The following is a 60,948-nucleotide window of genomic DNA, read 5'->3' as shown; positions in this document are numbered from 1 at the left end:
CAGCCCAAAATCATATATTATATAGTTTCAAATATATGTCTATAGAAGGAGAATACTGAATGTTCCCAACACAAAAAATGGTACAGGCTGGAGAAGATGGATATGCTAATTCCCACGACCTGATCAGCATACATTACATGTATTGCAACTTTACTATGTGCCCCGTAATATGTACAATTATTACACGACAATTAAAAAACATTTTAAATCAAAAATAAAATAATGTTTACTGTTTCCTTTTAAAGTTTTACCTTGCATTCCAGCTCAAATAATGCTTACTATTATTAATATTATATTTTATTTATTTACTTATTTTTTGAGACAGATTCTCACTCTGTCACCCTGGCTAGAGTATGGTGGCACGATCTCAGCTCTCTGCAACCTCTGCCTCCCTGGCTCAAGCAACTCTTGTGCCTCAGCCTCCTCAGTAGCTGGGATTACAGACATGTGCCATCATGCCCGGCTAATTTTTTTGTGTTTTTGGTAGAGACGGGCTCTCACCATGTTGCCCAGGCTGGTCTTGAACTCCTGGCCTCAAGTGATCCACCTATTTCAGCCTCCCAAAGTGCTGGCATCACAGGAGTGGGCCACCATGCCCAGCCCAATGCTTACTATTTTAAAAACAAAATACAATAGAAAAGGCCGAAAATAAAATAGAAAGGCACTACCCTTGGTTCAATGTAAAATATAATTCTGATATCACAGGAAACAGGCAAACACACACTGGAAGGAGACCACATGGCTGTTTTTTAACATTTTAATTTAAACGTGTCAGCATTTGTCCAAATGAGATGATACAGGCTAGAATGCATGGCAGAATCCCAGACTGGACTCACTCCATAAGCCAACTCATCACTGCCTGTGAACATGAATTCTGGTCCTCAGAGAAGCTGACATTTTTTCCCTGAACATTCCTGTGGTCTCCCTCTGAAAGCCGATGCCCATCCAACCCTGACTCACCTGAGACTGTAGCCATATGGCTATTATAAATGAAGCCCTGAAATATCCTATGAACATCGCCCTCTGAGACTGAAGATTATTAACCAACCACGAGGAAAGAGAAACAGTCCCTCCACCACATCTTGCACACAAAAAATGCCACCACTAATGCCGCAAATTCAGGCAGGTTCCTCTATCCAAAGGCTACACTGCTCCAGGTGACCTAAAAAGTGGCCACTCCTCTCCACGTAAACACATCCAGCTGGCACAGGCTAGAATCGAGTTCTCCCACAACCTTCCTATCCCATCTCTAATTTACTCTCTGCTTTTCCCTGGGATGTGCATGATAAATAAACCTTCCAAACATTTCAAAAATCGCACTTTCCTCTCTTTATTACAACGATGCCCATTTTTAACGACACTCTCAGTGGCCCCCGACAGCCACCTGTTGGGATACGCAGCAGACTGTGCCCACTCAATGAAGATACTTCTGACAATGAGGCTTTCTCGTGGAATAAAGTGTCCCGTCTCAGAAAACTCAGAATTCTCTGGAAAGAGCTGAGCGGAAATGACTTTGAGGAGCGCAGCGATTCACTAAGTTATTAAGAACTGAGGTAGTGAGGGTAGAGATCAAGCCAAGAGCAGTCAAAGGTGGACCGACTGCACCCTGACTTTTGTCATCAGGCAGAGAGCATCTCTAGATCCTGTTATCCTGAGCAAGTTGTTGCTCTAAATTGTTTGGGGACAAGCCCTTGATTTTCTCAACCAGCAAGTGAATCGGTTTAGATCCCCTAAGCCACCTACATCCCCCAAGCCACCTACAATCTTTCTTCCCTAAGTCCACAAGTAGAATTTCTGTCAACGCTCTAGGAAGTCCTGTTAGGATTTAAAGCAGAGAGACCACAGCCGGGGTGTTTCTCAGATACGCTTCGCCAAGTCCAAACGAGAGTCAAAGTCACCATGTCTGAATGTTTCCTTAGCCCTACAGAAACGGATCTCCTTGGCAAAGCCTCAGAGGTGCTAAATACATATATTAGTGTTTTTAGCTTAGTAATGGGAGGAAATTTGCAGTGAGGTTTAATTCTAAATAGGGTAGGTCTCATAGCACCTGCACAACACAGCTCCAGCGTACTTCAGAGGTCTTTCGGGCAACAGCAGAGACCACCATCAAGGGTCTACTAGAATTTTATTACTGCTCGCTTTTGCCAACAGGTTCCAGGGTAGAACTGACCTCTGAAGAAAGCCCAGAAGACATTGGTGGAGGGGTTGGGGTGACGGGCATTAAGGTAGATTTCTATACTCTACGTTTTTTGTGTGAGGCACTCAAATGGATTAAGCATAAATAGAGGCACAAGGTTCAACAGCGTTTTCCTTTGAAAGGACCAGAGGAGATCTCCACGCAACAGGACCACCCACAGGACATTGTCTAACTACACACAACGCCCACCAGCTGCCAGATTACTGCAGGAACCGGTCCAGCTTCTCCTGGATGCGGGCAAACGCGTCCTTCCCCATGTAGTCAATACGGCCTTCCTCCCACTTCCTCCTCTCTTCCTCTGGGCTCAATTCCTTCACCTTCTCTTCGATGGAGATCTGGGAAACAGAGACGGCCAGGTCGACCTAGGGAAGACAATCAGTGGGAGATGGTTTTTGCAGCTGTCCGTTATCGAGGGAAAGACTGCTAAAACCCATCCACTGTGGGTTCTGCAGAAAGATGCATCTCAGTTCTCTAAAAGAGACTGCGAATCACTAGCACTTTGTTTTTAATGAGACAGGGTCTCACTCTGTCGTCCAGGCTAGCGTGCAGTGGTGCAGTCATAGCTCACTGCAGCCTCGACCTCCTGGGCTCAAGAGATCCTCCCACCTCTGCCTCCTCAGTAGCTGGGACTACAGTGCACATCACCATGCTCAGCTAATTTTTGTATTTTTTGCACAGATGGGGTCTCATTACATTGCGCAGGGTGGTCTTGAATTCCCGGGCTCATGCAATCCTCTTGCCTTGGCTTCCCTATGAGCTGGGATTGCAGGCGTGAGCCTGCACACCCAGCAGCACTTTTCTTTTGAGCTAAATACACACTAGCTTTAGTATAATATGCTTAGAAGATAATTTTTTTGCTTAAGTTTTCTTGAAATTTTATAAAATGTAATTGTATGTGTTCTTTTTTCTGAATTGTTTTCATTTCTAGCCACTAAACCATTTTAAACACACACACACACTATTTAGTACTCTCACCCACCAAAACTTCTGTTTTGTATGACAATGAATAACCAAATCACGTTAAATGAAAAAAAAAAAACTCACCTCATGTAAGTAAAGCCTATAATAATTTGGACTGCTTGGCAAAGGAATTTAAATAATAATTCTGATAGCTTTTTCAATGCAGAGCTTCTCCCTTCTTAAGGGACATAGAAAAAACAGATGAGGCCAGGCGTGGTGGCTCAAGCCTGTAATCCCAGCACTTTGGGAGGCCGAGACGGGCGGATCACGAGGTCAGGAGATCGAGACCATCCTGGCTAATACGGTGAAACCCCGTCTCTACTAAAAATACAAAAAAAAAAAAACTAGCCGGGTGAGGTGGCGGGCGCCTGTAGTCCCAGCTACTCCGGAGGCTGAGGCAGGAGAATGGTGTAAACCCGGGAGGCGGAGCTTGCAGTGAGCTGAGATCTGGCCACTGCACTCCAGCCTGGGAGACAGAGCCAGACTCCGTCTCAAAAAAAAAAGAAAAAATAGATGAATATGCAAGCATGTAACAACACACACACACACACACACACACACACACACACACTTTTGTTTGGCTTTCAGATGAGTCAACAAAAAGAATAAATACGTTTGCTTTAGACACTTCTTACCAAGAACTAGAAAAAGACTTTTAAAAATTTAAAGATGGCAACAATAATAGACACACACATCTATCTATCTATCATGTCTCATCTACCAACCATTTATTATGTATCATCTGTCTCATCTATCTACCTATGTTCTATCTATCCACTCATCCATCCATCCATCTGTCCATCCATTCTATTTATCAATAAATCATGTCATCTATCACTCCATCGTCTATCTACCTATTTATCTATCTGTGATCTCTATCTACCTATGTACTTTCTATCACTTTATCTATCCATCTATTCATCCATCCATCTATCCATTCTATCATCTATCACTCTATGATTTATCTGTTTATCTAAAATCTCTCTCTCTCTCTCTTTCTATCTATCACTCTATCATTCATTTATCTATCATCTCTAGCTATCTACTACCTATCATTTATCTCTTCTATATCTATGTATCTATTATCTAGATGTGAGGATGAATGGATATATAGATGAGATAGATGACAAATAGAAAACACACAGATAGCTGGGTGTGGTGGTTCACGTCTGTAATCCCAGCACTTTGGGAGGCCGAGGCGGGTGGATCAATTGAGGTCAGGAGTTCAAGACCAACCTGGCCAACATGGTGAAACCCCATCTCTACCAAAAATACAAAAATTAGCCAGGCTTGATTATGGGCGACTGTAGTCCCAGCTACTTGGGAGGCTGAGTCAGGAGAATCACTTGAACCCGGGAGGTGAAGGTTGCAGTAAGCTGAGATCGCACCACTGCACTCCAGAATGGGCGACAGAGTGAGACTCCATCAAAAAAAAGAAAAAGAAAAAAAAAAGGAACCGATAAGAGGTAGATAGATAGATACATGAATGTATAGAGATAGATATATAGAAAGATATATTTGAGTTTTTACGCCATGACCATATACTACTTTCTTTTCTAATTACTTGCCACAGTGTTTTTAAAAGGTTTTTACATATAAGATTCTGCCTTCTACACTCATTCCCATATATTATATTTTATTTAAACAAAGCCATCCTATTGATTAAGGTGATAGCAAGAGTTAACAAATAAATTAAAAAGTCCACTTCAGGATACTGCAGCATTTCTCCCCTCTAAGGCACTTGCATTTAGATCTATTCAGTTCCTGAGAATGAAATGTTTCTGGAATTAACAGGACCTACAGCACTCAACCCCATACTAGTTTTCAAGACAAAACAACACAGTGACTGTGACATTTTTGCTAACAAGAGATGAGTATCCAAGAAAACAGCAAGCTGCTCCAATGTGACGAATTAGGGTATTATACAAGATACTAAATAAAGGTCCCCTAGAGGACAGTGTGGACACACAGGAGAAGAAGGTCAAAGTGCCCCAGTTTAGCAAATCAGTGACCGAAATTTTCCTCATCTTTGTGAGCCAAGCACTAACTAGGGCTTTCCCTAGACCACTCTCCTTTTTAATACCCCTCCTTCCAATTCTGTGAGGTGGGCAACCCAGTCTCCGCCTCATGAACACTGAAGCAAAGTAGTGAACTCAGGCTGGGTACGGTGGCTCATGCTGTAATCCCAGCACTTCGAGAGACCAAAAAAGGAGGATCACTTGAGGCCAGGTGTTTGAGACCAGCCTGGATAACATAGTGAAACCCCAACTCTACAAAAAATACAAATAAAAAATGAGCTGGTTGCAGTGGCCCATGCCTATAGTCCCATTTCCTTGGAAGGCTGAGGCAGGAGGATTGTTTAGCTATGATTATGCCACTGCACTCCAGCCTGGGCTACAGAGCAAGACCCTGTCTCTAAATAATGATAATAATAATTTATAAAAAGAAAAAGTAATTAACTCACCCAGGATCCCAAACCTATCACATGTCTGAGCTGTCCAATGTAGGTCTACCAATCTTACACTGATGCCCTGTCACCCACTAATAACTACAGATTCAATTCATAGAGCCTCAAATGATGACCACAAGGGTGGAACATGCTGAAGGAATACATTCATATGTTTATAAGAAATCTTGACCTCAACCAATAGCTCTAGAAATTAAGTGTGAAATGCTGCATTTGAACATTAACCAAGTAAGAATGAGGAAAAAAACTTTCACATTTTCTCCAAGGATGACTGTCCAGGGAAGGCATTTAGCCAACAAAAACATTTATGATACAGTAGGTCACATTCTAAAGTATGCGTTCAGTACCAACTTTCAGTCTAGACCTAAACCTAGCTCTAGAGCTGTATTGATTATTACTTAAAGACCAAATGGCGTTATTAGATCATGCTTAAAGAGAAAGAGACAACGTTAGCAATTGCTTTCATTAAATGCATTCATGGAGAGAATGCAGTTGAAGATGAGAGCGTCTGAGAGGAAGGAACAGAAAGCATGCATCTCTCATTTCATCCCGACACAAGAAATCATTTGCATGCCCCATTGGATTCGAACATTTGCACGCCCCACTCCCTCCAATTTTCAGCTTTTAATCTCTTCATTTCAGAAAATGGATTGCTATGCATTAATTACCACAGTCCCTCAACTTCCCTCCTGATCACTTTTGCAGAACAGTTTTTAAAGAGAGAAAAGGCGTGATGATCAGACTTGAAGATGGCAAAAGAGAGTCAGCGATCGCCCCAGGCAAACGCCAGAGAGAAGACAGAAGAATCAGAGGCAGGGGAAGAGGAAAGTCCATTCTTATCTTTTGTTAAATGAGACTGAAAAATTAACAGCTGTTGTGTGCATGCAGTTGACCTCAGTGACGGTAGATGGCCCCCACCGGGAGCCTTGGGCAAGGGGAAGAATTTGGATACCACCTCCAGTGCATCCTGTGGACTGGGGTCCCTGATGGCCTCAGCAGGGAGTTCCTGGCTTGGTTCAAAGGTTTCCTCGGATGGGACACTTTCAACTTTATTTGCTGGCTGCTAAAAGATAACCATTCAATCATTAGTCTGCAGTGGGCTGCAGGGAACTGTAGCCCTAATCTAAATGACGAAGAACTCTTTATCCTGGGGCAAAATAAAATCAAATTATTGGGTTGAGGCCAGGTGTGGTGGCTCATGCCTGTAATCCCAGCATTTTAGGAGGCCAAGGCAGGAGGATTGCCCGAGCCCAGGAGTTCAAGACCAGCCTCAGCAAAATAGCAAGAACCCATCTTTATTATAATTAACTTTTTTTTTTTTTTTGGAGACGGAGTCTCGCTCTGTTGCCCACGCTGGAGTACAGTGGCGCGATCTCAGCTCACTGCAAGCTCCGCCTCCCGGGTTCACGCCATTCTCCTGCCTCAGCCTCCCGAGTAGCTGGGACTACAGGCGCCTGCCACTACGCTCAGCTAATTTTTTATATTTTTAGTACAGACGGGGTTTCACTGTGTTAGCCAGGATGGTCTCGATCTCCTGACCTTATGATCCACCCACCTCGGCCTCCCAAAGTGCTGGAATTACAGGCGTGAGCCACCACACCCGGCCCTATAATTAATTTTTTTAAAAAAATTAATGGGCTGCGCTCGATCTTTTTTTCTGGGAATGCTAAAAATAGCTCACCTTCTCTCCCCTCACTTTTTCTGAGCCATCCACTACGTCTCAGACAAGAGGAGATGCTACAAGTTCTTATGCAATTCCTGAAAGTTAAATTTTCAGAGCGAGATTTGACTGGTTTATACCAAATGCCTACAGAAGCATTTTACTAAGATAGTCTCTCTGAGAGTTAAAAAAAAAAAGGGGGGGTGTCCATAAAGCCACTTTTCTGGTGATATGTGGCAATAAAAGCCCAGATTCATAAGGGTAAATTTAGGGAAAAAAAGAATTAAAATAAAATCCATAGTCATGGAATATTGATTTTAGACATGGTGCAAGTCCTATCAAAAGTTTTAAAAAATTAATGGAGACATAGATGACATCTTGATGCTGTATCTTTTTCTTACTAATTTTTTTAAGCAAAGTGGAAGAGAATAACAAAATGACCAAAAAGAAAACCCCACAGTAAGTTCGAAAAGACAGCCAGATTCCTTATCCACCTGCATAATAGAGAAATAGACTAATTACAACACAACTTATTCCAGGTGGGAGAAACCATTCAAAAAAGAAAATGGGAGGAATTTTTAAAAGCATATGGCCCCCACTGGTATGTAATGGCGATAGACACTGTGAGAAAATAACAAGCAATAAGAGAGCTGGCCATGTGTAGGTCATATAGATGAGGAATACCAAGGTGGTTTCAGTCTCTGTGAAGTCTGCAAGCTGAGGGGAAGGCTGGGACAGTGGGTCACACGTTATCACGGCAGGAGTCTCAATTTCAGGACAATCTATCATCTGTTATAAAGAAAGAGCAAAGGCAAGTTAAGTCAAACCTTCGTGCAAATAAATGCAACTTAATTGAAAACACCCACTCTATTTTTTTCTGCCTCCATGGTGCAAATACAACTTGATACGAGATAGGTCTGGGGCAAGGTGACATGCTCACCAATACCTGTCTTCGTTTCTTCTTCTTCTTCTCGGGCTAATGTCCAAGTGCATTTTGTGATCTCCTTGCACCTGGACAGGACCATGGAAGTGATTCTCACAAGCAGATTGAGTGAACGCGAGGAGGTGATGTGAGTCACCTCTAGGCTGGGCAATGACAGGAATAAGATATTCCTATCCTCTCTTCTTCCACCAGCCAGGTGAAAAACAAGATCCCTCCACCCTCTCTGAACTGGGTCTCCAAAAGAAAATAAAACCAAACAGAGAACAAATCAGGTGACTCTTCTCTCAACTCTCCCAAGGATGGTCCATATGTAACACCATTCTAGATGTGGAGGAGATAACTTAATGCATTATGTACAATGGCTGCCATCAGCAACAGTGCCTAATCCTCCCAAGGAGTCTCACTTGAGAAGAGCTGCCCTAGAAGGTGGTACACAATAGGAGCATCCTGGATCCCTGAAAGACTGCATGGAGTAGAGGATACCTTGGCCACCCCAGCTGGCTGTGATACAAATAAGAAATAAACTTTTACATATTGGGGGCTGTTTGTTATAGCAGCTAGCCTACCTTGACAAACACAGGGTCAAGAAGCAAACCTGTGTCCAAACACTGGGGCCCCCATCAGGTCAGGTCACAAAGCAGTTAGCTTAATGAGTGTGAGCAACAGAGATCACAGAATACTGACATCCTGTGGAATTCTTGGGGGTGGATAGGGTTGAGCCTCAACATGAGCCCCTGTTGCCTGCACCAGGCCAACTTAAGAGAATTGTAATCCTTCAAATGCAGACTCCCAGGCCATGGTCCTAGAGATTTTGAGTGATGTCAGCTGGGGTGGAGATCAGTCACTTGGATACTCAGCTCCCAAATTTCTGATCCTAGCATTCCCTTTTAGGAGAATGTCCAGTTCATTCTCCTAATTGAGGCATGAATGTATGCATTTCACAGGTGTTTATGGAGTGGTAGGTAGTGAAGATTAAACAGTGGCCTATACAGATACGATCGGCACTTCATGAAGCTTACTGTCAAAGAAGACAGAAAATCAACAAATAACAAATACAAAATGGCAAGCCATGAGAAATTCTAGGAAAGAAAATGGTTATCAATTCTAGGAAAGAAAATGTTATCAAGAGACCTCACCTGGTCTAAAGGGGGAGACACTCCTGGAGGAGTAGTATCTAAAATGAAGCCTGAAGGATGAGTAGAAGCCAATGATGTAGAATGACTGGAAATGCAGTAAGAAGAAGAACATGCTGAAAAATGCACATGAAAGCAGATCAGCATGTGCAATGCCCTAAGGCAGAGGAACAGGAGCACAGAAATAGAAAAAAGGTATAAAAACTGGACACTCCCAAAAGTCATTAGTAGTGGGATTTAGTGAAACTTTAAGATGTAAAAGAGAACACTGTAATCATGAACTTTTTAAAAAATTTGACTATTTTAACTCATAATCACGAAAGTGCAATTTATTTTATTTATTTATTTATTTATTTACTTACTTACTTACTTTTGAGACACAGTCACCCAGGCTGGACTGCAGTGGTGCAATCTCGGCTCACTGCAACCTCTGCCTCCCGCGTTCAAGTGATTATCCTGCCTCAGCCTCCCGAGTGGCTGGGATTACAGGCATGCATCACCAAACCCAGCTAATTTTTTTGTGTATTTTTCGTAGAGACGGGGTTTCACCATGTTGGCCAGTCTGGTCTTGAACTCCTGACCTCAAGTGATCTGCCTGCCTCGGCCTCCCAAAGTACTGGGAGTACAGGTGAGAGTCACCATGCCCAGCCTATGAAAGCGCAATTTAAATAACTCACAGAAGAAAAGAGTGGAACAGTAGTTGCCAGGGGCTGGTGTGGGGAGCTTAGAATGAAGATATGTTAGTGAAAGAATGAATATGAAGTTTTAGTTATACAAGATAAATAAGTTTTGGGGATCTAACATACAGCATGGTGACCACAGTTAACAATATAGGATTGTATACTTAAAATTTGCTATGAGAGTAGATCTTACATGTTCTCATTACCAAGAATGGCAGCAGGGGATGAGGGGGAGGAGGAGGAGGAGGAGGAGGGGGGGGGGAGGAGGAGGAGGGGGGGAGGAGGCGGAGGAGGAGAAAACAGCATTCATGTGAGGTGACGAAAATGTTAATTAGCTTGATGCAGTGATTGTTTCACAATGTACACATACAACAAAGCATCAAATTGTACTCCTTAAATACATACCAATTTTCATTTGTCAGTGGTACCTCAATACAGCTGGAGAGAAATTTTTTAAAATTGACATTAAATAAAATATGGGCTTCTTCTTTCAGATCTCAGCTATGTATATAAAATCCAAACATAAAATTAAGTTCTAAGAATTATGGTGTAATACAAAATTCTAAGTTGTCAAAGACATCAGACAACCATGATAACAGGACTCCTTTTTTAGTAGATGCTCATGGCTGGGTGCTGAATGACACTCATAAGCTTCTCAGCCATGATTCCTTCTAATCCCCACAGCCCTATGAGGCAGACAGGTTGAGCCTTCCCTCTTACTGCTGCAAAGTTTAATCTGGAGGCAGAGATACTGTCCAACATATGAGAGCACACGAGAGCTAGCAAGTGAGAGAGCGGGATTTGGGTATGTGCCTCTGTGTCCGCCAAGCCTTGCCCTTCGGCTGTATGCAATGTACATGATTTTCCAGGGTCTGCAAAACACCAGAATGGGTCTTGGGAAAAAATGATGAATGCAATAACTGTATTATCATAAACCATAAGAATCCCATAAAAATGAATAATTTCTTTCTTCAACCAGGGCTGGTAGAGGGATGTCCTGGATTTGAATACTGACACATCAAGGAAAAGGACCTGGAGAAATGACTCACTGAGTCATGGGGCTTTCAGTGAGATGTCGCACAGACACTTATTGTGATGGATAAATGAAGCAGCCAGACAGGCAAAGAAGAAGTGCTCAAAACACAACTCCTTAAATTGGATTAGGGAAAATGTCAATCTGTTTCTGTAATCTAATTTCTCCCAACAATAAACACATAAATAAGTTCCATGGGGCCGATCATGAAGTATAATCCTTCCTTGGAAGGGATTTAACTCCCGGTTATATGTTTGATTACAAAGGATGAAATAATGATGGACGTTTTCAGCTTGCCTTCTGCAGATGTGTTAATCTTAGGAATTCAAACGAGGAAGAGAGGAAGCTCAGCCAGCCCTTGCTAATGTTTCTAATCAAGACCCACAGGCTTACTTAACAATTAATATTAACGACTGAAACATAAACCAACATTTATGAATAAATATGGCCATTATTTTTACTAGTAAAAAGTAGAAACTTCCTCCTTGCGTATCATGCAGAGAGAAATTTTAAGATGAGAATGCAGCAATCTCAAAGTCTGCTCTTAAGAACATTTTTGGCAAGCTTGTGAACGCATGAATATAAAATGTGACTTTTACAAACTGCATTTCTTTTTATCCTTAGGTAATAACTGTTCTACTGATTTAATCCCCTAAAAGCCTGATGAAGATGGGGTCACCTTGAAAGAAGAGACTCTGAAACTGGAGGCAGGCCAGAGAAGAATTCTCAACTCATTGGAGAGAGAGGCTGAGATATGCAGAGATGCGTAAAACAAAATGCTCCGTCTGGGAAGATGAAAGCTGAGAGAGGACATCGTAAAGGCAGACGAGGCAGGGAATAGATAGACAACAGACACAGAATGTTCCAGTACACAATCCAAGGAGATAACATTCACAGCAAAAAAGGAAGCACTCCTTTGCCTTATGGGCTATACATTTGTGAAAGTTATTACTGCCGGAGGTGGTAAATGCTAAAAATACAAATATATATGTATCAGCTCAGGAACTGAAATGAGCTTTTTTCCACTTTCAGCAATTGTGAAGCTGTTGTTTCACACTAAGTCTTCTGCCAAAAATACCTAAAAAGGCTGCACAAATAATGTATATAGAATTTTTTTTTTTTTTTTTTTTTTTTGAGACAGAGTCTCGCTGTTGCCCAGGCTGGAGTGCAGTGGCGCCATCTCAGCTCACTGCAGCATCTCCCTCCTGCGTTCAAGCGATTCTCCTGCCTCAGCCTCCCGAGTAGCTGGGATTACAGGCACCTGCCACCACGCTTGGCTAGTTTTCGTATTTTTAGTAGAGATGGGGGTCTCACCATGTTGGCCAGGCTGGTCTCGAACTCCTGACCTCAGGTGGTCTGCCTGCCTTGGCCTCACAAATTGCTGGCATTACAGGTGTGAGCCACCACACCTGGCCTACAATTTTGTTTTTTAAGTACATCAGAGAGCTACTAAAGCAGCACAAAATTAAGAGTGAAGATATCAGAGACAAACAGAAGAAGTAAACATTACATTTGGTACCTTACTTCCACTCAGGGCAAATAAGAGGCTGGGAAGCTGAGAAACTAAGTAGAGTTGCCAGCAGTGCCAGGAGGCTGAGGGGCCCATAACTATTAATAATCAGGACAAACGAGGGACCCTGGTACACACCACAAGCTTTTTTTTGTGATGTCGTTGAAAGGAGAACCAGAAATAGACTGTCTTCACAAACACTGAAGCCCAATTTCCCTCCAGCTCAGCCCCAGATAGGGTCTGGCCAAACTACCTCAGGGTATGAACAAATCACATCAAATCACATGAATTAAAAAAAAAAAAATCCTCTTTGGGTTATAATTTGATTCAGAGCTACAAATTGTCTTTGCAATTTTTTTTCATTTACCCTGTCTGGTTGTCAATTTAAAAATTAACTATCACACAACAAGAAAAGACCACATGAGTGAAAATTAAGAGCAAACAAAAGTAAACAACAAAACCAAACCCACCAGAAACCACCCAGATACGTAATTTATCAGACATGGACTAAAATTAAATGTGAGAAATACCTTAAATAAAGTGGGAAAAAAGATAAAAATATTCAAGGTAGTATTGAAACTACGTTGATGTTAACTTGATGTTAATTTGAACTAAAAATCTGATGTTAATTTGAACTAAAAACATAATAACTGAAACTAGAATGTGGGTTTAACAACAGATTAGAGATAGCCAAAGAGATCAGTTAACTAGAAAATAAGTCAGTAGACTGAAGTATAGGGAGAAAGATTGACAGAAAATGCAGATAACTGTGTCATAGATATATGGGACACAGTCAACGGTTCTACACATGTCAGTAGAGGCAGGGCGTGGTGGCTCATGCCTGTAATGCCAGGACTTTGGGAGGCTGAGGCAGGTAGATCACCTGAGGTCAGGAGTTCGAGACCAGCCTGGCCAACATGCTGAAAACCCGGCTCTATTATAAATACAAAAAATTACCCAGGTGTAGTGGCGGGTGCCTGTAGTCCCAGCTACTTGGGAGGCTGAGGCAGGAGAATTGCTTGAACCCAGGAGGCGGAGGCTTCAGTGAGCCGAGATCGCACCAGTGCACTCTAGCCTGGATGACAGAGTGAGTCTCTGTCTCAAAAAATAAATTAATTAAAAAAAAAAAGTAGGGCATACTTCAACAAAAAAGTATATTATAAATAAAATAAGATGTGCTACAACAAGAGTAAAAAACCTTGATAGTTTAAAAAAAAACTGAAGGACATCTGTGATCTTTTAATTGACTACATTTCCCTACCCCAAATACTGGAAGACAAAACACTGGAGAAGATAACTAATTGCAACTTTTTCCTTAATACATTAATGTATGTGGAAAAAATTAATATTCAGCTTTACTTTTAAAAACACAGATCTGGGGCAGACACAGTGGCTCACGCCTGTAATTTCAACACTTTGGGAGGCCAAGATGAGCGGACCACTAGAGCCCAGGAGTTTAAGACTAGCCCGGGCAACATGGTGAAACCCATCTCTACAAAAAATACAAACTATCAGCCAGGCGTGGTGGCACCTCTTGTAGTCCCAGCTACCTGGGAGGAGGTGGGAGGATCAGTTGAGTCCAGGAGGTCAAGGCTGCAGTGAGCCCAGATCGTGCCGCTGCACTCCAGCCTGGGCAACAGAGCGAGACCCTGTCTCAAAAACAACAACAACAAAACCAAAACATGTCAACCTTGCCATCAATATATATACCAAAGTAGCTACTGGACTAAAGAGCCCCAGACGCACACTCAGCTTTTATGACGTTATTGCGATTTATGAAAATAACCTTTTATTTTTAAATCTGTGTTTCAGCTCCCCTAAATAAAATACCCAGAGTAACTCAGTAAATGGACAGCAGGTGACAGTGATGTTGCACAACTCATTTCAAAGACCACCTGGGGTGCGAATTAATGAAATGCAATTTCTCCTGATATCCATAGAGGATTGGTTCCAGGACCTCCTGGGGAGACCAAAACCCACGGATGCTGAAGTCCCTGATACAAGATGGAACTGTGCTTGCACATAACCAATGCACATATTCCCACAGACTTTAAATCATCTCTAGGTTAATTACCATACCTATTACAATGCACATGCTATGTTAATACTTGCTATGTCATATTGTTTAGGGAATAATAACAGAGAAAAAAGTCTGTGCATGTTCAGTGCAGATGCAATTTTGTTTTCCCCAATATTTTCGATCCAAGCTTGGTTGAATCCACAGATTCGGAACCCATAGACGCGGAGGGTGAGCTATATATCAGATACCGTATGGACAGCATCCCTCCCTTTTTTTTTTAAGATGTTCAGAAATATTTATTGATTTATCCAAAGTCACAAAACTAGTGTACAAAACAGCTCAAATTTTCAACTCCTTGTTCAGTTTTATTAAATATTGTCTTGGAAAATGTGACAGTAATATAATAATCTCCAATCAATCAACATACCTTTTGTTAAATAGAGTTTTGTTTTGTTTTGTTTTCACTTTAAGTTCCGGGATACATGTGCAGGACGTGCAGGTGTGTTATCCAGGTATACATGTGCCATGGTGGTTTGCTGCACCTGTCAACCCGTCATCTAGCTTTTAAGCCCCGTATGCATAGCTATTTGTCCTGACGCTCTCCCTCCCCTCTCTCCCCAACCCCTTCCTTTTAAAAGCCTGAAGACTTCATTGTTTTTAGAAAAATACCCTCATCAGAAAATATATAGACCATAACAAATGTTTTTAGGTCAATTTCCCCAACCCACTATTCACCTCCATTAGGATGGAGAGGTGGGGAGAATGGGGGATGAGATCGAAGGATGAAATTATGTGGACACAGGAACTCCAAAATAGCTTTTTTTTTTTTTTTTTTTGAGACAGAGTCTCACTCTGTTGCCCAGGCTGGAGCGCACTAGCATGATCTCAGCTCACTGCAACCTCCACCTCTCGGGTTCAAGCAATTTCCGGCTAATTTTTGCATTTTTAGTAGAGATGGGGTTTCACCGTATTGGCCAGGCTAGTCTCAAACTCCTGAGCTCAAGTGAACTGCCTGCGTCAGCCTACCAACATGCTAGGATTACAGGTGTGAACCACCGTGCCCTGCCCAAAATACCTTTTTTGTTAGTGTTCTTTTTATTCTGTCAGGGTTTTTTGTATCTGTGTTGCAGTCAGCCAACATAACACTCCCCAGTTATTTAAGGTTATGCTTATATTTCTTTTTCTTCTTTTGAGACTGAGTTTTGCTCTGTCGCCCAGGCTGGAGTGCAGTGGTGTGATCTCAGCTCACTGCAACCTCCGACTCCCAAGTTGAAGCCATTTTCCTGCTTCAGCCTCCTGAGTAGCTGGGATTACAGGCACACGTCATCACACCCGGCTAATTTTTATATTTTTAGTAGAGACGGGTTTCACTGTGTTGGCCAGGCTGGTCTTGAACCCCTGAGCTCAAGTCATCTGCCCACCTTGGCCTCCCAAAGGGTTGGGATTATAGACGTGAGCCACTGCACCTGGTCTAAATGCATTTTTGACTTAAGATATTTTCAGTTTACGAGGGGTTTGTTGGGATGTAAACCAACTGTAAATCGAAGATCATCTGTATTTAAACAGCTTTGGTTTCACCTCCACCTTTTCCTCCCACTCCTGAATCTCTCTATTTGAATTTCTCTTCCTTTCTGCTAAACATTTAAGCGGGTCTCGCAGTCTTCTACACACTGGGTCTCCAATGCCTGGGTGTCCCCTCCTTTCCCTATGACCTATGCAGGCGTCCCCGCTCCTGCTGTAACTAAACATTTCAGTGTCCAAGTCTGAGGCCAGTGTGATCTCTCCCTGCCTCCCCTTCACGCCGTGCCTGGGGCCGCTTGCAGGGCGGACAGATCCCTCCTTCACTTCATCACTTTCCTACAGATCAAATTCCATCTGAGCTGGATCTGTCTGTTTCCGTCTCCCTTGCTGCCCCCTCTGCGACGTGCATGTGCAGTTTATTCATTTAAGGGCCTGCACTATCATCTTCCATTGATGTTTTTGAAGCCCAAGGGTGGGCATGACAGTGGGCTGGAGGGAGGGTGAGGCTGGGCATAGCCCCTGAGATGGGAGATACAGGCTCTGCAATCACTTTTGAGAACTGCTTAAATACCCTAAACAAAGTACGCTCAGCCCAGCTGAGGGTCATCTCCCCTCACCTTACCCTTGGCCTTGAGCTCATGCTCAAACAGACAGCAGAAGGGCCACCTACTGTCCCCAGCACTACCCAGACAGGGACAGCTTCCACCTGCAAGGGTGATCTTCATCTCCTCCTGGGTCTTGTTCTGGGCCCTGGAAACTGGCGATTCTCCAATTCTTGAGAATTTTTTTCCCACCCTCCTCCTTTCTGCAATATTGCCCCTTGAGGATGGGGTGGGGATTTGGAGCCATGCCAAAAATGTCCAACGGGCACTGCAATCTCTTAATGTGGATGAAACCAGCTGATGGTCTTCTTGTGGCTGCTGGCTGTTGAACATACTTTTTTTTTAATTACTTTTTAAAAATTGACACATAATGAATGTACATATTCATGACGTACACAGGGATGGTTCAATACCTACAAGGTTCAGTGATCCTGTCAGGGTAATTAGCATATCCACCAGGTCAAATATGTATCATCTCTTTCTTTTGGGAACATACGACATCCTCCTTCCAGCTATCTGAAACTATAGATTACTGTTGGCTACAGTCATCCTACAGGGCTATAGAATATGACAACATATTCCTCTTGTCTAGCTGTAATTTTGTATCCTTTAACAAATCTCTCCCTATCTTCTTCTTCTTTTTTTTTTTTTTTTTTGAGACAGAGTCTCGTTCTGCTGCCCAGGCTGGAGTGCAGCAGCATGTCTCAGCTCACTGCAGCCTCGACCTCCCAGGTTCAAGCGATCCTCCTACGTCAGCCTTGAGAGTAGCTGGGACCACCGGCAAGTACCACACACTCAGCTAATTGTTGTATTTTTTTGTAGAGACAGGGTTTTGCTATGTTGCTCAGGCTGGTCTCAAACTCCTGATCTCAAGCAATCATCCTGCCTCAGCCTCCCAAAGTGCAAGGATTACAGGAGTGAGCCACTATGCCTGGCCTTACTTTTTACTTCTGTGAGATTAAATTTTTTTAGCTTCCACAGATGAGTGAGAACATGTGGTGTTTAACTCTCTGTTTCCGGCTTATTTCACCTACCATAATGTCCTCTATTTCCATCCATGTTGCCGCAAATGATGAATTTCCTTCTTTTTGATGGCTGAATAGATTCCATGGTATATCTATACACAGCATTTTCTTTATCCATTCATCCTTTGACAAAACTTGGGTTGAATCTGTATCTTGCCTGTTGTGAATAAACTGCAAAACATGGACGGGTGGCAGATGTCCCTTCAATATACTAATTTCCTTTCCTTTGGATAAATGCCCAGTAGTGTGATGGCCGGATCATGTGGTAGTTCTATCTGTAGTTTTCTGAGGAACCTTCATACTCTTGTCCATCCTGGCTGTGTTTATTTTTAATCCCCATCCACAGTGGAGAAGAGTTCCCCTTTCTCCACATCTTCACCGGCATTGGTTATTTTTTGTCTTTTTGATAATAGACACCACCTAACTGGGGTGAAATGAATGTGCTTTTGTGTCTTTGCACATCTCCTTGGACATCAAGGCAGGATGATCCTCAATTCTGTCATCATGAGTCTCTCCACAAGCTTTCCTCAGAAGCCCCAGTCCCTCCACGGGAAAGACTCTCCTTGGTTTGGCTTGACTGGCTCTGATTGAAATGTGGCTCACGGACGGACAAACATGAAGCTACGTATCTATTCTTTAAGTTGTCACCTCATCGACAATTATGAATCCCTAGCAAAAGTAGAAGTGACTTATGTCAAGAAAAATCCACGGCAACAATTCCATCGAGATTCACATGAATTGAACATGATGGGCACTGTTTTAGAGAAACTAAAGTGCTAAGTGCTCTCACTCTGGAAACGGTTCTGTTTTTGCAGAGACTGGCATGGCTACAACTTGGGCTGGAGCTGGGACTGGAGCGTCCTGACTGTTTTCACTTTTGGAGTCTCTGGAAAACCACTGTTGCCCTGGGAAGCTTGTTTTCAGGGGCTGTGACAACCCATGGAAATCCCTCAAGAGGCTGAAGGGTAGAGAGTACACATGTGCTTCTGAAAGGCGGTGGCTGCCCTTACGAAGGAGGCAGTGCCCACCGTGCTCCAGAATAAACTTTTAAGAATGCTTGTAATGGCCAGGTGCGGTGGCTAACCCCTGTCATCCCAGAACTTTGGGAGGCTGAGGCAGGTGGATCACTTGAAGCCAGGAGTTCAAGAACAGCCTGGCCAACATGGTGAAACCCGGTCTTTACTAAAAATACAAAAACTAGCCGGATGTGGTGGCCCATGCTTATCCATCTACTAAGGAAGCCGAGGCAGGAGAATTGCTTGGACTCGGGAGGTGGAGGTTGCAGTGAGCTGCTGAGATCACGCCATTGCACTTCAGCCTGGGTGATGGAGTGAGACTCCATCTCAAAACAAACAAAAAGAAAAAGAAAAAAAAGAAGAATGCTTTTAAGATCATCTGCAAAAACACAATCCTTTAAAATGATCCTTATTCAGCGAAACCTCAGGCCACAGTTTTGCAAAACTACTAATGTACAAGATTCAGTGACAGAATAAGATTAAAATTACGTAACCAGAAATCAGAAAGATGGTTTGAAACCGTTTTCTGAGGACTCAATAGAGTCTTGTGAAGAAAAGAAATCTTGGAACCCCAATATCACTAAGCAGGGAAAAGTCCAGCGGGGAGCTGCTTAGGGTCTCTGCCTCCCATTCTTTTCCGTCACCCCTGTGCTCACAGAGATGAATGCATATCTCATTGCCTCCTTTGGAAAGGCCAATCAGAAACTAAAAAAAAAAAATGCAACCATTTGCCTCTATCTACTTATGACCTGGAAGCCCCCTCCCCACTTTGAGTTGTCCCGCCTTTCCGGACTGAACCAATGTACTTCTTAAACATATTGATACCTCATGACTCTCTAAAAGGTATGAAACCAAGCTGTGCCCCGAGCACCTTGGGCACATGTCGTCAGGACCTCCTGAGGCTGTGTCACGGGTGTGTCCTCAACCTTGGCAAAATACACTTCCTAAATTTATTTTTCCGAAGCACTCAATAATATTTCTTTTTTAGGCGAGGAATTTGAGCATTCAATTATTTTCACAACATCAACAGGGGACCGAGTTCCCCTCCATGGGCATGAAGGTGCTGTAATGCACATAAAAGCATGAGCCTTGAATGCCACAGCATTCTCGGATACTCTTTGGCTTAGTCTAAACTTGGTTGCCTGCTAAACATTTAATGTAAATGCGATTTTTCCTTAGACATCCTGATACGAGCACGGCTCAGCACGACTGCAGCCATTTTGCACATCATGTAAGAGCTCAACCGATGGAATTCTCCCATTCCGGCAGGAACAAGCAGAGGCCCTTGACTTTACTCACATGAGGCACGTCCTGCGGCCAGACCCAGGCTATGGCGTGCTCAGGGCACACCACAAGGAATGAAAAACCAGAAAAGCAAATTGTACACCTCCTCAGTCTTCACCATCTGAACCTAAACATCTTTTCAATGTGTTTGGGTCAATGTGAAATCACCACTCCAACATTATTAATGCATAAAGTTGCCAGAGCATAATTTATGCCATAGTACAGTGAAGCCTGTGGTGTCTTCCACAGCAATGTGTGCAAAATGCAAAGGTCACTCGTTTATAAGCAACAAGAAACAGCTCTCCCGGAGCTATCTGAAATATATAGAAGAGAATCACTTTCCTTCAGCCCAGTCCCCAGACCCTTCCCCAAGTATAACCTCAAAATAATTCTGTTGAGAAACTTGTTAGGATGAGTGGTAAAGATTTAAAGCAAGAATTTTTTTTTTTTTTTTTTTTTATTTGAGACAGTGGTCTACTCTGTCACCCAGGCTGAGTGCACTGGTGAGATTACAGGTCACTACAGCCTCAACCTCCAAGGCTCAAGTGTTCCTCCTGCCTCAGCCCCATAAGTAGCTGGGACGACAGGTGCACACATCCATGCCCAGCTAATTGTTTTACTTTTTTTGTAGAGATGAGGTCGCAGTGTGTTGCCAGCTGGTCTCGTACTCCAGGGCTCAAGCAGTCGTCCCACCTCAGCCTTCCAAAGTGTTAGGATTACAGGTGTGAGTCACCATGCCTGGCCCCAAGAAATCTTTAAACACAAGATACTATTCCAAAGTATTTGCCTAGAAATTGGAGCTGGAGAAATGACGGCCTCCATTATTTGTTTTGCAAGTAAGGTGTATTTTCATTTTTCTTTGATGGGGACAAAGTGCTACAGACTCAGCCTCAATAGACACCATTGTGCAGGTCAACATTCATTTGAACACTGAACCCCAGCAGGAATTCATCTTCATTTGAACCACTGTTCAAGTCAGGGGTTCGGTTGAAACCACTCAGGATGCACGGCCAGGCAGTTGGGTTGAAGCGGCACTGATGGAAGGCTCACTTTTTGAACCTGAACGAGCTCTGGCTCCCCCAGAATCTGTAAACTGCAGGAGAGTGAGCATCTGTCTCCATGTGGCATCAGCTTTTTGAAGCTGCTACATAAGAAATGGCCACAAACTGGGTGGTTTACACCAAGGCAGACTGACCATCTGATAGTTCTGGGGGCCCGAAGTCCAGTGGATTAAAATCAAGGTGTCGGCAGGGTTGGTTCCTTCTTGGAGACCTGGAGGAGAATCCATTTCCTGCCATGTCTGGCTTCTGGAGGCCACCATATTCCCTGGCTCGTGGCCTCCTCTTCCATCTTCAAAGCCAGCAGCCCAGCCTCTTCCAGTCCCCTCTCTCTCTGGCCTCTACTTCCAGCCTCACACTCCTTCTCTGACCTTCACATGTCTGCCTTCTTCTTTGAAGGGAGGTTTGTGATGACTAAGAGCCCACTCCCATAATCCAAGACCATACCTCCCCATCGCAAGGTCCTTCACTTAATCACAACTGCAACTCCCTTTTGCCACACAAGGTGACATTCACAGATCCTGGGGACTGGGGCATAGACATCTTTCTGCAGGTGAGCTTGATTTGGCGTGCCATAATGCAAATAAATTCAGGAGCCTTGAATGCCACAGCAAACTAAAGACCACCTTTCCCTCCATCTCCCCTCCCCAGAGAGCCAGGGAAGCCGGCTCTCTCTGCTCTCTCACTGCTTGCCAGTGTCTGACTCTCCACCATACCTGTGACGAATGCAGGTACTTACATCTTCTGAATGGCGTCCTTCAGGTAGGGACAGGGTCTCATCCACTATCTGGGTCGGCTCCGGAAGGCCCTGAGCACGCTGGTTAGACCCCAGTGGCGAATTTGCACACAGCACGCTGGCACTGGGTGTTGAATTTGCACACGGCTCTCCAACACCAGATACTGAATCTGCACACAGCGCCTCCACATCACTGAGGCAAAGCTGCACAAAAATAGACACATGGAGTGAGTCTTCCTGATGTCTCCTCAATTCACCCGCTGTCCTGGGGGGTGGGGTGGGGCCCTGTGTAGCCAGGGCTCCCAGCTCCCATCTGCAATCACTAAATAATTGTCCTAAATGTTTTCTTTCTCAGAACCATTTGACACTAAGCCTTAAAGTTCCCTCCTATGCACTCCAGTACTTAGTAATCCAGTACTTAGCAAAACGCCCAGCAGGAAATATGTGGCAAGTCAATGTTTGTGAAGTGAATACAAATAAACACCCACTTGCTAGTGTCACTTGGTGAGAGATATTTTCAGCAGTCCTTAAAAAGTAGCCCCTAGCTCCACCCAAATAAAAAACCATACTAAAAATTAAAATAGGATTCTTTTCAACTTCCCAGGCAATGCATGTGCTGATAGCAGACTCTGTTATACCAGCAAATACTCTAGTTAAAAAAAAAAAAAAAAAAAAGGCCGGGCTTGGTGGCTCACGCCTGTAATCCCAGCACTTTGGAGGCTGAGGCGGGTGGATCACTTGAGGTCAGGGTTTCAAGACCAGCCTAGCTAACATGGCAAAACCCCGTCTCCACTAAAAGTACAAAAATCAGCTGGGCGTGGTGGCGGGCACCTGTAATCCCAGCTCCTCGGGAGGCTGAGGCAGGAGAATCGCTTGAACCCGGGAGGCGAAGGTTGCAGTGAACTGAGATCGCGTCACTGCATTCCTGCCTGGGTAACAGAGCAAGACTCTGTCTCAAAAGCAAACAAACAAAACTCTAGTTTTCTTTACTCTAGTAACAAAAAAATGCTCTGGTACTCTAGTACAAATGCACTAGTAAAATTAAAAAAAAAAAAAAAAGCTCAAGTTGTTTTTTACTTTAGTGAAAAAAGCCATTAGGAATAAAAAGTTTCCTGAGTCCTAATTGCAAAAGGTCTTCTCGAGGCAGATGCAGTCCACATTCAAACCACTGCAGCTACTCCACGATTTAGCACATCTAGGGGCTATCATTATATTTTCTGAAATCAAATTGGTGTCAATCAAAAATTGACAAAATCCTCTTCAGACACTTCCCCAACTGCTATCTCAAATGATGCTTTCAAGTGGAAAGCGTTGGCCCAAATGACATCATAATCAGTCATTGTGAACCACCTGTCCATGAGTGTCTCTTACTCTGATGAGGATGGCTAATTTCAATAACCTATTTCTGCACCAGGCCTATAAATCAAAACAAGATATCTACTCATTAGGCATTCTCTATTTTGAGCTAAAACATAAACATTTTTTTCAAAGGTACTTGCTTCTCAGTATTCTTTTACATGAAATACAGTGTTTAGACAAAAAAGGGGCATTTCAGAAAAAACCACGCCAGACCTTGGTGACAAGGATGTTCTCCTCGTCCTCAGCTACGGGTTTTAAGGGAATCCTCCACTTACTGTGTGACCAGGAGAGGCGTGTGCTTCCCCCGCTTGGACACTTTTATAAAGGGGCAACACGTTGCTCTGGTAGATCGTCCACCAGAGATGAAGGAACACCGCCTGGTGCTGGCTACTGGACGCTGAGCCCTGCTCCAACACCGAGCCACTCTGTGGATTGTACTTGTAGTTCCAAGGTTTCGTGGACCCCAAAAAGTGTACGACCTTTGCACTGGAACCGAATCTGAGAAGAAAACAGAAGGCATTCTGATTTCCACTCTAATGTGATAGAAGACACCCAGAAAGCATCCAGCTACGTGGGCCTCCTCAAAGACAGCCTCTGAAGGACTGTCCCAATGGGTTTCCATTATCATTATTATTATTGACGATACTACTACTATCAGCATAGTCATCATATATAATCAATAATAATACACTACTACTTCCAATGCAGTATCAATATATGATCAATAATAGACTACTACTATCAACATAGTCATCAATATACAATCAATAATAATACACTACTACTATCAATGCATGTAATCAATATGATCATGATCATATGATTATAATGAATGTAATCAATATATGATCAATAACAATATATTCTTACTATCAATGTAGTAATCATTATGTAATCAATAATATGTTATTATTATCAATATATGATAGTATTCAATATATAATCAATAATAATTACCACTATCAATGTAGCATCAATATATAGTCAGTAATATACTACTATTAGCATAGTAATCATACATAATCAATAGTAACATACTACTACTACTATTCATTCAGTAATCATATGTGACCAATAATAACAAAATACTATCACTATAGTAATCAATATATAATCAATAATAATATAGTAGTACTATCAATGCAGTCATCATATATGAGCAATAATAGCATAGCACTACTATCAAGATAAATCAATATATCATCATAATACTACTACTACTCCATACTATCAGCATAGTAGTAGTAGTTTCATTTGCAGCTATTTTGCATAAAAATATATTTTTAAAATCACAGTTTTTGCAGTTATTTTATTTTCTATATATCAAGAAACATAATCGCAATCCACTGAGATTTTTTCCCAAAACAGAAAAATAAATCAGTTTTTAAAAACGCGAAGTACAGCAGCCCAAATCATCATATCCTTAAAATGACAGGGGCAAAAAAAAATAGCTGTTATAGTGGATAATGCAAGCGGCAAGGCAATTTGCTTTTTTTCTCTTTTACAGGATTTAAAATTTTCCCCTTGCCAACTTTTTTGTTGTTCAGCATCACACCATCCTCCAGGAGTCTTTTTAAACATTTTTTTCTTGGATCACCTCCTCATGAAATATGAATACAAAAGTCACATGACATATCTATGTTCTGTACATTACATCTGTGATTATACATTAAAAAATAACAAGATTTCACTCCCAAGAATCAATTTCTCTTCCTTAGGGACACCATGTCCTCTGTAGAGAATGCAAACTCTACAATTATTCATTCCCAATGTGATTCTCAGATTCTCTATTTTCATTTATAGCCACATCTTCTGGAGCAGTGAATTTCACAGTTTCTGGTCCCCTCACCCTTGAACCTCTTAGGAACTCAAAGAGCTTTGTCCGTGTGGATTCTTTCTTTTTTTTTCTCCTGAGCTGAGGCTTGCTCTGTCACCCAGGCTGGAGTGCAATGGCATGATCTCGGCTCACTGCAAACTCCAGTTCCCAGGCTCAAGTGAGCCTCCCTCCGCAGCCTCCCGAGTAGCAGAGACTAGCGGTGTGTGACACCACGTTCAGCTAATGTTTTGTTTTATTTTTTCGTAGAGACAGGGTTTCGTCATGCTGCACAGGCTGGTCTCAAACTCCTGAGCTCAAGTCATCTGCCCGCCTCGGCCTCCCAAAGGGCTGGAATGACAGGCGTGAGCCACTGTGCCCGGTCATGTCCCTGTGGATTCTCTTTCTCCATATTTACAATAATCGAGATTAAAACTGAGAATTAGAAAGCATATTTATCAATCCTTTAAAAAAACAAACCATTATGCAGTAACATAAATTTCATAATTTTTCATTAAAAAGATCTCTATATTAAAAAAATCATTGTGAGAAGAGTGCCATCTATTTTCCCAAGAGGCGACAGCTGGTTCCTCCTAGCTCCATCTGTGTTCAGGGTATTACCCCATTGCATGCCATGTAGCGTCTGTAAAATCTCAGCATAGATGCATGAGAAAATGGCAGCAAAAAGGGAAAAAAATCACATCTTCAAATTCTTTTTTTAAAGTAGTTATGACTTTGAAGACACTTGAAAGAGTTGTGGGGTCAGGGTTCCTCGGGCTACACTTTGGGATCACTGTCGTAGAGCCTTGACTACCTATCATTTATAGCAATCAGCAAGCAGGAGACGAGATATGGGTGTGCGTGTTTCTGTGTGTGTGTATACATATAAACGATGTACAGAGATAGATAGATCTATGTATTAATATACAGAGAGATGTCTAGATCTAGACAGATGGATAGATGCCTATAAAGATAGAGGTCTAGATCTAGATAGATAAATCTATAGAGAGAGATCTAGATCTAGATACATATAGAGAGATATATAGATCCATGTATATACATAGATATCTAGCTAGATCGAGATAGATATACAGATATAGATATATAGATCTATGCATATAGATAGATATCTGGATCTAGATCGATAGATATAGATAGATACCTATATGGATGAAGATCTAAATCTAGATAGATATCTAGATACACATATCTAGTTCTAGATAGATAGAAATGTATCTATATAGTGATGTAGATCTAGATAGATATCTAGATCTAGATAGATTTAGATAGAGATAGATAGATAGACAGATAGATAGATGTTTATAGATAGATATTCAGATCTGGACAGATACATATGATAGATGATAGATAGATAGATAGATATCTAGGTCTATATAGATAGATAAATATCTACATAGATATACAGATTAGATAGATAGATCAATGTATATAGATATCTAGATCTAGATATAGATACATATATAGATATAGATATATAGATCTATGTATACAGATATATATCCAGATCTAGATAGATATGGATAGATAGATAGATAGATAGATGTCTAGGCCTATATAGATAACTATAAAGACAGATAGATACATATCTATATAGATAGACATAGACATCTAGATAGATAGACACATAGACATAGATATCTATCTATACATAAATAGATATTTAGATCTACCTAAAGATAGACAGATAGACAGACAGATAGATAGATAGATAGATAGATAGACAGATAGACAGATAGATAGATAGATAGATAGATAGATAGATAGATGTCTAGGCCTATATAGATAACTATAAAGACAGATAGATACATATCTATATAGATAGACATAGACATCTAGATAGATAGACACATAGACATAGATATCTATCTATACAGATAATATATTTTAGATCTACCTAAAGATAGACAGATAGATAGAAGTAGGTAGATAGATAGATAGATAGATAGATAGATAGATAGATAGACAGACAGATAGATAGATAGATAGACAGACAGACAGACAGATAGACAGCAGATAGATAGATATGAGTTTTTAAACACGCCAACAGCTGGTATATCTTCCAGGAGGGAAGGTGGACTGGTAGCGGCAGACCTGGCAGGATTCGTCAGGGTGGAGAACTTACTGCTTGAACGCAGGGCTGTAAGTGTACATCGTGTTACTACTCAAGTTATAGACGAACGGCAGGTGCTTGTGGATGTCTGCTGTTGACCAGTTCCTGAAGAAACTATTCAGTAAGCCTTGGTCCGCCCCTACATAACGAGCAAACATAAAAGCAGGTTAGCAAAGTATGGCTTGGTCCACTCCAAGAACGCCAGCTGTGCCTGAAGCTCTCAACGTAAACACTTGCCTTCAGGGTTACTAATTCCATTTCTTCTGTCTGCCAGCTGAACGCATTCTCTTAGTTCTCAGAAAGGAATGATAACCCAAGCCATTGATAAAAATAAGTGCATATTCCCTCCAAAATTCTCCACTAGGAGCCCCCAGAATGAATGCTAAAATTGCATATGGAGTCCAAAGCTCTCCATTGGTCCCCTAATGAATTCTCCCTGGTAGTGACATGCTTTTCCCACCATTTCTGCCGGGTTTATTAACTCCTCCCCTTTACCTAGAGGCAATTCTTCACTGGTCCAGTATTTTCTTTACTTTACAAAACTTCCAGCACATTTCCTCTCTACTGACGCCCATCTGAACAAACACCTGCTTCGGGTTGCCTCATTTTAATTCTCCCTATATTCTACCAGGGCTCAGCCAACTACACTCTGTGCATGTTTTTGTAAATAAAGTTTTATTGGAACACAGCCATGCTCTTTTCTTTTTCTTTGAGACAGGGTCTCACTCTGTCGCCCTGACTGGAGTGCAGTGGTGCAATCACAGCTCACTGCAGCCCTGAACTCCTGAGCTCAGGTGCTGCTCCCAACTCAGCCTCCCAGGGAGTGGGGACTACAGGTGCCAGCATCACATCCAGCTTATTTTTGTATTTTTGGTAGAGATGCCATGTTGCCTAGGCTGGTCTTGAACTCCTGGTCTCAAGCCACCTGCCCACTCTGGTCTTGAACTCCTGGACGCAAGCAATCTGTCCGCCCTGGCCTCCCAAAGTGCTGGGACTACAAGCATGAGCCACCACGGCCAGCCCACGTTCAATGCCAAGTACAGTCATGCAACACAGAAAAGTGCTTCGGTCAAAGACAGACCAACATATGATGGTGGTCCCACAGATTTTATACTGTATTTTCACTGGTCCCTTTGTGATGTTTAGATATGTTTAGAACCACAGATACTTCCCATTAGGTCACAATTGCCTACAACATTCAGTGCAGTCACATGCTTACATGGGTTTGTAGCTTAGGAGGAATAAGCTTTACCCTCCAGCCTAGGTATACAGTAGGCTATATCATCCAGGTGTGTGTAGATACACTCTAGGATGTTCACACAATGACAAAATCACCTAACACCACATTTCTCAGACCGCATCCCTGTCGTTAAATGAGGCGTGACTGTATGGTCCACGGCTGACTTCATGTCACATCTGCAGAGCTGAGTGTGTGCAACAGAGACCATAAGGCGTGCAACTCTGAAAATAGTTACTATCCAGCCCTTTAGAGAGGGATTTGCTCACCTATTTTATATGATTGGATTGTCGAATTGTTCTTTCTACTCAGCAAGGATATTTCCAATGGTTCTCTCAACTGCATATTTCCTTGTGAGCGTCCTGATCTCTTCCTACATCCCTGACTGGCCACATTCTTCAATTTCCACCTCAGTCTTCAAGTGGCCATTCCCAGATATGGGGAAATGGGGTGAGGCTGCGATGCGGGTCCAGGCAGCAGTCCCGTTCTCTTCCCCCAGCATCCGGCTGCCCTGACTTACCGTCAAAGCTGCCGTGTTCCATGGCGTGCTGCAGCAGGAGTTTATGCGTGTGGAGGGAAGGCTGGAAGACAAACACCCCGCTATTGAAGCAATCCGGCCATCCGGGGTCTGGGCTGCAGAAAACTCTCCCCTGTCGAACAGCTCATCGACATTGGACAGCACCTGGTGAAGCAAAACACGCAGAACCTGCCGCAATGCTTCTTTTACCAATGCTTCTGTTTTTGAGACAGAGTCTTGCTCTGTTGCCCAGGCTGGAGTGCAGTGGTACGGTCTCGGCTCACTGTGGCCTCCGCCTCCCAGGTTCAAGCGATTCCCCCACCTCAGCCTCCTGAGTAGCTGGGATTACAGGCACCTGCTACCATGCCTGGCTAATTTTTGTAATTTTAGTAAAAACGGGGTTTCACCATGTTGGCCAGGCTGGTCTCGAACTCCTGGCCTCAAGTGATCCACCCATCTCAACTTCCGAAAGTGCTGAGATTATAGGCGTGAGTCACTGTGCCCAGCCGCAAGTTTTTTCCCTAATGATTCTATTTTGTGTGTGTAAAATACTGTGGTTATAATTCATTACTGGGGTAGGAACATGTCTTCCAATCCCCCGTTCTCTTCGGCAGGGTCTAGCACAGTGCTCAGGGGTATGTCATGTCTGATTATAAAAGACTGAACATCTGTGTTAGAAATAGAAATGCACATGACCTACCAGTAAGAGTTGACAGCCTGGCCAGCATGGTGAAACCCAGTCTGCACAAAAATACAAAATTAACCGGGCATGGTGGGTGCCTGTAATCGCAGCCACTCGGGAGGCTGAGGTGGGAGAATCACTTGAACCCAAGAGGCAGAGGTTGCAGTGAGCTGAGATCGTGCCATTGCACTCCAGCTTGGGTGACAGAGTAGAGGTGTTGCAAAAAAAAAAGTTGACAGCCTGCTTAGGATAGAGATGTGGTCTTGGAGGGTTTCCTATCAAGCAGAGAGTCTTCACTCACCAGAGTGTCCGCATCCAGGAAGACACACTTGCTGTAGTGAGTGAGAGTCCAACAGTGAAGCTTGGTGAGGGTGAGCCCGAGCTCTGGTCTCTTCAGAAAGGCCAGGTGGATGTAGTCTGCACTATCGATTAGATTCACTTCAATGACTTCATCGAACACCTTGGAGAGGATGACCCTGGAACAGACAAGTGCCAAATAGTAGGACAGCAGGTTAATATTTAGCATAGAACCACCTCCTCCTTCAAGAGGGTGCTGTTTTGCTGCTCACAAACATGGAACACAGACAGAATCCCCCCACGGCCCTCACTGCAGTCTCCATGTTCAGAGCACATTTCCACAGATGCTTTAGAGCTGTGCACACCGTCCATTTGTGCCCAAAAGCCTATGCACGCTTGAATGCAAATGTCAATGGTGGGAAACCCCACCGTACCGGAAGAATTAATATATTACTTTAGTAATGTACCTGAACTAAATGACTGAGGCTTTAGGGGTGCATAGAAACCACCACAATTTGTATGACATTTTGAAGTGAATTAAGTATCTTTGAACATGCTTCTTCAATAGCCAGTGTTATATTTTTCAATCAACACAAAGCACAATGATTACTCTAAGTTCAATATTTTCATATTCACATATTTAAAGTCATGCAAGGCCTGGCGCAGTGGCTCACGCCTGTAATCCCAGCACTTTGGGAGGCCGAGATGTCCGAATCACTTGAGGTCAGGAGTTCGAGATCAGCCTGGCCAGCATGGTGAAACCCCTTCTCTATTAAAAATACAAAAATTAGCCAGGTGTGGTGGCGCCTGTAGTCCCAGCTACTCGGGAGGCTGAGGCAGGAGAATCGCTTGACCCCGGGAGGCAGAGGTTGCAGTGAGCTGAGATCGCGCCACTGCACTCCAGCCTAGGTGACAGAGCAAGACTCTATCTCAAAACAAACAAAAAACAAAAACAAACAAACAAAAAACTTAAATTAGCCAGGCGTGGTGGTGGGCACCTGTAATTCCTGCTACTCAGGATGCTGAGGCAGGAGAATCGCTTGAACCCAGGGGGCAGTGGTTGCAGGAGGCTGAGATGGCACCACTGCACTCCAGCCTGGGTGACAGAGTGAGACTCTGTCTCAAAACACAAACAAAAAAATGAAGTCATGCAAGCTGCAACTTCCCTGTCAAAATTACTAGCTGCCAAATTTATACCTGTTTTTTCAGCTGTACCTTCTGGTGTGTAGAATTTCTAAATTTCTGTGAAGTAGATTTTGTAGAATGTAATGTGTTCACTGCCTTTGTGAAGCAATATATAATTGCATAATTTCTGTGTGTAAACTGAATGCTTGGGCTTTCAATACGGTGTTCATATAAAGCAATAAATGTTAATGTTATGAAAAAGAAATGCATGCATACTTGAAAAATGTGACAAATTGAACAGAACTGTCTTAAGATGCATGCACTTGGGCCATCTCTTAGGAAGACAGCTTCACCCTGTAAACTGCAGAGGCAGAGAAATGTAAATGCTGAGCTGGTAGAAACTAACAGAAGTCCATAACAATCTCTATCAATTTTTACTTTCTGTATTCAAAACTTACATTGTTAGTTGCATACAAGTTTGAGACTTGAAGCTTGAAAGACTGTACATTTTATCAAAGTGAAATTTGCTCTGTTCCATTTATTTATTTATTTTTGCTTAAATCCCACTTCATCATAGTCTGGAACATCCTGGGATGACAGAAAAATTAAGCAAGTGCTAGAAAAAGGATGGGGTCATGTTGAAAGAATACAGGGGGCCAGCTAGGAGAAGCACCCAATTGCCAAAGCTGAAATAATGTAATCAATAACAAAAAACAACAAGCCCAAAATATGAAATAAATATTCATGAGCCTACACTAATATAAGCTTTTTTTTGATACAGGGTCTCACTCTGTCACCCAGGCTAGAGTTCAGTGGTGCAATCATAGCTCACTGCAGCCTCCAACTCCTGGGCTCAAGTGGTCCTCCCACCTCAGCCTCCCAAGTAACCAGGACTACAAGTGCACACCACCATGCCCGGCTAAGTTTTTGTATTTTTTGGTAGAAATGGGGTTTCACGATGTTTACGAAGCTTGTCTCAAACTTCTGGGCTCAAGCAATCTGCCTGCCTCAGTCTCCCAAAGTGCTGGGGGTACAGGCATGAGCCACCACGCCTGACCTAATATAACTATTGAATAAACAAATATGTGAGAAAGAAGGGGCAGGTTGAATTTACAACATAATTCCAAGTAATTGAAATAGAAAGAATGAGGGAAGTAGAAAATAGAAAATCACGATTAGGCAAACACTATAGTAACAACTGTTGCAGACAAGACTCACTGATTTTTAGAGAAGAAACAGGCTGTTTGTGTAATGTCTATCCCAAGATATTTATCCATTACTAAAAGAAAAAAATAATAATTTTACAGTGGAGAACTCCAACAGACACCACTTAATCCAGGTGATCAAATTTAACATCACCAAGACAGGACATAAAGACACTCCGTAACATGACACACTGAAAATTTACATCAATTCTGATGATTTTTTTGCCAAAAATGCATAACCTCAATCTAATCTTGAGAAAACACTGGACAAAACCAAACTGAAGGCTGGGTACAGTGGCTCACGCTTGTAATCCCAGCACTTTGGGAGGCCGAGGCGGGTGGATCACCTGACGTCAGGAGTTCGAGACCAGCCTGGCCAACAAGGTGAAACCCCACCTCTACTAAAAATACAAAAACTAGCTGGGTGCGGTGGTGGGCACCTGTAATCCCAGCTACTCTGGAGGCTGAGGCATGAGAATTACTTGAACCTGGGAAGCAGAGGTTGCAGTGAGCTGAGATCGCGCCACTGCATTCCAGCCTGGGGGATAGAGTGAGACTCTGTCTCAAAAAAAAAAAAAAAACTGAAGAGCAATCTATAAAACAATTGACCATTACTTAGATTGGATAGTGGAACAGAATGATACAAATGCATCCATGTATTTTCAACATTTTGTTTGTTTTTAATTAAGCTGCCTCCTGCACTACTGTATGTCTGGATTTTATGTTTATTTTCCCATTCAGAAAGTCTACCTTTTTAAAAAGGAATTTTAATCCATTCATGTTTATTATGATCACTGTTATATTTGGATTGAGTCCTGCAGTTTTGTTTCATATTATTTTCCCTTTTTTACATATATCAGACTTTCTACTTCTTCAGTGTAATTCTTTCCCACCCACCTCTGATTGCATGAATCAGGTTTTCTTCAATCCATGCATTTCCCATCAAGGCTCTGAAACTTATACAAATCTTTTCTAGTTTTCTGGTGGTAACCACCCTTCAACTGTCAGCACACATATTTAAGCTTATATTTTCTATCAAATATAAAGGTAATCATTACCTATGTCTTCTTCCCAGAAGAAACAAAAACATGAACATATGCTCATTCTCTCTTTCTGCTCTGCTCTTTCAATTACCTCCCATGTGAATGTTAATTCCAGATTATTTTCACAACTATGCACTAACATTCAGACTTAACTGTTTTATACATTTATTTATCAGCACTGCTTCTTGTGTGCTCTCTTCTATTTTATTATTATTACTATTATTATTTTGAGACAGAGTCTTGCTCTGTCACCCAGGCTGGAGTGCAGTAGTGTAATCACAGCTCACTGCAGCTTCAGTCTCCTGGGCTCAAGTGATCTTCCCACCTCAGCCTCCTGAGTAGCAGAGACTTCAGGCATGCGCTACTGCACTCAGCAATTTAAAATAATTTTTCAGTAGAGATGAACCTCACTATGTTGTCCAGGTTGGTCCTGAACTCTTGGACTCAAGCGATCCTCCCACCTCAGCCTCCCAAAACGCTGTGGTTACAGGCATGAGCCACTGTGCTTGGCTACTCTCGCCTTTCTTGGATTACATTCCATTTTGCTGTAGTCAATCAACTAACTTTTTCCTCCAAGGTCTTTGAAGGATAACATTTTTAACGTTTGCGAATTTGAAAAGTCTTTGTTTTGCTTTCAAATTACAGTACTAAAGCTGAATACAGAACTTTCATTTCAAAGTTATCTTGCACCAGAATTTTGAGCCATCAATTGTCTCAACCAGATTGATACAGAAGGCATTTAGGATTTTTCTTCATTTTTGCTGTTCTGAAATTTTACCACTGTGTCTACATTTGAGCTTTCTTCATCCACTCTGCTCAATATCTGGAACACTCTCAATCTAAACTTTTTCTCAGAGCTGAAATATAATAGGAGTTACTTCTCTCCCTCCCTCCCTCCCTCCCTTCCTTCCTTTCCTTCCTTCCTTTCTCTTTCTTTCTTTCTCTCTCTTTTTCTCTCTCTCTTTCTTCTTTTCTCTCCTATTTGACAGATATTGAAGCTCTCCGACCTTTTCTGTCTCTTAGTATTTCTCTTGGACTCACCATTTATTTGTAAGATTTCACTGCTCTGTATTCAGGTAACCATTTCTCTGAAAAAGTGCCCTTCCTGCAGCGAATCTCCCTCTGCTTCTGACCAGTTATTTATGGAATTCACGGCATCTTTACTGCAGTTGCATAAAGATCTGGGCCATGGGGAGGGCAAGAGAAACAGCACTCCACCTCGCTACAAATGGCACTGCCATTTATGTCCTTACATCCTTTTGTTCAGCTCTGTTCATTTTCCTAAAATAAACTCCTGGAAGCTGAATTATGTTTCATGAATACCATTAGTTTAAAGCTATAAACGCAGGCTCCTGGCATGGTTTCCCTACAGATCACTCCACAACACGCTTGTACCACACAGCCTGGGTGAGGACAATCTCCCACCACCCACACTCCTGGTCATTTACGGCCATTGCTCACTGCTCGTCTTCTACTGCCCTGAGCACCGCAGAGCGCCATCCCTCAATTCTCCCCATGACTGCGAAACATATAATAAAAGGGCCTACAAAACCTCAACCCAGCCTGCAGCACTGAACCTTCCCACGATTTCTGCCATGTTGCTTCTGATATTTTAAAGTTCCTCTTGAGTAGACCTTAAGTCTACCTTGATACAGGTAGGCAACAAGTAAAATGACATGATGGAAGATGCAGTATCCATCCCCTCAAGCATGTATCCTTTGTGTTACAAGCAATTCAATTATACTCTTTAACAGTATGTTCCTATCCCCCTGCCCCCGCCGGCTTTTAAAATAAAACAGGGAACCCGCTGGATGTGTTATGTGTACCTTTCCAGTCACTGGTGCATTCATTTTCGGACCTTACATAGTCAGGCTTTTTTTTCTTTCCTTCTTTTTTGACAGAGTCTCGCTGTCACCAGGCCGGAGTGCAATGGCATGATCTGGGCTTACGGCAACCTCCGCCTCCCAGGTTCAAGCAATTCTCCTGCCTCAGCCTTCCGAGTAGCTGGAATTATAGGCACCACCACGCCCGGCTAATGTTTTTTGTATTTTTAGTAAAGACAGGGTTTCACCATGTTGGTCAGGCTGGTCCCGAACTCCTGACCTCAAGTGATCTGCCCACCTCGGCCTCCCAAAGTGCTGGGATTACAGGTGTGAGGCACCGCACCCAGCCGGTTGTTCATGACAATACCTATTTTTGTATTTATCTGTCTATCTTTGCTTCTGGCGTGCTAGTGATGAGCCAGTGTAAACCCCTCAAGTGTTTTACGAGTTCTTCGTATGTGACGGACAGTAAGAACCCTCCGTTATAATATTGTAAATGTGTTCCTCAGGTTGTTTTATCTTCTACTTTCACACATAGTATCTCTGACACAGCAATTCTGGTGTCCTCTTCCATCTTGTGTAATTTACAACAGCATTTCCATCTTTCAGATGAATGAAACATCCACCTGCATCAATATGTGGAGATATTTTTAGTTGTCACAACTGCCAACTTCTGTCGGCATCTGGTGGGCGGAGCCCGGGGCCCTGCTCAACACCCTACAGTGCACAGGACACCCCACCACATTGAACCCTCCAGTCCCAGATAGCAGCAGTACTGAGAAACTTCCATCTACTTTCTTATAAGATTTCTCTATGTTTTAATGTTTACCTCTATATTTATAATCTATGTGGATTTTTTTTTGTTTTTTTTTGACAGAGTCTTGCTCTGTCACCCAGGCTAGAGCACAACGACGCCATCTCAGCTCATTGCAACCTTAACCTCCCGGACTCACATGATTCTCCTGCCTCAGCCTCCCAAGTAGCTGGGATTACAGATGCCTGTCACCACACCCAGCTATTTTTTTTTTTTTTTTTTGTATTTTTAGTAGAGATGGGGTTTCACCATGTTGGCCAGGCTGGTCTCGAACTCCTGACCTCAAGTGATCCACCTGCTTCAGCCTCCCAAAGGGTTAGGATGGTAGGCATGAGCCACCGTGGCCAGCCTGGAATTCTTTTTGTCACATGCTTAGCTTTTATTTAAAAGGATCTTATCATTGATTTTCTCTAACATATTAATGTGATGAATGACATTAACAGATTTTAAAATAATAACCTACCTTAGCTTTCTTAGGGCAAGCACTATCTATTTCTTTACTACAGGGCTAGAGTTGCCTTATTAACATCCTGTATTTGAGGGCTTTCTCAATTCATATGTAAACACAATCAAGCCTATAAATCAAGTTTGGGTGTCAAGATTGTAACAGTTTCTTAAAATAAGTGAACATATTCATCTTTTGCTAGGTTCTGTGATAGCTTATGTAGCAGGGAAATTAATTCATCATGAGCAAGTTAACAGAACTTCCCTTAATATTGCCCAAACCAGGGCCTTTCTACAAGATAAGCCTTTGGTAACATTTTCAGTTTTTCTCATAGTTATTGTCAAACAGAAGGTTTCTATTTCTTCTGATGACAACAACCAACATCTCACTGATTCCCTGAGAAGGATCAAGCCCTTCTTCAATACTCCCAACGTTATTACCATAAGGGTTCTATATAGTATTCACTATTAAAACTGCCTCCAAATGACTTCTTTCTAATTTCAACTTTGCACATTTAGGTTTTCTCAAATAAAAGATTCATTTTTATTTGCTATTTTTATTTTTAGAGAGAGGAGCTCACTCTGTTGCCCAGTCTGGAGTGCAGTGGTGCGATCATGGCTCACTACAGCCTCGAACCTCTGGGCTCAAACAATCCTCCCACCTCAGCTTCCTGAGTAGCTGGGACTACAGGTGCGCACCACCACACCTGGCTAACTCTTTTTATTTTCTGTAGAGATAGAGTCTTGCTATGTTGCCCAGACTGTCTCAAACTCCTGGCCTCAAGCAATCCTTCCACCTTGGCCTCCCTGAAGATTGTTTTTTGTTTTTTTTTTTTTTTTTTTGAGACGGAGTCTTGCTCTGTCACCCAGGCTGGAGTGCAGTGGTGGGATCTCAGCTCACTGCAAGCTCCGCCTCCCGGGTTTACGCCATTCTCCTGCCTCAGCCTCCCGAGTAGCTGGGACTACAGGCGCCCGCCACCTCGTCCGGCTAGTTTTTTTTGTATTTTTAGTACAGACGGGGTTTCACCCTGTTAGCCAGGATGGTCTCGATCTCCCGATCTTGTGATCCGCCCATCTCGGCCTCCCAAAGTGCTGGGATTACAGGCTTGAGCCACCGCGCCCGGCCTCTCCCTGAAGATTTGTTAATCTAATCCCTGAGTTTGTTTCTTGTTCCCAATGATTAGTTTTATCGTTTTGTCTTTATAAATTTTTTAATGCTGTTTGCTTTTTTTAATTATTATTTTTAAAATATTTGGGGCTGGGCATGGTGAGTCACATCTGTAATCCCAGCACTTTGGGAGGCCGAGGCGGGTGGATCACTTGAGGTCAGGAGTTTGAGACCAGCCTGGTCAACGTGGTGAAACCTTGGCTCTACTAAAAATACAAAAATTAGCCGGGCGTGATGTTGGATGCCTGTAATCCCAGCTACTCAGAACGCTGAGGCAGGAGAATCACTGGAACCTGGGAGGTGGAGGTTGCACTGAGCCAAGATCGCGCCATTACACTCCAGCCTGGACGACAGAGTGAGACTCTGTCTCAAAAAATTTAAAAAATAAATAAATAAATATACACATACACACACACACACACACGTATATATATATTTTACATTTAAATCAGTGAAATTATCCAGTTCATATGTATATATGAATATATATATTTGAAATTATCCAGTTCAAATATATATGTATATATACCTTTTAAACTTAAATCAGTGATGAAATTATCCAGTTCAAATATATATTTTTATATGTATATACATATATATTTGAACATATATACATATATGTATACATACATGTATATGCATGCATGTATATATAATATATACATGTATATATATACCCACTGTATGTATATGCATATGCACATGTATGCATATAAACATATATACACACACATGTATGTATATAAACATATATCTATTTGAAGTGGCTAATTGCTTCACTGATTTGAATTTTCTTTCTTGTACCACTGCAGTTGCTCTCTTTGCTTTGTATAGGAAGCACTCACATTGCAGTGATTTTCTGAAATAGTACATAATTGAAGCTTTCATGTGTACCTGGATTGAGTTATTTAGGAGGGTACGCCTAGTTTAAAATGTCTGAGGACACACTGGTTGGTTTTTTCTTTGTTTGTTCTCTTTTTAGTTTAGCTATTAATGTCTGGATTTATTATTTCATTGTCAAAGAATATGACATTCAATTCCTGCTACATCTACCATATTAAATGCCTCCTTGTCCCATTCATATAAAATCAGTTTTTCTAAGTGGTCCATGGCTGATGAAAGAAAAAGATTATTGCTTACATAATGTATGACATTTAAGAGAAGCCTTATGCTTTATTCATTAGAGGCATTTATTTACATATTTTCTTTATTTGAGAATTAAAGACAAAGGAATTATAAAAGGAATTATAAAAAAAAGACTCCTTGGCCGAGTGCCGTGGCTCATGCCTGTAATCCCAGCACTTTGGGAGGCCAAGCCGGGTGGACTGAGTGAGTCCAGGAGCTCGAGATCAGCCTAGGCAATGTGGAGAAACTCTGTCTCCACCAAAAATACAAAAAATAAAAATAAAAATAGCCGAGCATGGGGGCACATACTTATGGTCCCAGCTACTTAGAAGGCTGAGGAGGGAAGATCGCTTGAGCCCGGGAGGGAGAGGTTGCAGTGAGCCGAGATGGTACCACTGCACTCCAGCCTGGGTGACAGAGTGAGACCCTATCTCAAAAACAAATAAACAAAATAGAATTGAGTTTTCAATTTCCATGATTGAGAGAATGAACTGTAACTAAACCCAGCATTGTTTTTTGAAGTATTGTGAAGCCGATCACACACCGATTTTCACATGATTCGAAGGTTTGTTACAAACGTCAGATGCCCATCACGATTGCCGGCCATCCAGGCCTGTGAAGAAGGGCGGCTAGTTGTCAGAATAACTCCTAGGACCTCTGGGGGGAGAGGTGACCCTCCTTCTATAGGACCCAGCTGGGCACAAGCTGCATCTCTGAGCCTTACCTGAGCAGGCTGGACACCTGAGGAGTGATCAACACCACCAGCTTCCTCGTCAGCCTGTGTCTCCTCAGTGACTGCCCCAGGACCAGGGCGCCCTGGCAGTAGATGTCATTGGTGGCCAGTGTGACAAAAGCCTGATCAGTCACTGTGAAAATCAACAAAAAACACCAGAGTTACACCCCTGAGGGACAGCAGGGGTGATGGAGCCATAGTCACCTCCTCTCCTTTCCCAAGAATCATGGCTTGAGCCAGACATGGTGGTTCACACCTGTCATCCCAGCACTTTGGGAGGCTGAGGCGGGTGAATTGCTTGACCTCAGGAGTTTGAGACCAGCCTGGGCAACATGGTGAACTCTGTCTCTATGAAAAATACAAAAATTAGCTGGACGTGGTAGCATTCCTGTAGTTACAGCTACTCGGGAGGCTGAGGTGGGAGGATACTTGAGCCTGGGAGTTCGAGGCTGCAGTGAGCCGTGATTGCACCACTGTACTCCAGCCTGGGTGACAGAGTGAGACCCTGTCTCAAAAAAAAAAAAAAAATCAGGACTTGCAGCGAATATTCAGTATTCTAATTTGCATACATGCTTCCTTTCATTCTAAACAAAACAAAGCACAGGAGGAGTAGGAAGGACAGAGTCAGCCCAACGGCTATGTCCATCTCCTGACACTGCAATGCCATGAAAACAAACTCATAGCTACTAGCCCTTATTTTATGCTGTGTTTGACTCTTGAACACTCACCCAAAGTGGTTAGATCTTAGGTGAAAACAAAAGGCAAAAAGTAGAAGTGATGGCTTGATGACCTGAGTTACAGCAAAGATGTAAAATCCAACTCACTCAAAAGAACTGTGCTCTAGGTTAGGTGCAGTGGCTCATGCCTGTAATCCCAGTGCTAGGGCCGAAGAGGGGGATCATTTGAGCCCAGGAGTTTGAAGCCAGCCTGGGAAACACAGCAAGACCTCATCTCTACTGAAAAAAAAAAAAAAAAAAATTAGCCAGCGAGGTGGTGCACGCCTGTAGTCCTAGCTACTTGGGAGGCTGAGGCAGGAGGATTGCTTGAGTAGAGGAGGTCAGGCTGCAAAGAGCCATGATCACACCACTGAACTCCAACGTGGACACAGAGTGAGTCCCTGTCGAAAGAAAAGAAAGAAAGAGAGAGAGAGAGAGAGAGAGAGAAAGAAAGAAGGAAGGAAGGAAAGAAAAGAAAGAAAGAAGAAGAGAAAGAAGAGAAAGAGAGAGAGAGAGAAAGAGAGAAAGAAAGAAGGAAGGAAGGAAAGAAGGAAAGAAGGAAAGGAAGGAAAGAAGGAAGAAAGAAAGAGAGAAAGAAGAGAAAGAAAAGAAAGAAAAGAAAAGAAAGAAGAAAGAAGAAAGAAAGAAAAGAAAGAAAGAAAGAAAAGAAAAGAAAGAAGAAAAAGAAAAGACAAAAGAAAAGAAAAGAATCATGCTTCATAAAACAGCAGCCAACATGTTATTTAAATTCTGGACAGACCATTTCTTACAAAGACTTCAAGTTCAACTCAGGGATGTATGAGGCAATAGAGACAACAAAAGGAAAAGTATGTTGTTCATTTGGCAGAAGGTGCTCAGTTTCCTAATGCCTCATATGAGAGGACGGAACTCTCACAGCAGATAAAATTTATGACAGTTTTAAGTCTCTGTGCGCAAGACTGATGTGAACTTTGGTAATGACTTTTAAACCACTTGATTCTTGGGCACCCAAGCCCCTGTTGCCAGGAGAAAGATAACAGTCAGGAGGGCACCCAGCAATGCCGAGAAGTCCCATGCAGTGTGCAGCCCAGTGTACTGTCTATGGAAATTAAAACGCTCAGCACGTAGGCGACCATGGCGCCTTCCCCGGTAGCAGCACTCCAAGCAAAGCCAACCCACAATTCGCACTAAATATAACAAACACAAGTGTCCCAGACGTGTGGCCCAGGGCTGCCTCCTTGACATTTACATTCCAATGGGGTAAATTCCAAAATGCGCCTGTTACAGCTGCTTCTGTTGACTCCTCCTCCCCACCTTGCACGAAGAAAGAACGAGAATTCCTGGCATCTCCACTGGGAGTGAGAATTACAGACAGCAAACTTTACAACTTATTCTGTAGAACAAAAGATACCTGTCATCAGTCCATGTCTATCCATCTATCCATCATCCATCCATCCATCCACCCATCCGTCCATCCATCCATTCATCTATTTATCTATCATCTATCTATCCTTCCATCCATCTATCATCTATCTATCATTTGATATATCTATATTATCTACCTACCTATCTATCATCTATCTATCCATCCATTCATCCATCTACCTATCATCTACCAATTATCTGCACATCTATTATTTATTATTTATCTTACTATAATCTATCTCTATCTACCCATCCATCCATCTGTCATATATCCATCCATTATCTATGTATCTATCTATCCTTATCTATCTATCATCTATACATCCATCCATCATCTATCTATCCATCTATACATCCAACCATCCATCCATCCATCCATCATCTACCAATTCTCTGTACATCTATTTACTATCTATCTTACTATAATCTATCCACCCTTCCATCTATCTATCTATCTCTATAATCTATTCATCTATCTATCTATCTATCTATCTATCCTTCCATCCATCCATCTATCATCTCTCTATCCACCTATCATCTATCCATCCATCCATCCATCTATCCACCTATCACCTACCAATCCTCTTCACATCTATTATTTATTATCTATCTTACTATCATGTATCTCTATTATCTATCTAGCTAATTCATCTATCTCTATCATCTATTTGTCATATATCATCTATATCTATTTATCTATCATCTATGTATCATCTATCATCCATCTGTCTCCATCATCTCTCTACCTATCATCTTTCTATTATCCATCTGTCTATCCATACCTATCATCTACCTATCATATATGTGTCCTCTCTGTATCTACTTGTTTATATCTATCAATCTTTCAATCATCTACCTGTCTAGCTACAGTCTATAGATTATAAATTATCTCTACCACCATTATCTATAATCTATAGTTTCCTTAGTTACTAGCTTTAAAATAATAATGGTGATTACTACTCCTTTAGACATTTCCAAAGGCCTGAGCTCTGATCAAAATTACTTCCCAAGAACAGGTATAGCTGTCATGGACCTGTTCAGCTGTCTGTAAGGCTCTTTTGTCTCTAAGCAGAGGAGAGAGATGGGAGAGGAAGCAGGCATTCTGGACTGGCATCTGCAAAGCCCAGAGCTGGCCAAGGTAAAGGTACTGTATGAGCTTCACCCACAGACCTCAAAAATCAGACAATGCCCAAAACAGAGCCAGAGATCCAATCTCCTATCCCGTCCTCACCCCAAGATATGGGGCTTCTCTGATCCATATCTTGAAAGAGTGTGGAGGCAGAAAGAATTACCAAGTAGAACCCCCAGTGTTGAGCCCTAAGTGTGAATATAATTTCTAAGCAGCATAATGGGTATCCCCACACTTAAACATACGACCTGCTTAGAGCTTCACCTTTCCATGCAAACTCTCAAAAAATTAATGGGAAATTAACATAACATAAAACAAACCATTTTAAAGTGCACAAGTGACTCGCATTTAGTCCATGCGCAATGTTGTGCAGCCACTACCTCCAGGCAATCCGAGGACATTCTCATCACTCCAAAAGGAGGCCCTGTACCCATTACACAGTCACTCCCCATTCCCTCTTCCTAGCCCTGGCAACCATGAGTCTGCTTTCTATCTCTATGTTCCTATTTGGGATATTTCCTATAAATGGAATCAACACTATGTAGCCTTTTGAAAATGGAATAATTTTATATTTCCTTTTTATTTATCACAGTAAATTTCACATGACATAAAATTCGCCGTTGTAAAGAACACAATTCATCACAATGTTGTACACCCACCACCTCTATCTAATCTCAAAAGAGACCCCGCACTCATTAAGGAGTATCTCCCCATTCTCCCTTCCCTAGCTCTTGACAACCACCAATTCACTTTTTATCTCTGTGGATTTGCCTGTTCTGCATATTTCATGTAAACGGAATCAAGCACCATATGGCCTTTTGTGTCTGACTTCTTTCCATCAGCATGACGTTTTCAAGGTCCATCCGTTTTCATCAATTCAACCGTGTCATTAAAAGTGTAAACCGGGAATCTTCCAAGCAAAGACGGTGGATGGGGAGTTCCTAGTTTCTCTTTCCTTCCTTCTGAGATAAAAGGAGAACAAACTAAAAAGTGTGCTGAGGAAGGCAAGTGTGAACCCCAAGCCAACAAGCAGGCAGGAGAAAACTGTCAGCCAATAAGAGAAACTGGAGAAGTCACTGAAATTCTGCAGAATTCTCAGAAGCCAAATATACCCATCACCAGGGACAAAGTCAGATAACAGGATCTACTCTAAAGGAAACAAGAAGCCCAAGAAAAAAAGAATCACCACCACACAGAAGCGGAATTCCTAACCTATAACATAACCTTGACAAATTCAGACAAGTTGGCAACCCTTGCAAGTGGGCACAGCTCAACTGACATTCCTCATTTTTATACATGTAGATATAAAGCATCACCAGGTATTTGAAAAACTCCTTCACCACAAAAGACAGAACTGAAAAGTTATGGGGTAGAGTGGGAAGAACCCCAGAAATACCACACAGTTCATGGAATAGAAATTCAAGGAACAGACAGGCAGACATAAAAATTCTGACTGTGCTAATTAATCTTTCAAAAGATTAGGGGGAGAGGGATACATCTATAAACCAAGAATCAAATGCTATAGAAAAGATCAAGGCCGGCGTGGTGGCTCATGCCTGTACTCCTAGCACTTTGGAAGGCTGAGGCGGGTGGATCACGAGGTCAGGAGTTTGAGACCAGCCTGACCAACATGGTGAAATCCTGTCTCTACTGAAAATACAAAAATTAGCCAGGCATGGTGGTGTGCACCTGTAATCCCTGTACTCAGGAGGCTGAGCAGGAGAATCTCTTGAACCCAGGAGGCGGAGCTTGCAGTGAGCCGAGATCATGCCACTGCACTCCAGCCTGGGAGACAGCAAGACTCTGTCTCAAAAAAAAAAAAAAAGAAAGAAAGAAAAGATCACTCCAAGGATAAGAAATAGTTATTAGAAGTTAAAAATGTGATCTGCGGCCGGGCGTGGTGGCTCAAGCCTGTAATCTCAGCACTTTGGGAGGCCGAGACGGGCGGATCACGAGGTCAGGAATTCGAGACCATCCTGGCTAACACGGTGAAACCCTGTCTCTACTAAAAAAATACAAAAAACTAGCCGGGCGAGGTGGCGGGCACCTGTAGTCCCAGCTACTCGGAGGCTGAGGCAGGAGAATGGTGTAACCCGGAGGCGGAGCTTGCAGTGAGCTGAGATCCGGCCACTGCACTCCAGCCTGGGCAACAGAGCGAGACTCCGTCTCAAAAAAAACAAAAACAAACAAACAAACAAAAAAGGTGATCTGCTGAAATGAAAACGGAATAACAGAAGGTTTGGAAAATGTCATTGAGGAAATCTCAGAAAGTAGAATAAAGAGACAAATGGAAAATTTCAGAAAGCTAGAAGCCTACAGGACTGATTCAAAAGGTTCACCAACATGAATTTCAGATTAAGAGAAGAGAAAAAGGCCGGGCGCGGTGGCTCAAGCCTGTAATCCCAGCACTTTGGGAGGCCGAGGCGGGCGGATCACGAGGTCAGGAGATCGAGACCATCCTGGCTAACACTGTGAAACCCCGTCTCTACCAAAAAATACAAAAAACTAGCCGGGCGAGGTGGCGGGCGCCTGTAGTCCCAGCTACTCGGAGGCTGAGGCAGGAGAATGGCGTGAACCCGGGAGGCGGAGCTTGCAGTGAGCTGAGATCCGCCACTGCACTCCAGCCGGCGACAGAGCGAGACTCCGTCTCAAAAAAAAAAAAAAAAAGAGAAGAGAAAAAAAAATAGAAGAAAAAATTTCAAAGAAATTAAACAGGAAATGTTCTCAACAGCAGAAAGTCTTCAGATTTAAAAAGCCCAGAGAGTATGCAGCAAAAGAGAAAGAAAAAGAAAAAGAAAGAGAGAGGAAGGAAGGAAGGAAGGGAGGAAGGGAGGAAGGGAGGAAGGGAGGAGGGAGGGAGGGAGGGAAGGAGGGGAGAGGCAGAGAGAGTGAGAAAGAAAGAAAATCGGCCGGGCGCGGTGGCTCAAGCCTGTAATCCCAGCACTTTGGGAGGCCGAGACGGGCGGATCACGAGGTCAGGAGATCGAGACCATCCTGGCCAACATGGTGACACCCCGTCTCTACTAAATATACAAAAAATTAGCCGGGCGAGGTGGTGGGCGTCTGTAGTCCCACCTACTAGGGAGGCTGAGGCAGGAGAATGGCGTAAACCCAGGAGGCGGAGCTTGCAGTGAGCCGAGATCGCGCCACTGCACTCCAGCCTGGGCGACAGAGCAAGACTCCGTCTCAATTAAAAAAAAAAAAAAAAAAAAAGAAATCAGCAGTCCTTATCCTGACAATATGTTTCTAAAATTTAAAAACACCAGGATAAGGAGAGCACCATGAAAATGCCAAGAAAATGAAAGTAAAATAAAAATATAGGTCAATCCTATGAAGGATGAGACTGAGCCTTCTTATCGTGAATAGTGGACCCTAAAACAAAGCACCATATCTAACCTCTGAGTGCAATGGTCCTCAACCTAAAATTGTATACCCAGACCAAATAGCTAAATTTCTATACCCAGGCCAATTAGCACATCTGCTGCACAGTTATCTACCATGTACCATTTCTCAGGCAGGTATTTGAGTATGCGTTTCATACTAAGAATGGACTTGTATTCATTTAATTTAAAAATATATTTTTTGCACATGCCTGTAGTCCCAGCTACTTGGGGAGCTGAGACGGCAGGATTGTTTGACCCAGAAGTTGGAGGCTGCAGTGAGATATAATTGTGCCACTGCACTCCAGCTTGGGTGACAGAGCAGAGCCCTGTCTTTGAAAATAAAATGTGTGTGTGTGTGTGTGTGTGTGTGTATTTAATTGCAAAGCAGATGGTAAAGTAAAAAATAAGATAAATCAAATCATATATATTATGAAAAGAATCATCAGCAAAATAATGTCAAACTGAAAACAAAGTGCCATTTACAATTTTTAGTCTTTCACTGGCAATATTAAGATTTCTTTGTAAGCTCCAATGTATAGATTATTGAAACCTGAGGAACCATGTTTAAGGACCATGGGAATTAAAGAACAGAAAGGAAAAGGAGTGCATCATTTAGGAACTACGATGGCGAAGGTAAGAGAACTCCCGAGAGGGGGTGTTGTTTTGAGATTTCCTCCTGAGCTGACTGTTCTGTCCATCTTCGAGATGCTTAGAGGGATTGGTTCCCCTCTGAACTTCACCACTGAATCTGAGAACGAGCGCTAAATGACACTCCAAAGGCCAGGCTTTGGGATTTTCCTCCAGAAACAGATGACTGATGTTAGACCTTGCTATTTAGATGCTTGGTCCTGCAAGAACGAGCTTTGCAGAATAGCTGCCGTGCCAACTCCCATACCCCAGTAAGGAAGAGTCCACTGTCTCCAATCCCACATACTGACCTGTGCTCTTAAGGAGTGGAGACGAAGAACAGAGAATGTGTAAAATGAAACTTGGCACCATCTGGCCTGGGTCATGAGCTCCACCAGGTAGATTCAGATCCCTATTACCCACCTCCTAGGTCTCCCCAAGAGCCCCAGAAGCCTCGTCTGTGCAGGGCATTTATGACATGAATTCTGTGGTAAGGAGAAGTCCACTTGCCTCCAATCCCACATTCTACTCTTGCATAATTAACCTGAGATCTTAACAGAGAGGCACAACAGAAAGTGTTGGGATTCTTGGTTATGTTGTGGTGGTGGTGGTTTTTGAGACAAGGTCTCCCTCTGTTGCCCAGGCTGGAGTGCAGTGGTATGATTTCAGCTCACTGCAGCCTCGACTTCCTGAGAGCAAGCAATCCTCCCACCTCGGCCTCCTGAGTAGCTGGGACCCCAAGTGCACACCACTACATCCAGCTATTTTTTATATTTTTTGTAGAAACAGGTTATGTTGCCCAGGCTGGTCTCGAACTCCTGGGCTCAGGCGATCTAACCGCCTCAGCCTCCCAAAGTGCTGGGACTACAGCTGTGCTTCTGTGCCTGGCGTTTTTTTTTTTTTTTTTTTTTTTTTTGACAGGATCTTGCTCTATCTGTCACCCAGGCTGGAGTGCAGCAGCAGCATCACAGCTCACTAAAGCCTGGAACTCCTGGGCTCAAGCAATCCTCCTGCCTCGGCCTCCTGAGTAGCTGGGACTACAGATGCTCACCACCACACCTGGTTAATTTATTTTTAATTTTTCTGTAGAGATGGAGTCTCTTGCTCTGTCACCCCGGCTGGTCTCAAACTCCTGGCCTCAAGCAATCCTCCCGTCCTGGCCTCCCAAAGTGCCAGGATTACAGGTGTGAGCCAGCCACCACACCAGACTAGAAAACATTTAAAATGGGTCTCTATATCAACCACCCTGAGCCACAACTTCCCTCCTTTGCATTCTCTGCTCCACCCTGTACATTCTGGTCCCTGTTATCTGTCTCCTCAGTCCTTAAAAACCACATTTTCTACCCCCAACACACAGTGAAAGTCACTGGCTGCCCTGGAAGCCAACCCAACACCAGTGGTTTTCTCACTGTCTGCAAATGTAAGCCAGGCCCAGACTGCTGGTCATCGCATCCCCCACACTCAGTCCCCACGTCCAGCTCAACCCCTCTGGGTCTTCAAGCACATTCTATATGTGCTACTACCATGGGGCTACTACCACTCCCTTAACTCACCTGGAACTCGCTCTCCTTCCAGGCACACGGTGGCCGTGGGAAACACCACCCATCCCTCAGAGATCTTCCTGCAAACTCTGCTCCCCAAGACGACCCTTCTCATCACAGTCCCTCACCTCCCATGACACAGGACCCTTCGTCTCTTGTGCCATCTTACCTGCTGTGCTCATTTTGCTTACTGGTGGGCTCACCGCTGACTCCTTTCCCTAGCACACCCACGAATGAGTTTCCTGGGGCTGCTGTGAGAAAGTACCACACACTGGGAGACTTGAACAACATATATTTCCTCTCTTACAGCTCTGGAGGCCAGGATTCCAAAATCAAACTCCAGAGAAGGCTCCTTCCTGCCTCTTCCAGCTCCTGGTGGCTCCAGATGTCCCCGGGCTTGTGGCCACATCACTCCAACCTCTGCCTCCATCTCCACATGGCCTCCTCTGTGTCCGTGTCTCTTCTTTTATCTCTCAGAAGGACACCTGTCATTGGATTTAGGGCCCACCGAAATATTCCAGGATAATCTTATCTTGAGATGCTTAACTAATTACATCCGCAAAGACCCTATTTCCAAATAAGGTCTGTAAATCTAAACTAAAATTCTAGGCCTCACAACTACCTAAATGGCCAAGGGCGTTCCAAAGTTAACCTGAAAAACGAGTTCAGGCCAAAACGGGGAGAGAGTCAAACATGCCTCATTATACCCTCCTCCATTTTGGAGTTCAGGAAAAGCTGACAACCATAAACATCAATACAGACCTCAAGTCTGATAAGAAACATTTACAATCTATTCTCTCTGAAGCCTGCTACCTGGAAGCTTCATCTGCGTGATAAAACCTTGGTCTCTACAACCTCTTATCATAACCCAGACATTCTCTTCTATCGATAATAACTCTTTCGACTAATCAGAACATTTAAAAATCTATTTATGACCTGGCACCACCCCCAACAATCCCCTTGCTTCAAGTAGTCCCAGACTTTCAGATCAAAGCAATGTATATCTTACATGTATTGACTGATGTCTCATGTCTCTCTGAAATGTGTGAAAGCAAGCTGCACCCCGACCACCTTTGGCCCATGTTGTCAGGACCTCCTGAGGCTGTGTCACGGGCATGTCCTTAACCTTGGCAAAATAAACTTTCTAAATTGATCGAGACCTGTCTCAGATACTTTTGGGTTCACAGGTCCCATTCACAGCTTCTGGGGGGACATGAGTTTTATGGGGGACATTGCTTACCCCAGTCCACAGTACTGTGTCATAAGCTGCCCACACAAGGGCAACTGCTTAGAGAAAGAGTGAAGGATTGAAGCTGGAGGCAGAAGACAAAGAAGGTGGAGGGGCAGAAGATGTCTATGTGGACCTAATGACCTGCTCTCAGGTCACACGTTCATTGTGGATTCACTTCCCAGCAATTCCCATGCACGAGAATCTGTTGGATGCTGGGCCCAGCAGCTGACAAGGTACAAGCTCTGTCCTCAGACACCCACAGCTCCATGAGAAACATCAGCCCTAAGAAATGGGTATTTCACACCACAAGGAAGTCCTATGGCTGGCAACAGTTTTTCAAAGGGCACCATCTAAGCTCAGGGATAAATGACCGGGAAGAACTTATCCATCAAGAAATCAATGGATCAATAAACAAGAATGAATATGGCTCCCATCCATCCAGGAGTGTCTAGATGGGGCATGCCTATGCACTGTCATTAATTCCCTTTCCAGCACAGAAATGTGCTTCAAAAACAAGTAAACCTGGGCTTCAACAATCAATTAAATGTTTGAGGTCACCTCTGACTCCAACACCCACAAAAGCCCTCAAAATAGCTACTGTCTCCTGCCTCCAATAGGAAACTGAATTAAAAATAATAAGGCGAAGAAGGAAGAGGCAGAAAAAGTCCATGAGCCAAGGCCAGAGGTGGAGATGATAGGTTGCCTGCTGCATTCCTGGAGTACGAATCCTCACAGCGTAGCAACAGCAGCTGGAGAACAAGGACCCACGGGAAGACAAGAGGTCAGAGGGCCCAGATCACGAGGTCACATGCAGCCTCTTCTATTATCCTGAGGCTTATGAGGAGCTATCTGAGGGTTCCAAGACCTGTAAGAAGGTCTCATCTCCATGGCCAGGGAGGGCCCTCTGGCTGTCTAGAGAGAAGGATGATGCAAGTGAATTGGCCCAAAGCAAGGTGCAGAAGACAACACAGAGAAATGGCAAGGTGATCAGTGATTGATCGCCACCTGTGCTGGTTTTATAGTTCTTCATGAGGGCATCAGTGACGACTAAGAGAAATGGCAAAGTGATCAATGACTGATAACCACATGCGCTGGCTTTATAGCTCTTCATGGGAAGCTCAGGGAAAACACTACGATTAATGAGTGTTATAGACGGATGATAACCCATCCGAACGCCTAGGATGAAACCCTAACCCACAGGACCTCTGAATGTGTCTGTATTTGAAGATGGGGTCTTTAAAGAGGCGATTACGGTAAAATGAGGTCACTAGGGTGGGCCCTGATCCAGGAGCACTGCTGGCCTCATTACAAGAGGAGATGAGGATACAGACACACACAGAGGGATGACTTTGTGAGGATATAGAGAAAGACGACATCTACAAGCCAAGGAGAGAGGCGCCAGGAGGAACCAGCCCTGCCCACACCCTGATCCCAGATTTCCAGCCTCCAGGACGGTGGGAGAGTAAATGTCTGTTGTTTAAGCCGCCCAGTCTGTGGGACTTTGCTATGGCAACCCCAGCAGAAAAACACAGTATTATTCAAATAAATGAGTTGTCCTATTATGGGCTGAATTGAGCACCTCCAACATTCATATATGAATGTCATAACCTCCAGACCTCGGAATGTGACTGTATTTGGAGATGGGGTCTTCAAAGAAGATTAATAAAATGAGGTCACTAGGGTGGCGCTGATCCAATAGGATTGGTGTCCTTATAAGAAGAGGAGATTAGGCCGAGCGCGGTGGCTCACGCCTGTAATCCAAGCACTTTGGGAGGCCAAGGCAGGTGGATCACCTGAGGTAGGAGTTCGAAACCAGCCTGACCAACATGGAGAAAACCCATCTGTACTAAAAATACAAAAATGAACCAGGCATGGTGGTGGGCGCCTGTAAGCCCAGCTCCGGAGGCTAAGGCAGGAGAATCGCTTGAACCCAAGAGGCAGAAGTTGCAGTGAGCCAAGATCGCACCATTGCACTCCAGCCTGGGCAACAAGAGCAAACTCCATCTCAAAAAAAAGAGATTAGGACACAGACACATACAGAGGGAAGACCCTGTGAGGGCCAAGCCCAGGAGAGAGGCCTCAGGAGGAACCAGCCCTGCCCACACCTGCCTTGATCTCAAACCCAAAAGAGAATGCAGACAGGGCCACATTTAGAGTGAGAGTCTTATGGAACTGCTGGATACCCTGCTTCTCTCTTTGGTTTAGAGTGGTGGGAATTCGGACCACAGTCACACAATGACAAGACAACACCAGTTGGCACAAGAGCTCTCTCCAGCAACAAGGGATCCGAGACTCAGACTTTTGCTTTGGAACAACAATGTGCACCTCCTGAAGGTTAGCCGCTTCCCATCCAGGACGCTGTAAAATCCATCTAAAGTGCAAAGACAGACCAGCGGATTGAAATAGAACAGAAGATGAAACATTGATTGACAGGTGCTTAGCTTCCCCATCGCCTTGCCTTGAAGAAACAACTGGTGATCAAGTCCTGGTGCGGCGCCAGAGAACATCCACAATTATCCAATGCTACTGCATTCAAAGAGGGAGTTTCCACTCCACGTGCCTCTGCGGCGGACACTTTCAGCAACAGCACGGAGGGGAAAAACAGCAAGAAAACCTGTCACTGCACCACAGCCCACAAAAAGGAGACACTGTCACAAAATCAGGCCCAGCCTGGAGACTGCAGTGGCTGAGAATTTTACGAGTCTGTGACAACAGTTCCTTTCTACCCCTGCTTGCCCCTCCGTTCAAGGAATCTTCTGATCACCCCTCAAAATAACCTTAGCAGCTTCCTTCTCAGCCCTTTTCTACTCAAAGGTGGTTTTGGTTTTCTGCAAAGAGTCGAGTCTTCTCTTCTGGCACGAGGCTGACCAAGATGTATGCGAATGTCCGTCTTGAATGCTGCTATTATCCAGACCCTAGCAGGCTTGGGGAAACGTGTGGCTTTCACTTCAGAGAGCTCCAAACGCGTCCCAAGAACAGAGAATCTTTTCTGCCATTCCTTGGAACAGACTCTTCCAGTACACCTCGTGAAAACAGCCTTAAGATCCCTGCCCCGACAATTTTCCTCTCTAAGTCCAGAGTGGGAAAAAACAGGCTAAAAGCGTCTCTGTGATTTACCAAATCTCTCCTCTGAATAAAAAAGTAATCTGTTTTGTTTGTGTGTTTTAAATTGCACTCATGGCCAGGCGTGGTGGCTCATGCCTGTAAACCCAGCACTTTGAGAGGCCAAAGGAGGAGGACTGCTTGAGCCTAGAAGTTCAAGACCAGCCTGGGCAACATAGCAAGACCCTGTCTCTACAAAATTTTAAAAAGTATACATTTTAAAATAAATACATAAAATGCACTCATGAATGATCCAGTGTGATCTGGTACAAGAAGAAGGTGTCTTAATGATTTAATGATAAAAAATAGAAGCAGCATCTTTCTTATGGGATGAGGTTACACTTTATGTTCACATATCTAGGCCTCTTAAGTCAACTGGTCTATCTGATGTCCACAAAACCCAAGGGCTGGGAGATAGGGCTCACCGGTCCTTGGGGGGCAGGCCTTTCCTGCCATTCCTGCCAGCCAGCCCTCTGCCTGCAGGAGGATTAACCTGGATTCTTATTTTGTTGTTGTTGTTGTTTTTCAGACACAGGGTCTCACTCTGTCACCCCGGCTAGAGTGCAGTGGTGCAATCATAGCTCACTGCCACCTGGAACTCCTGGGCTCAGGATCCTCCCACCTCAGCTTCCCTAGTAGCTGGGACTACAGGCAGTTGCCTCAACGCCCAGCTAAATTTTAAATTGTTTTTCCTAGAGATGTGGTCTCCCTATGTTGCCCAGGATGGTCTCAAACTCCTGGCCTCAAGCAGTCCTCCTGCCTCAGCTTCCCAAAGTGCTGGGATTACAGGCCTGAGCCACCAAGCTGGGCCATCCCTGTATCTGTACTGGAAACAGAAATTAAACCGGTGGTCTGAACTCTAAGAACTCAAGGCAGCCTCTTCCCAGAGCTTTAGGGCCGTTTCAGGAGAACAGACTTCTTCCCATCGGCCTTCCAGGCAGTGACAGCCTCAGGCAGTTCAATGCTATTCCCAAGAAACAAGCCCATTGAAACTTTCAGGACTGCATTTTACAAAAGGAAACTGGTGAAATCCCAAGGCCCCCTTCACTTACTGTAAATCACCCCTTCCAGCAGCTGAGGCTGATGTCTCCAGCAGCCTTGGACCGGCCATTTCCTCCAGCCCCAGAGAGATCCGGGCGAGGCAGTGAGGGGGAGACTTGGGGTTTGGGGCAATCCTGCGGTCAAAGTGGGGTTCTCGCCAGTGCAGACCAATCTCTCTCCCAAGCCAGTAAGAATAGGCAGGCTGAACTGAAGGAGCTTGAGCTACTCACCCGACATGGTCCGTGGCGCTGCGCACAGAGGGCACGGACAGGCAGACCTGCGCCTGGGAGCAGTGGGTGGACTTCCTCGCCACGAACTCTCGGAGCAGAGGCGCAGTCTCCAGGAATCCCCGTGGATTTCCAGGCCTGGGGGCGACAGCGTGGCAGTCTCGACACCCTCAGCTGCAGGCCCCGCCGGTGTCACCCCCGGTCTCCTACCCACTCCATGTCACCTGCGCCCCACGGGACCCCGGCCTCCCACGAAGCCCCCGCGACCCCCACCCCCGCACTTCCTCCTTGGCGCTCCAGGTGAGCTTTCTGTCCTCTGGCCAGGGACCCCTTTACCCCCTGTCCTCCTGGCAGTCACCTGCCACCCCGCTGCATCTTAACACCCATGCGCCCAGCAACGACACCGTCCGTGGGACACCACCGGACCTCAGCGGTGTCAGCAGCTGCCCGCCGCCCCGCACACCTGCTTGGAGTTCTGGGCATCCTCATCCCCCACTCCAGCTGGCGCCGCCTGGTCACCCCTCTCCACTCCCCGGCCCACCCCTGCGCTCCCGGACCCTAGTATCTGCACCTCCTCCGAGCTTGGGCTGCCTCTGCCCGCGCACCGCGGCCAGGTGCCCCCTCACCCGTCACCCCAGTGCCGCCCCCGCCCACCCCTGCGCCTCTCGCCGCCGCTCCTCCCCGTCCCGGCCTGCAGCCCATTCTCCCCAAGCGTCCCCGAGCCCCCTCCACGCCCTGCACCTCTCCCTTACCGCGCGCTCCCGCAGCCTCTGCCTTGGGCCCGCGTCCCCCACCCCAAGCCTCCCAGCCCTAAGCCCCCGACCCCCGTCTGTCCTCCGTACTGGGGCAGCCTACGTCTCCCCGCGCCCCGCCGCGCCCTGGACGGCCTGTATTCCCCAGTACTCGGTGCCCGGCTCGGCGCACTCACCCCTAAGCGCCCCTGGCCTACCCCCGCGCCCCGCACCCCTCCCCTCCTTCGCGCTTGGCCAACCTCTGACCTCCAGCCCCCTGCGCCCCTCGCCCCTCCTCCGCACTCCAGGCCGGCGCCCCTCCCCCAGTCCCCAGCCCCGGCCTCTGGTTCCGCCCCCGCCCCACTGTACACCACCCACCCGCCAGACCTCCTAGGCGTTCGGGCAGTCTCTGCGCCCCCGGCCCCCCGCCGCGCCCAGGCCTCCTCCACTGCCCACGGTCCCCTGCACCCCACTACAGCCCGTCGCACCTCTTCCGCGCTCTGGCTGCCTCGGCCCAGGGCCGGCGCTGGAGGCCCCGAGGGCAGCGATTGGCCTCTGTCCGGAAGCCCGGCCCCGCCTCCGCCCAGCCCCCGCGGGCGCGGGTCCTCTCCTCCGCCCTGCAGCCCCTGCCTGCAAGCCCGCGCGCCGCCTGGTGCCCAGCCCCGGCGGCCGGGGAGAGAGACCCGGGAACCGCCAGGGGCTGCGATCCACGCCCGCGCCCCGCCCCGCGCCCGCCGCGGCCCCCTCGGCAGTCGGCGGTTTCTAGGTTTGGACATTTAACCTTTAATCAGCCGGCCCCAAAGTAAATGTTTACGATGACTTAAGGCCCTGGGCCCAAGGCCAGCGCGCAGCCGGAGTGGAGGCCGCTCTGGAAGCCTCCCAGAGGGAGAAGGCAGGGCTCATACGCGATCTTGTTGAATGCATGAAAAATGCACGTGCGCATACTTGCACGCATAAATGAATGAATGAATGAGTGCACGAAAGAGAGAATAAATGAGTGTTTCAGATCTCAGCTGTTGAATGCATAGCAAGCGAGTGACTGGCTGTACGCATGCGGTGAGTGCATGCATGCGTGAGTGCATGTATGTGTGAGTGCATGTATGCGTGAGTACATGTGAGGCGTGAATGAACAAACAACTACTCATGAATGAGCGAGCCGGGAAATGGATGAACCAGTGAATCAATGTTTGCGCCAAGGAGGGAATGAATGCATTCACACGTGAATGCACGAGTTGAAGGCATGAATGAGCCAATGCATGTGTGAATGAATTTAGAGATATATGCATGAATGGAGGTGTGACTGTGTGGAAAAACCAGGTGAATGCATGCATGCATGAATGAAGGCATGAATCTATGAATGAGTGAATGAGTGAGTTGAATGCATGAATGACTGAGTGAACAAGTGAATTCATGCATGCACAGTGCATGAATGAGTGGAAGGTGAATTCATGCCTGCATGATTGAGTGCATGAATGAGTGAACAAGTGAATTCATACGTGATTGAGCGCATGAATGACTTAAGAAGTGAATTCATGCATGTATAAGTGCATGTATGAGTGAGTAAACAAGTGAATTCGTGTATGCATGAGTGCATGAATGAGTGAGCAGGTGAGTTCATGCCTGCCTGAGTGAGTGAGTGAATTCATGCATGCAGGATTGAATGAGCACATGAAGGCATGCATTTATACAGGAATGAATGTGTGTGTGAGTGAATGAACAGAATACATGACAAGTGTGAATATGTGGATGAATGAATGAGTGAATAAATATGTATGAGTACACGAATGAGCTGAACAAACTAGCATGTGTGTTAATGCACACACATGAGTGAAGATTGCAAACGCTTCATGAATTAATGTATTATGTATGAGTGAATGAACGAATTGAATGCATGGACAAGTTAAGAGATGAATGAATGAATAAGTGAAAGTGTGCATGCATGCATGAGTGAATTCAGTGAATAAATCAATGAATGTGTGAATACATGCATGTATGAATACATGAGTTGAATGAGGGATGATTGTGTGAGTGCATGCATGTATGAGTGCATGAGTTGAATGAATAAGTGTGTGAATGCATGCGTGTATGAGTTGAATGAGTGAATGAATGCGTGAATGCATCATGTATGAGTGCATGAGCTGAATGAGTGAACTTACTTGGAGAAGAAAAGCCTTCACGTGACCATCAGAAAGCGACAGCAAAGGAACCCAGATTCTTGCGGAAACTGTCAATGGCGATCAATGCAAGCTACAGTCAGGACTTCCTGATCTAGATTAATACCTAGGATAATCGATGGTCTGTGGATAGCAGGCACTGTGCTGAGGGCTGTTCCTGCATCAGCTCAGCCTTGGGGACAGGTATCGGTGGTGTTTTTAGCTCTACTTCACAGATGGACCCAGAGCTGTAAATAAACAGTGGAGACTGTCTCTGACCTCCAGCGGGCTGCATGCAAGAATTTACCTCGCGGCTACTGGGGCTTTGTAAGATCCCTGCAGGCATATTAAGCATCAAGAAGGCACCTTTTTTTTTTATACGTTATTACAACATATTTTTCTGCATTCGTTTGTATTAAACAGGTTTACAGATCAATTTTACTGATTTACTTTATTTTATTTGTGTAAATGTATGGGGTAAAGTGCAATTTTGTGAAGTCTGGGTTTCCAGGGTAAGCATCACCTGAATAGTGTACATGGTTCCTATTAAGTAATTTCTCATTCTCCACCATCCTCCCACTCTCTCACCCTTCTGTATCTCCAGTGTCTATTAATCCACTCGCTATGTCCATGTGGACATATTATTTAGCTCCCACTTAGAGTGAGAACATGTGGTAATTGACGTTCTTTTTCTCAGTATGATAATGACTTAAGATAATGGCCTCCAGTTTCATCCATGTTGCTGCAAAAGATAGAATTTCGTTCTTTTGCATGGCTGAATACGGTTCCATTGTACACATAAATCACATTTTCTGTATCCAATCACCTGTTGATGAGCACCTGGGTTGACTCCATATCTTTGCTATTGTGAATGGTGTGTCTTTTTGACATAATGACTTGTTTTCCTTTGGGTGAATACCCAGTAGTGGAACTGTTAGATCAACTGGTAGATAAATTTTAGTTCTTTGAGAAATCTCTGTACCATTTTCCATAGGGGGTCCACTTTTAAATCCGTCCAGCCTCTGAGTCATTGGGGAAATCCTTAGGAGCCGAGAAGTGTCCCGGCGGAGCCCCCTTTGCCAGTACAACCTCAGTTTTCTATCCTCTGGATGCCAGCCCCAAAGAAGAGAATTGCCAGGATGAAGCTGGCCCCTCCAAGGAAGTCTCAGTTCTTGTGCAAGGAAGGGGAGACCTTCCCAGCTTCTGTGCTTTCTCCTTGTTGGCTCCAACAGTTGCCAGATGTCTGCACAGCCTCGTGCTGCCAACTCGTTCCGTGGGGCCTGTGTTGGCTTCTCATTGCTCCAGCAGGGAAACCGTGGAGTGCTGTGATCTTGCTCTGGGTAAGTGAGGATCCTCCTACAGGAAAGGGTCTTACGAGTGTTCTAATGAGAGGTGCATTTACAAATGACTCAGACAGCTCCTGCCTCCTGGACTGTTCAGAATGATGTGATTGTCAACCTGATCCCTTTCCCAAGGTTGGATGGAAGTTACTACTGGAGCTTTTCACCAAGGCGTTTGTGGCATTCAGGGCTGGATTCTCTGTGGTGGGCCCGTCCTGTGCACTGTAGGGTGTTGAGCTGCGTCCCTGGGCTCCATCTGCCAGAAGCCATTAGCACACTTTCCAGTAATGACAATTAAAAAGGACCTCAAACATTGCACAGTGTCCCCTGGTGGGGGCAGGGGAGAATCATTCTGAGACTGTGAGTCACTGTTTAGATAAATGATAAATAAATAGATAGATAATGGATAGATAAATAGATCAGTAGATACATGATAGATGATACATAGGTAGATGATAGATGAGATAGGATGGATGGACAGATAGATGATAGATAGGATGGAGAAATAGGTGATAAATAGATGATAGATATACAGATACATAGACACATAAATGGAGATAGATGATAAACAGATAGATGAGAGATTGATGATGATGATGAAGATAGATACATAGATAGGAAGACAGATATTGGATAAATGATAGATAATAGATAAATAATGATGATAGATGGATGATGGATGGCTAGATGTATAGACATGTAATAGAGAAATGATACACAGGTAATAGATAAATGATGATGATAGATGAATGGTGGATAGATGGATACATAGATAGACAATAGATAGTCTTTCTCAACTTTATCACTATTAATAATTAAGTGGAATGACTGTCTGTTGGGGGCGTCCTGTGCCCTGCAGGGTGTTGAGCAGCGTCCCTGGGTCCCACCCACCAAGTGTCAGGCGCACCGCTCTTCTCTCTGAAACAGGGGTCTCCGAAATAGAATCTCAGGCTGCGTTTTGCTGAGAACCCTCACCCCATCTTTTGATTTTGAATTCGGGGTGAGATGTGCAGGCTCAGTCCTGGTCCGGCAGCATCAGCATCACCTGGGAAACTGTGTCATGCACATTCTTAGGCATCTGAACTCTGAAATCAGAACCCTGCGTCCCGGGGCTTCCCCCGACCCGGCTACGTGAACCAGGCCTCCAGGAGTTCCCAACGCGCAGCCAGGCTTGAGATGCACTGCTTGCATTTCTGAGACTTGAGGGCGCTGGGGAGGGTAGCTGGAGCCAGGAGGCCTGGAGAGGGGGGAGCATGGATTTGGTAGAGATAGAAAAGGGTTGAAACAGCCAGAGAGAAAGAGACGTTGGCGCAATTGCAGGGATGTTTAAACAACATGTTTAGGGCATGCAGGAGGCCTCTGTCTCCCAACACAAACAAGCGTAGGTGTTGCACCATTCTCTGTCCCATAAATCACCCCACCCTCGCCACCCGCCTGTTTCTCCCGTTCCACTGAGAACTGGTGCTCTGAAAGCAGAGTATAAGGCACTAAGTCACAAGGCCACTGAGAACTGGTGCTCTGAAAGCAGAGTATAAGGCACTAAGTCACAAGGCAACGCTCATGATCCCCGGGCAAAAGGGTAGCTCCGTTTTTAAACCCGGAGGAGGCATCTTCCCCTGGGGGTTGCCGGCTTCTGTTCCTGTGTGTGTTGGTCTCCAGGAAGCCATGGAGAGCTTGGCAGCAGGTGAGCTTTGTCATGGGTGCATTCGGAGTAAACCTTTCTCTCCTCCCTGTTGCTGGGAATAGGTGTGTGCCGATTTTCCTAGGGAGGCATTGGAAGAAAACGTCAAGACATTTATACGCCCGGGACAATTTTATTGGAGAGTTAGTTACAAGACCTTTTTAAAGTTACATGTGTGCTGGGAAAGGAAGGATTGAAACCCAGCAGGCAGCTGGGCATGGTGGCTCATGCCTGCCATCCCAGCACTTTGGGAGGTAAAGGCAGGAGGATCACGTGAGCTCAGGAGTTCAAGAACAGCTTGGCCAATACAGTGAGATCCCTCCGACTTTACAAAAAATTTTTTTAAAAAATTAGCCGAGAGTGTTGGCACACGCCTGTAGTCCCAGCTACTCAGAAGACTAAGGTGGGAGGATGGCTTGAGCCTGTGAGTTCAAGGCTGCAGTAAGCCATGATCGGCACTCCTGCCTGGGTGACAGAGCAAGACTCTATCTCAAACAACAATAAAAAAAATCAAACTCAGAAGGAACAAAACAGATGTTTGTGCCAAGCTATTTGATTGCACAACATGATTGTAACAAAGTTTCTAAGAATTGAAGACAAGTACAGAATGAGAGAACACATTTGCGATACACAGAACATGCATCTACATGTATGTGTGTGGGTCACAATTGCAATTACATCTCAATATTTTATATTTTGGTAAAGAGTAACATAATAATATATAATATATAAAGCACTACATTGCCAAACAACTTGACACAAAATAAGCAAATGATTGGCAGCACGTGCTACTGGCTACCCAGTCAACCATCATTTTTCCTTATTGTTGGCAGAGCCTGTATTTTTCCCCAGGGTTCCTTCATGCTTTCTCATGCTTTTTTTTTTCTCTTTTCTTTTCTTTCTTTTTTTTTTTTTTTTGAGAGGGAGTCTCACTCTGTCGACCAGGCTGGAGTGAAATGGCACGATCTTGGCTCACTGCAACCTCCACTTCCGGGGTTCAAGCGATTCTCCTGCCTCAGCCTCCCAAGTAGCTGGGATTACAGGTGCCCACCACCATGCCTGGCTAATTTTGTATTTTTAGTAGAGACAGGGTTTCACCATGTTGGCCAGGTTGGTCTTGAACTCCTGACCTTAGGTGGTCCTCCTGAGTCAGCCTCCCAAAATGTTGGAATTACAGGTGTGAGCCGCCATGCCTGGCTACACCTGATTACTTTTAGTTAGGGGCTGTGTGTAAATCAGGGATGAGGAATAGGGGGTGAGCCCTGAATGTCTTTGCTCTTA

At 44.2% G+C, this 60,948-nt stretch overlaps 1 protein-coding gene across 1 annotated transcript; it reads right to left on the bottom strand.

Annotated features, from left to right (window-relative positions):
* Window positions 1-739: 739 nt before the first annotated feature.
* GYG2 (glycogenin 2) lies at window positions 740-55,173 on the bottom strand. Its single transcript, XM_033206393.1, is given in 12 exon segments — window positions 740-2,559; window positions 6,580-6,687; window positions 7,969-8,073; window positions 21,849-22,049; window positions 23,480-23,702; window positions 27,161-27,287; window positions 28,906-29,019; window positions 29,022-29,067; window positions 29,886-30,060; window positions 39,353-39,494; window positions 53,766-53,900; window positions 54,982-55,173. Coding segments are annotated over 11 exon segments (1,410 nt in total). The 5' UTR covers window positions 53,773-53,900; window positions 54,982-55,173; the 3' UTR covers window positions 740-2,397.
* Between the last annotated feature and the right edge of the window lie 5,775 nt (window positions 55,174-60,948).

Source organism: Trachypithecus francoisi, unplaced genomic scaffold (genome assembly GCF_009764315.1).
Source record: "Trachypithecus francoisi isolate TF-2019V2 unplaced genomic scaffold, Tfra_2.0 Contig00236, whole genome shotgun sequence".
Classification (NCBI taxonomy): domain Eukaryota; kingdom Metazoa; phylum Chordata; class Mammalia; order Primates; family Cercopithecidae; genus Trachypithecus; species Trachypithecus francoisi.
The sequence above is the reverse complement of the archived record's forward strand: the minus strand, read 5'-3'. Positions and strand labels throughout refer to the sequence as shown.